This window comes from Dendrobates tinctorius, unplaced genomic scaffold (genome assembly GCF_039654945.1).
Source record: "Dendrobates tinctorius isolate UK_male_01 unplaced genomic scaffold, ASM3965494v1 ptg000011l, whole genome shotgun sequence".
Taxonomy (NCBI): domain Eukaryota; kingdom Metazoa; phylum Chordata; class Amphibia; order Anura; family Dendrobatidae; genus Dendrobates; species Dendrobates tinctorius.
The window spans coordinates 39,113,598-39,185,686 of NW_027361679.1; positions in this window are offsets into that span (position 1 = coordinate 39,113,598).

Here is a 72,089-nt window from a genome sequence, read left to right on the forward strand (position 1 = left end):
TGTAACAACCCTGCTGGTATCACTGCATGGCCTCCCATCTCCCGCACACCAACTTACTCACTGCTCCAGGTCATGCTGATTTCTCTCTGCCGCCAGCTCCTTGCCTTGTCTCCTGTCTGCTATGTTCATGTTTCCTGACTGTGTGTATAGGGGGGCGGCGCCTGAACTCTGCTTGTGCAAAACGTTTCAGCTCATCCAGAGCCTTTGTCAATTGTGAATAGTTAGGGTGTGTGCACACGTTGAGGATTCTGCTGCGGATTTTTCCGCACAGATTTGTCCAAATCCACATGTTTAGGCTGGTTTCACACTTGCGTTTTTTTTCGCGGGATTTTAGCTCTAAAAAACGCATGCGTTTTTTTTTCCTATACTTTGCATGGGATGCGCTTATGTGCGCATACACATGCGTTTGTATGCGTTTTTCCGCGCATGCGTTTTTTTGCGGTATGCGCTCGGGCGCACAAAATGCATCCTGTTGCATTTTTTGGGCGTCCGACTTGCCTCAAAAAAACGCATGCGCGCGCAAGGCGTTTTTTTACAGCAGGACACCCATTATAAGTCTATGGGTGCGCATATGTGCGCATTGGCATGCTTATGTATGCGTTTTTTTGCGCATGCGTTTTTTTTTTTACCATTAGTTTGACAATGGAATTTAGGGTTTTGGGTTAGAGTTAGGGTCAGTCAAGGGGGATTAGGGTTAGGGTTAGGGTCAGGGTGAGGGTTAGGGTTAGTATGGTTTGGTTAAGGGTTAGGGTTAGGGTCAGGGTCAGGGTTAGGGTTAGAGTTAGGGTTAGCATGGTTTGGTTAAGGGTTAGGGTCAGGGTTAGGGTTAGTATGGTTTGGTTAAGGGTTATGGTTAGGGTCAGGGTCAGGGTTAGGGTTAGTATGGTTTGGTTAAGGGTTAGGGTTAGGGTTAGTATGGTTTGGTTAAGGGTTAGGGTTAGGGTCAGGGTTAGGGTCAGGGTTAGGGTTAGGGTCAGGGTTAGGGTCAGGGTTAGGGTTAGGGTCAGGGTCAGGGTCAGGGTTAGGGTTAGGGTTAGTAAAGTCATGGTTTGGGTTAGTGTGAGGGGCCACCTAATGTTGGAAAAAAACGCAAACGCGGTAAAAACGCACTAAAAACGCATACAAACGCATAAAAACGCTGCGTTTTTTTCATGCATGCTCATAAAAATGCTTGAAAAAAACGCAGCATTTGTATGCGTTTTTTCAATGCGTTTTTTTGCGGGAAAAACGCGCTGCAAAAAAAAGCAAGTGTGAAATTAGCCTTAGCCTGCGGTTTTCCCCTGCGGTTAGACACCTGTCATGGAGCAGGTGCCAAACCGCTGCGGAATCCGCACAAAGAATTGACATGCTGTGGTTTTGAAACCACAGCAAATCCGCGCGGAAAGATCTGCAACGTATGCACTGCGTTTTTCTTTTTACATAGACTAAAATGGTACTGTACAGTGCAGCAGAAACTGCTGCGGATCCGCAGGGCCAAACCCACTGCAGATCTGCAGCAGAATCCACAACGTGTGCACACACCCTTACAAAGTATTACAACATATATAGAAAAAAACAAGGAAATGACATCACAAAATAAATCAAAGAAGCAAATTAATTAAAAATCCAACAAAACCTGACCAAACATCAAATAATTACCAGAACATAAAAATAAAAAAAATTTTTTCAAACAAACTTATACCACAATTGCATTATAGTAATACCTCCTTTTTCTTATATAATACACGAACTATCTATAATAAAATTTATATATATATATTACTTTATCATTTATTTTTATTTTTTTTAAATTTTGGCTTTTCTTTAAAAAAAAAATATTTTATATTATTCCTTTTTTAATCATATATAATCATGTGCGAATAGAACAAAAAGATTTTTTGAAGAGATGAAGTTTTTTGTCCGTATTGTTTGAACAAATGTCACATTTATCTGTATAGGATATTATAAATGGAGGATATAAAAGATATGCTCACATATTTATATTTAAGGTTCTATTAGCACATGATTATATATGATTAAAAAAGGAATAATATAAAAAAAAAAATTTTTAAAAAAGCCAAAAAAGTTTAAAATTTAAAAAAAATAAAAATAAATTATAAAGTAATATAAAATATATACAAAATTTATTATAGATAGTTCGTGTATTATATAAGAAAAAGGAGGTATTAATATAATGCAATTGTGGTATAATTTTGTTTGCAAAAAAAAAATATTTTTTTTTTATTTTTATGTTCTGGTAATTATTTGATGTTTGGTCAGGTTTCTTTGGATTTTTAATTAATTTGCTTCTTCGATTTATTTAGTGATGTCATTTCCTTGTTTTTTTCTATATATGTTGTAATACTATGTAACTATTCACAATTGACAAAGGCTACGGATGAGCTGAAACGTTTTGCTGTTTGCTGTGATGATTAAAGCAAATTAAATCAACACATGTGAGTGCCGGGATTTCCTCTTTTCTTGGATGAATCATTCCCTTCACGTGCACCACGATATCGACTGGAGTGGCGACTATTTTTCATTATCATAAAGTTTATTTTACAAGCTTCTGGAGAAAGGCACAATGCCAGTCATTCAAGGGTTAATTCTTTGGAACACTGAGAGAGACTTTCTAGGCAATGAAACCACAGTATAAAACACCTGTGGTAACTATGGCAACTGCGGTGATGTCATACACACATGCATTTAGGATACAGGAGAAGATTCCAGAACCACAAGTCATACAGCCGTAGGAGGAGACGTACATGATGTGTCTGGAGACCTGGAGCTTCATCACTCCACAATGGGAGGAAGGGGACACCACCTAGCCAGCCAGATCAGCCATACTGCCTAGCCAGCCAGATCAGCCATACCGCCTAGCCAGCCAGATCAATGGGGTGACAGATGTTGCAGCCAGATCTCCCTCACGTCCAGTACTCGCCGCCTTCACCTTTATGTGTACGGCCTGGAGAGGTCGCATTAGGCTTCTCCATAACAAATATGACGCAATGTACAAATTCTGGTACAATTTGCTGTTACATGTTGGCATTAACCTTCTAAGCCCAAGGGAAGGGCAGTCCTGCAGCCATGGTTCCCTAGAGGTTTCCTCCACAGGGGGTTTTTCCTCTCCTGAGTGCTGAAGGATGATTCTTCGTGAGTCGGGGGTTCTGCCATTTTCAGTGTCTTTTTCATAGTAATTGGCTGATTCTAAATTTCAGACACTGAATGAAATAATAACTATGAGATTTGGAATAAAATTTGGTCGATTTAACATCCAATAAAGGTGTTTTGTGTGTTTCTTTCACAATCTTGGGTTGGTGGAATTTTGTTAGGGATCAGAATCCAGCATCTATGATCAGGCCGTGAAGCCAGATATGAAGTCAGAGCAATTTAACCCTGCGCTGGAAGACAGGACGGAGCAGAGATGATAAAGTGTTACTGCACAATTAGCACAAGTTCACACTCTTCCTCACGTTCAGATACACGAGGGGATTCAGTGCCGAATTGGGACTAAAAAGCAGCCCTGGCACACAAAATTCACCAGCCCACACACAATACGTGTCATCAACCCAAATCGTAGAACACTGATAGGTCATGTAAGATTTTGCTTTATCCGTTACCAGGGCCATAACAAAGTATTTTGGTGCCCAAGGCAGATGAAGCCGAAGGCGCCCATTTTGCCTTTCTACCCAGCTAAGTCTCCTGCAGCACATCCCGACAGAGTCCTTTAAAAATAACATTGTTATTAAAATGCTCCTGAATAAAAAATATCTGTCCATATTATGACCTAAATCTGACTCTTATAAAATATGGCCTCCACACTGTCCTGTAGTCCATCTGTTCAGAGATGGTAGCTGGGAAAACACAGAACAACAACTGAAACAATAACATCAGAACAGAAAGCAGGTTACATTCACAATAGGCCAAAAACAGCTCTACGCCTTAAATAGGGGGATTATAAGAGTGAGCACAATGGACACTCCCAACATGGAATTATCTACTAAAGACATGGAGTCAATAATCCACCAAGAAAATATAACAATATTTTGTATCATTAAATTGTAACAACAAGAAGGCATACACGTATATATACACATACAGTATAACAGTTCCCCAGATATTCAACTCATTGGGGATACAATTGTGGCATGCCTTAAGATGACTGGGGATCGTCTTTATTGTGCTCACACCATTCACATCATGTGCGGTGAATTTCTACATGTAGTTCCCATTAGTTTCCATTCCCACATTAGTTTTTGCCGGTATTAGATTAGGTCATGCACAATACCACTTACCAATGTATTCTGTCTATGCTTAGACTAGAAACGTATTCGCTTATAGCCATTATTTATTTGCCCATACCTAAGATGGAGTCTGGCCAGTACGCCTGTGATGTGATGCGCACCAGAGCACTGCCGACGGCACCTTTTCATTGACACCTGACAATCAGTGACGTCACAGGGGTTTCCGCTTGACCCGCCGTGTCACCTAGGTCGCCGGAAGTGATGTAATCTACGGCATATACAACACCACACATGTACCGCAAATTATACCGGAAGGATGCACACCTGCGGTGATATCTCTAAAAGGTTAATCTTGTCGCACAGTATGGCATAACCCCCAGAGTAAGGCCACGCGAAACGCACATTGGATCTGCTGAGGTGGTATCCCACCTGGGTAATATGGGTAAAAGTTAATTGCGTCTTTGTGCTGGATAGTTTTTACCAATGGCATGCGGTCTAGCATATAGCAGTGTTATGATTCAGGCCATCTTGGCATATACAATGACTGATGCATATAGACTGGTTACCTGTCTAATCAACTTACCTGCATTCAGCATTTATGATAAAAGGCTATCAATATTGAAACACTAGCACTTTAAGGTATTCTATTTTATATACTCTTCCTGCCACAATACACATGTATATACAGTGCCTTGCGAAAGTATTGGGCTCCCTGGAATTTTTCAACCTTTTCCCACATATTATGCTTCAAACATAAAGATCCCAACTGTAAATTTTTGGTGAAGAATCAGCAACAAGTGGGACACAATTGTGAAGTTGAACGAAATTTATTGGTTATTTTAAATTTTTGTGGAAATTCAGAAACTGAAAAGTGGGGCGTGCAAAATTATTCAGCCCCTTTAGCTTAATACTTTGTTGTTCAACCTTTTGCTGCAATTACAGCTGCAAGTCACTTGGGGTATGTCTCTATCAGTTTTGTACTTCAAGAGACTGAAATTCTTGCCCATTCTTCCTTGGCAAACAGCTCGAGCTCAGTGAGGTTTGATGAAGATCGTTTGTGAACAGCAGTTTTCAGCTCTTTCCACAGATTCTTGATTGGATTCAGGTCTGGACTTTGACTTGGCCATTCTAACACCTGGATACGTTTATTTGTGAACCATTCCATTGTAGATTTTGCTTTATGTTTGGGATCATTGTCTTGTTGGAAGACAAATCTCCGTCCCAGTCTCAGGTATTTTGCAGAATCCAACAGGTTTCCTTCAAGAATGGTCTTGAATTTGGCTCCATCCATCTTCCCATCAATTTTAACCATCTCCCTGTCCCTGCTGAAGAAAAGCAGGCCCAAACCATGATGCTGCCACCACCATGTTTGACAGTGGGGATGGTGTGTTCAGGGTGATGAGCTGTGTTGCCTTTACTTGCCTTTACGCCAAACATATCATTTGGCATTGTTGCCAAAAAGTTCGATTTTTGTTTCATCTGACCAGAGCACCTTCTTCCTCATGTTTGGTGTGTCTCCCAGGTGGCTTGTTGCAAACTTTAAACAACACTTTTTATGACTGTCTTTGAGAAATGGCTTTTCTCTTGCCACTCTTCCATAAAGGCCAGATTTGTGCAGTGTACAACTGATTGTTGTCCTATGGACAGTCTGTCCCACCTCAGCTGTAGATCTCTGCAGTTCATCCAGAGTGATCATGGGCCTCTTGGCTGCATCGCTGATCTGTCTTCTCCTTGATAGAGATGAAAGTTTAGAGTAACGGCCGGGTCTTGCTAGATTTGCAATGGTATGATACTCCGTCCATTTTAAGATGATTGCTTCACACAGTGCTCCTTGGGACGTTTAACCCCTTTCTGCCATCCGACGTACTATCCCGTCCATGGGACCTGGGCCCCTATGCCCATGGACGGGATAGTACGTCGGCGCGATCAGCGGCGCCCACGTGGTGAGCGCCGCTGATCGCGGCCGGGTGTCAGCTGATTATCACAGCTGACACCCGACACAATGTGTCAGGGGCGGTCACGGACCGCCCCCGACACGTTAACCCCTTGCACACCGCGATCAAACACGATCGCGGTGTACCGGGGGTTAAAGGGAAGCATCGGCAGGGAGGGGGCTCCGTCCGTGCTTCCCTGAGCCCCCACGGCAGCGCAATGTGCAGCGCTGCTGCGGGGGACTCCTTTCCTCCAAAGCGCAAAGCGCAGGCATGAGGAAGCCTTCTGCAGTGCCTGTGTCAGATCGCTGATCTGTCACAGTGATCTGTGATGTGACAGATCAGCAATCTGTCACAGGACAGTGATGTCCCACCTGGGACTATTTAATAAAGTAAAAAAAAAAATAAAAAAAAAGTGTAAAAATAATTTTAAAAAAATCGCCAAATATATTAGAAAAAAAAAAAAATATTCCCCCAATAAATCCATTTTTTGGAAATAATAAAAAAAAAAAACAATAAAAGTACACATATTAGGTATCGCCGCGTCCGTAACGACCCGCCCTATAAAACTGTCCCATTAGTTAACCCCTTTAGCGAACCCCTTAAAAAATAAAAATAAAAAACGAAGCAAAAAATAATGATTTATTATCATACCGCCAAACATAAAGTGTAATAATGCGCGATCAAAAAGACGCATATAAATATCCATGGTACCGCTGAAAACGTCATCTTGTCCTGCAAAAAATGAGCTGCAACACAGCATCATCAGCGAAAAAATAAAAAAGTTATAGCTCGCTGAATAAAGCGATGCAAAAATAATTATTTTTTATATAAAATAGTTTTCATTGCATAAAACCGACAAAAACATAAAAAAACGACCTAAATGAGGTATCGCTGTAACCGTACTGACCCGAAGAATAAAACCGCTTTATCAATTTTACCACACGCGGAACGGTGTAAACGCACCCCCCCCAAAAGAAATACATGAAACGCTGGTTTTTGTTCATTCTGCGTCCCAAAAATCGGAATAAAAAGCGATCAAAAAATTTCACGTGCCCGAAAATGGTACCAATAAAAACGTCAACTCGTCCCGCAAAAAATAAGACCTCACATGACTCGGTGGGTCAAAATACGGAAAAATTATAGCTCTCTATATGTGGTGATGCAAAAACTATTTTTACAATAAAAAGCGTTTTTTAGCGTGCGACAGCCGCCAAACATAAAAACCGCCATAAATAGTAAATCAAACCCCCCGTTACCACCCCCTTAGTTAGAGAAAAATAATAAAATAAAAAAAATGTATTTATTTCCATTTTTCCATTAGGGTTAGGGCTAGGGTTAGTGCTAGGGGTGTGTTGGGGTAGGGTAAGGGCTAGGGTTAGGGTTAGGGCTAGGGCTAGGGTTAGGGTTAGGGCTTGGGTTAGGGCTAGGGTTAGGGCTAGGGTTAGGGTTAGGGGCGTGTTGGGGTTCGGGTTGGAGTTAGAATTGGGGGTTTCCACTGTTTGGGCACATCAGGGGCTCTCCAAATGCAACATGGCGTCTGATCTCAATTCCAGCCAATTCTGAGTTGAAAAAGTCAAATGGTGCTCATTCCCTTCCAAGCTCTGCTATGCGTCCAAACAGTGTTTTACCCCCACATGTAGGGTATCAGCCTACTCAGGACAAATTGCAAAACAATTTTTGGGGTCCAATTTCTCCTGTTACCTTTAGGAAAATAAAAAATTGGGGGCAAAAATATCATTTTTGTGGAAAAAAAATGATTTTTTTATTTTCACGTCCGAGTGTTATAAACTTCTGTGAAGCACTTGGGGGTTCAAAGTGCTCACCGCACATCTAGATAAGTTCCGTGGGGGGTCTAGTGTCCAAAATGGGGTCACTTGTGGGGGTTTCCACTGTTTAGGTACATTAGGGGCTCTCCAAAGGCAACATGACACCTGCAGACCATTCCATCAAAGTCTGCATTCCAAAATGTCACTACTTCCCTTCCGAGCCCTGACGTGTGTCCATACAGTAGTTTTATCCCACATATGGGGTGTCAGCGTACTCAGGACAAATTGGACAACAACTTTTGGGGTTCAATTTCTCCTGTTACCCTTGGGAAAATAAAAAAATTGGGGACTAATTGATCATGTTTGTGGAAAAAATACGATTTTTTTATTTTCATGCCCTGGCATTATAAACTTCTGTGAAGCCCTTGGGGGTTCAAAGTGCTCACCACACATCTAGATAAGTTCCTTGGGGGGTCTAGTTTACAAAATGGTGTCATTTGTGGGGGGTTTCCACTGTTTAGGTACATTAGGGGCTCTCCAAAGGCAACATGACACCCGCAGACCATTCCATCAAAGTCTGCATTCCAAAACGTTACTACTTCCCTTCCGAGCCCCGACGTGTGCCCATACAGTAGTTTTCTCCCACATATGGGGTATCAGCATAATCAGGACAAATTGGACAACAACTTTTGGGGTCCAATTTCTCCTGGTACCCTTGGGAAAATAAAAAAATGGTGACTAAAAGATCATGTTTGTGGAAAAAATACGAATTTTTTATTTTCACGCCCGGGCGTTGTAAACTTCTGTGAAGCACTGGGGGGTTCAAAGTGCTCACCACACATCTAGATAAGTTCCTTGGGGGGTCTAGTTTACAAAATGGTGTCATTTGTGGGGGGTTTCCACTGTTTAGGTACATTAGGGGCTCTCCAAAGGCAACATGACACCCGCAGACCATTCCATCAAAGTCTGCATTCCAAAACGTCACTACTTCCCTTCCGAGCCCCGACGTGTGCCCATACAGTAGTTTTCTCCCACATATGGGGTATCAGCATACTCAGGACAAATTGGACAACAACTTTTGGGGTCCAATTTCTCCTGGTACCCTTGGGAAAATAAAAAAATGGTGACTAAAAGATCATGTTTGTGGAAAAAATACGAATTTTTTATTTTCACGCCCGGGTGTTGTAAACTTCTGTGAAGCACTGGGGGGGTCAAAGTGCTCACCACACATCTAGATAAGTTCCTTAGGGGGTCATTTGTGGGGGGGTTCCACTGTTTTGGTACATCAGGAGTTTTCCAAACGCGACATGGTGTCCGATCTCAATTCCAGCCAAAAACGTCAAATGGCGCTGCTTCCCTTCCGAGCTCTGCCATGCGCCCAAATAGTGGTTTACCCCCACATGTGGCATATCAGCGTACTCACAACAAATTGCACAATAACTTTTAGGGTCCTGTTACCCTTGGAAAAATAAGAATTGAGGGTGAAAAGATCATTTTTGTGGAAAAAATATGATTTTTTAATTGTATGGCTTTATGTTATAAACTTCTGTGAAGCCCATGGGGGTTCAAAGTTCTCACCACACATCTAGATAAGTTCCTTAGGGGGTCTAGTTTCCAAAATGGTGTAATTTGTGGGGGGTTTCCACTGTTTTGGTACATCAGGGGTTTTCCAAACGCGACATGGTGTCCGATCTCAATTCCAGCCAAAAACGTCAAATGGCGCTGCTTCCCTTCCGAGCTCTGCCATGCGCCCAAATAGTGGTTTACCCCCACATGTGGGGTATCAGCGTACTCAGGACAAATTGCACAATAACTTTTAGGGTCCTGTTACCCTTGGGAAAATAAAAATTGGGGTGAAAAGATCATTTTTGTGGAAAAAATATGATTTTTTAATTGTACCTCTGTACGTTATAAACTTCTGTAAAGCCGTTGTGGGTTCAAAGTTCTCACCACATATCTAGATAAGTTCCTTGGGGGGTCTAGTTTCCAAAATGGGGTCACTTGTAGGGGGTTTCCACTGTTTAGGTACATCAGGGACTCTCCAAACGTGACATGGCGTCCAATCTGAATTCCAGCCAATTTTGCATTGAAAAAGTCAAACGGCGCTCCTTCCATTCTGAGCTCTGCCATGCGCCGAAACAGTCGTTCCCCCCCACATATCAGGTATCTGCATACTCAGGACAAATTGCACAATAACTTTTGCAGTTCAATTTCTCCTGTTACCCTTGGTAAAATAAAAAAAATTGAACCTGAAGTATTTTTTTTATGAAAAAAAGTTAGATGTTCATTTTTTTTTAAATATTCAAAAAAATTCCTGTGACGCACCTAAAGGGTTAATAAACTTCTTGAATGTGGTTTTGAGCACCTTAAGGGGTGCAGTTTTTAGAATGGTGTCACTTTTGGGTATTTTCTATCATATAGACCCCTCAAAGTGGCTTCAAATGTGATGTGGTCCTAAAAATAAAATGGTGTTGTAAAAATGAGAAATCGCTGGTCAAATTTTAACCCTTATAACTTCCTAACAAAAAAAATTTTGGTTCCAAAATTGTGCTGATGTAAAGTAAACATGTGGGAAATGTTAGTTATCAAGTTTTTTGTGTGCCGTATCTCTGATTTAAGGGCATAAAAATTCAAAGTTGGAAAATTGCGAAATTTTCAAAATTTTCGCCAAATTTCCATTTTTCTCACAAATAAACGCAAGTTATTTGAATGAAATTTTACCACTAACATGAAGTACAATATGTCACGAGAAAACAATGTCAGAATCACCGGGATCCATGGAAGCGTTCCAGAGTTATGACCTCATAAAGGTACAGTGGTCAGAATTGTAAAAATTGGCCCGGTCATGAACGTGCAAACCACCCTTGGGGGTGAAGGGGTTAAAGTTTTTTAAATCATTTTATAACCAAATCCGGCTTTAAACTTCTCCACAACAGTATCACGGACCTGCCTGTTGTGTTCCTTGGTCTTCTTGATGCTCTCTGTGCTTCAAACAGAACCTCGAGACTATCACAGAGCAGGTGCATTTATATAGAGACTTGATTACACATAGGTGGATTATATTTATCATCATTAGTCATTTAGGACAACATTGGATCATTCAGAGATCCACAATGAACTTCTGGAGTGAGTTTGCTGCCCTGAAAGTAAAGGGGGCGAATGATATTGCACGCCCCACTTTCCAGTTTTTGAATTTCCACAAAAATTTTAAATAACCAATAAATTTCATTCAACTTCACAATTGTGTCCAACTTGTTGTTGATTCTTCACCAAAAACTTACATTTGGTATATTTATGTTTTGAAGCATGATATGTGGGAAAAGGTTGAAAAGTTCCAGGGGGCCAAATACTTTCGCAAGGCACTGTACCAAAATTAGTCCATAAACATTTACATATACTCTGGCACTTCTCGAGAATAATAAATACACAATCTTCGGACTTATATACTGAAAATTAGCCGAAAAAAAGAAGAGATCCAAAAAACAATAAAAAATCATATTTATTAATGAATATTAAAAGTTTAGTTTAAAAAGATAAACAATAATGCCCAGTAGGCACTCAACCGCCTAACTATAGCCAAATATCACATAAGGTACCGTAAGCACTAAATTCGGAAGTAAATTACTGGAGTGCAAACCATTTGTGCAAATAATACAATATTTCTTAAAAAAGCGTACAAAAAATGCCAAAGATTCAGTGAGAAATGTACCAAAATATGCAATCACAGCAGTAATATGACAAAGAAATGTCTAAGTACCTGTGGCAATCAGGGCCTGAAACTACACTGAAAAATAGGCTGCAGATGAAAAAAAGAAATAAACCGCAATCAAATGGTAACTGTACCTGAAGTGTGTATGAGTGACAAAGATGGCGCAGCCTCCTCACCCCAACGCACGTTTCACACCCAGCTTCTTCCGGGGGCATGTCCATGTGGAAGGCGGTATGTGTTTAAATAGTACCGATAGCCAATTAGAGAGCGCGAAGACAACAAGAGCGTGAATGGCTTGGTGACGTCTCGCCGTATGAAAATCACTACCAGTGACACACTCTGTTGAACTGCTAGCAGTAATTCTAGAGGCACAATAATAGAGCACTCCTGGAAGTGAACGGCAGTGATGAATCTGCGCAGGCGCACAATCATGCAGAGAAAGGTGCCGTGATAAAAGGTGAAAACAATAAAAATGTGAACCGACCCTTCAACTGTTATATAAGCATGCTCCAATCCAAATATAAATCACATCCATAATGAGGTAGTCTCAATAGTTTCTAATCTATTGTTGTTTGACTATATCAATTTAATAATTCAAAAAATACATTAAAATTCCTGTAACATATAGCAGTCCATTTTCAATGGTAGTCCCAAAGGTTGAATACAATCCATCAAAAGGAATTATAACAGCATGCTTTAGTCCATTGTAATTAGGAACTTCCATCAAAAAGATTAATCTAAGCATGCTTTAGTCCACTGTAGTTAGAAACCTCAAAACACAGAGGAAAAATGAACTCAGCAGAGTATAGTCTTTAATGGTTAAAAAACCTCAAAAAAATGAAGGATCAAGGTGATGTATCCAATAATTCTCCGAAATTGAAGACAGCTGACATCAGCCAACAGTCGAAGATAATGAAAACCTCCATGATAAAGCTCAATCTAAATCGGAAGAAAAAATAATAATTAAAAAAGTAAAATACATGAAAATAACCCACTCACCCCATAAAAAGATGCCAAAAAACAAGGAGACTACAAAAAGGAGCCTTGGAATGATTTTAATGAAGCCGGCAAATGTTTCAGCGGCTATTCTGCTATGTAGAACTGTATGAAATATATATATATGCATTCTACGTGTCTATATCTATTCTTTTGTTTCTTTATTAAACCTGTCAGTGTGATTTTACTGTTTTGCAAAATGAATTGCCGGCTTTTGGTAAAGGACACCGGGTGCGATTTTCTCACAAGTCACACTTGCGGCCCCATAGAATTGCATTGGCGAGTCCGATCCGATAATCATAAATTGGGAGAGTAGAAACAGAAGCGCAGAAAACAGTGCACACACAGGTCAAATATGTGTATAAAAAGGCTTTATTTAACACCAATGCCTGACAGACAGAAAATATAAAATCACCATAAAATCACAAAGAACATGGACAATTCAGGCCTGACAAGGTATACCATAGGGGCAATATTTGATAAAGGTGCAGCTGTGAATAAGTGACTCACACACAGATCACTGCCACGGCGGCATGTAAAGGATAACTAATATTCCAGTCCAAAATATAAATAGATGCTATGGTATTATAGCTAATGTTCGATAATATCACATCAAAATTATTCCAAGTTGCTAATTTACTAATACCATAAGCGCTCTGAGCAGAGATCATGCGCCAGACACATATATAAAACCTTATAGACTGAGCGCACTCCATGCAACTGTGTTATAAAGATCAAAAAATACCTCACAAACTAGCCAAAGCTGGGACACTCTGCACCATGTTATTGCCACGGTGAATGCAATATACAGAGAAATAATTTATGCACAAAGCCAAAAATCACGCAAAAAATTGCTCAAAACCAGAAAGGCTGGTATGGTAGATAATGAAATGTTATCACTTTAAAATAGTGCCATAGCAATAACAATGCTATATCCAGAGCGCTCTCAGCAGTGGCCATGTGGTGCATACAAATACATGCATAAGAGTAAGGCTGCAGTCACACACAAGGTAGAAAATACGGACCGTATTTTACACCCGTAATATGCATAAATGGTCCCTAAATAGTGATCCGTATGTCATCCGTTGTCAGGGTGTGGCCGCGTATTTTTCTCATGTAAGCATCCGTATGTAATCCGTATACCGTTTTTTTCTCGCAACCTTGCAAAATGGACATTTAACGGTTTTGAGGCCTGCACATAATTTAAATCATCAGCACCAACCCTATTTATTGCCTCAACATCAGGTGGCAGCCTCCAATCTGCCCATTTTGGTGCTCTGCTTGTGTGGGTGTCTTGCTGGTTGTTAGCAAACATGTCAGACACACTTCAGTTCACCCCAACTGACCGTGTTCTCTTCAACTGGGTTTTGTCCAGGTGCTTTGACCAGCCATACCCAGTGATTGTGGATCCGAGGAGGAGGAGACGCATGTGGGTGCATCCGCATTTGAGACAACGCCTCAATAAAGGCCATTTTCACAGGCTTTATGCAGCTCTGAGGACACATCCTGACAAGTTTTTCCTCTGTTGTCGGATGACCGTTTCTACCTTTGATGCTTTGTTGGAGACAGTGCGCCCAGGGATCACCTTCCAGGACACCCAAATGTATCTCTGTGGAGGAGCGCCTTCTCCTTACGTTACGGTATGTATTTCTCAGCTACAGAATGTATGTAGATGATTAGTTTCTCAACTAATTCTCTTACTCAGTAACCCCTTTTTGGCCAAGAAGCATTAGGTATTGGTACCAAATATATGCTCTGAAACTTAGTACACTTTGATGTGTTATTCCACATTACATAGCCGTGGGACATGTGTATATGCATTGTTCGCATAGCTTCTTACTTACACACTGTTCTGGTGGTCTATATGTAATGTGTGCATCCTTGAGTCCTTGAGCATGTATTTTAATGTATATATTTTCTACATTTGTTTAATTGTAGGTTCCTCTCAACTGGCCTTTCTTATGCAGCACTCCATCTGGAGTTTTTGATTGGGCGATCGACAATATCCGGCATCGTACGTGCTACATGTTCGGAAATCTGGTCCAGAGTTCATAATCTGGTCATGCCAGAGCCCAAGATGGTAGACTGGTTGAGGATTGCCAGGGGATTTGAGTTGCACTGCCAAATCCCCAATTGTATTGGAGCCCTAGATGGGAAGCACATCCGTGTGCGTAAGTCGCCGAACTCAGGGTCCCAATTCTATAATTATAAACAATATTTTTCTGTAGTTTTGCTGGCTCTGGTTGACAACAACTACAGGTTTATAATTGTAGACATTGGGGCTTATGGAAGAACTGGAGACTCTAGAGTCTTCAGTTCTTCCATTATGAGTCGGCGGCTGCGCAAAAACCTGTTGGACCTACCACCACCACGTCAGCTGCCAGGCTCAAATCAAGAAGCGGTGCCTTATGTCCTAGTGGGGGATGAAGCCTTCCAATTGACCAGGTATGTCATGAGGCCATACCCGCGCAGAAACCTTGACCACCGGCGCAGGATTTTTAATGTGCGCCTTTCACATGCCCGAAGACCGGTGGAGTGCGCCTTCAGCATTCTTTGTGCCAAATGTCGTGTCCTCCAGTCTACCATTCAGCTGAGTGAAGCCAACGTCATTGAGGTCATCAAAGCTTGTGTGGTCCTCCATAACTTCACTAGACTGCATGATTGCTCCTCATCTGATGTGACTGAAGGTGTGGTGGACAATGGGGCTAGGTCTACGCCACATGTGCTCCCTTTACGGTGTCCTCTCTCAGGACTCAAAGTACGTGATGTGTTCACTCAGTATTTTGTTTCACCTCATGGTTCTACTACCTGGCAAGATCAGGCTGTATCTATGTTGTGATGTTCATCATTTTTTTTGTTTGGTCTTCTCTGATTTGTGTTGTCTGTTTATGTGTGATAAAGTTGACTTACTTATTCAAATGCCTAAAATAATTCAGGAAGAAGGCCAAAGATGCATTTTCGAATGTTTTATAAATGCAAAAAATAGCTTACAATACAGTGTACCATATTTTTGTCATATGTCAGACATTGTCCAGGCCATTTAGCCTTTTCTGTATATAACATTGTCATTTTTTGACACACAAAGAGGTAACAAGAAATTCTAAATACCAACAAAAATAATTTACAAAACGATTAGCTATTTTATAACTGCTGGTAGCTTGGCGGAGGTGATGGCGGGAGGCCTTCATCTCTTTGTTGGGGGTTGGGGTGCCCAGCTTGACCATTACCCTGTTGGGGTGGATGATCTTGACCCTGTGGGAAGATGTGGCCATGTTCCAGCAGCTGCGCACCAAAGAGACCATAAGGATACTATCGATTATAATCCTGTGGCTGATTGTAGCCACGTCCATCATACCCCCCAATATGACCATGTCGTCCAAGACAAGGTTGGGGCCAGAATCCAACACCAGGTCTGTACAAGTGGCCATATTGGGCAGGTTGGTTATAGGCTGCCATTTGGCCCTGTTGTGGCCAAGGTTGGTTTGGGAGGGAATGGGTGGAGGTGTAGGCACACGTGCAGGCCGACACTCAGATCCTAATTGAGCATGCACAGCTGGTTGTCGGACAAGGCGGAAACGGTTAGGAGTTGAGAGCTGCCACCTCTCAAGATACTCAAACAACTCATATGGGTCATTGGGGTGTGTGCATGCATCAATTAGAATCTGAATGGATCCGCGCACACGTAGCCTCACCTCACGGGGTAGGGGACAAAGGTACCGGGCCAGGCTTCGGGAATATGCCTCTTCACCCTCATCCTGGGCAGCCCTGGACAGGTAATTTAGGACACCTGTGTCTACATGCCTCGGGGTATCAGAGGCAGTGTTGTCCCTTCTCCATCTCCCACGGCGGCCTACGGCTGCAGGCTGGGGGGACCCCTCAACACGGCCAGTAGGGCTGCTGCTGTTGCCAGGGTCTTCTAAGTTGCTGGCTGCTGGTGGCTCTGCTGGGTCTGGTCCAGGTGTAGAACCTGATGCTGGTGGAGCTTGGGGGTTGCAAAAGCTCGGGTCAGAAGATGGGCCAGCCACCTCTTCACATCCCCCGTCCGGGTCTATGATGGGCTCAGTATCCGACCCTGTCTCCCTGTCTGTGAGGTTGGACTGAGTTCTGTTAGGAAATGTACAAATAAACAAATGTAGCTCTGACCCTAAAAAGCATATGTGTCATGTGGTGTGATGTCTGTACTTACGGTCTGAGATCCATACTGGGTGCCAAAAATGCCAAGCGGTCAAAATAGATGTATTTCCGCTTGGTCAGTGCTGCTGCCCCACTCCTGGCCCTCTGCTGTCTTTCCCGCCGATACTGGTCGCTGATGCTGCGCCAGCGTCTCATCACATCCTCAACTGCAATGTGAAGTGAAAAGGGACTGTAACCCTTGGGAATTGTGCCAAACAATATTCCTAACATTTCACATAGTCACGTGGCCTAGTAGGGGGTGGTTTTTATGTAAATTTTTCTTTAGCAAACAGGGATACACAGTCTAGGATTGTAGGGGCTACATTTAAGAAAGCTCACTTCTGGCCTTTAAGCTGATTGGTAAAAATGACATTTACTTACGAATGTGTTGTTGCTCCTCACGTAGCCGTTGGGCATAGTCTGGGAACATGTGCACACAGATGCGCCTGCATGCCGCCTCTTTGCGGCCTCAGTCAGAATAATGGGCATCCCGTTGGTCCCAAAGTTCGGGCCTTTCCTGTACCAACACAATTAGAAGATCCACATTAATGTGGCCAGACATGACGCTGCAGGACTCTGTGGAGGCATACTTCCTGAATGTCTGGAGCGCTATTTGAGCTAATTTGCATGTCTAAGCTTCCTGATGATGGATTGGCCCATTTGCTGTCACCAGGAAAAGTCTTGCGTATATCTCGCAAGTCACATGGGTGGTCCGTGTGTAATGTGATTTTTCTGCGCACCCATAGACTTGCATTGGCATACTACGGTCGTAATACGCTGACAATCGCAGCATGCTGCGATTGGCACAGACGGTAGAAAATACGCGAGAAAAATACGGCTGATGGGAGCTACCCCATAGAGAATAATCTGTCCGTGGGCAATGCGTTTTTTTATCTCCTCTCACTCGTCCATATTCCTCTCTAGTGTGACGCCGGCCTAACAGATAGACACACACTGCAATCACAATTACCCAGAGCCCAGGTTATACCATCAGGTCTGTCCGGTCCGACGCGTGTCGCTGTCCCCACAACAGGTTCGTCAGGGAATCTACATGTCAATATCTATTCTTTCGTTTCTTTATTAAACCTGTCAGTGTGATATTACTGTTTTGCAAAATGAATTGCCGGCTTTTGGTAAAGGACACCGGGTGCGATTTTCTCGCATGTCACACTTGTGGCCCCATAGACTTGCATTGGCAAGTCTGATCCGATAATCGGTGACAAACGCCGCATACTGCAATTTTCTCAGCCCGATTAAAACGGCCGAGACAAAAAAAAATAAATAAAAAAATCGCATGATGGGAGCTGCACCATAGATTAACATTGGGACGAATGCAATGCGATTTTTTATCGCATTGCACTCGTCCATTTTTCTCGCTAGTGTGACTCCGGTCTAATGCTGTTTGTCTTTCTTGACTATCAGCGGCTTACTATTCCACACCCGAGATGATACCAGTGCTGCCTGTGCAAGTAGCATCCTGCTCAGCGGTCCGTCACTCCGCTACCCACGACAACGTCAGCACTGCCTGAGCCAGCTCAATCCCTTCATGCAGCTTCTCGTTTCTCATGTTCTACGCTGCTTGTTATCCCTGCCTGTGCAGCAGTTCCGCTGGGCCAGCTTCCACGTGTCCGGCATCTAACTGGAGGAAACACCTGTGTCCCTTGGTCATTCCATTCTGATATTGTCTGAGGGGTCTTACTACGGGTGACTGGGGCTCGCATAGTCATGCACCCCTCGGAGCCACCAAGACCGTGGGCCCGTGGTGCAACACGGATTGATCTTTGGTTTCAAGAACGTTTCTGGGAATCCAAGCAGGAGTGGAGACCTTATCGTATGGATTTTAGTCCCCAGAAACCGCCTGCTTCTCCATCTCCAGTCTCTCTTCCTGAACCAATACAAGTGGATCAAGTGAGCTTGGCCAGGCAGCGCCAGGAGGCATGCCGAGTGGAAGGAAGATGTTTCTACTGCGGTAGTTCGGAGCATCAGATCCGCTTCTGTTCAGAGAGGTCGGGAAACTCCAGTGCCTAGGGTCGGTAGGAGAGCCTTCCCTGGGTAAAGATCATTTCTCTCCATCTCTGCAACTGACTGTTTCCGTATCCTTTGGTACAGTTAAATTCTCGGAACTTTGTCACTTGGATTCCAGAGCCGCGGGGAATCTCATCCAGCAAGCGTTTGTGGACCATTACCGGATTCCAGTCCAGCGCCTTCCAAATCCACTGCTAGTGACTTCCGTAGATGGCAAACCCCTGAACGAGCCCATTCAGTTCCACACTGTGCCAGTGAAACTTCAGGTAGGTCTATCGCATTCTGAAGAATTTGTTTTTATGTTTTGCCTGGTTTGTCTCACCCCTTGTTTCTAGGTTTGCACTGGTTCCGAACACATGAACTTGTCTTGAATTGGAGGACTGGAGAAGTCCTGCACGGGGGAGATTTCTGCTCCGATCATTGCATCACCCCCATTTGTCCTGTTCCTGCTCCAGTTCAGCCAGCTGACCTACTGGGTTTACCATCCCCTTACTGGGCTTTCTCTGATGTCTTTGGGAAAAGTGAAGCAGAGAGACTACCTCCACACATGTCGTATGACTATCCCATTGATCTGCTTCCCGGAACGACTCCTCCTCAGGAGCGAATCGATCCTTTTTCCCCATGCAGAGACCCAGGACATGTCGGACTACATCCAGGAGAACCTGACTAGAGGATTTATCTGGAAATCATCTTCCCCAGCGGGGGCAGGATTCTTTTTCGTTAGGAAAAAGGACGGATTTCTTCGGCCATGTATCAATTACAGGGGGTTAAACCAGATCACGGTAAAAAATAAATATCCCGGTAAAAAATAAATATCCATTACCGCTTATTTCAGAGCTGTTTGATCATCTCCAAGGGGCCAAGATCTTCACCAAACTAGATCTCAGAGGGGCCTACAACCTTATTCGTATACGTCAGTGAGACAAATGGAAAACAGCCTTCAACACTCGAGATGGACACTATGAATACCTGGTAATGCCATTTGGCCTCAGTAACACACCCGCGGTCTTCCGGGAGATTGTAAATGACATTTTTAGAAATCTCCTCTATTCATGTGTTGTTGTCTATTGGGATGACATCTTGATTTACTCCACAGACCTAGCCACTCATCGGAAACACGTGTGTCAGGTTCTACAAAGACTCAAAGAGAATAGACTGAATGCCAAGTTTGAGAAATGTGTCTTCGAGCAATCCTCTCTGCCTTTTCTCGGTTATGTAGTCTCGTCCACAGGTCTAAAGATGGATCCGGAGAAATTATCTGCTATCTTCAAGTGGCCTTGCCCGTCCGGGCTGAAAGCGATACAACGGTTCCTGGGATTCGCCAACTATTATCGCCAATTTATTCCACACTTTTCTACTCAAGTGGCACCCATCTCGGCTCTACCTCAAAAAGGCATTGATCCCAAGGATTGAACTCCCGAAGCGGAAGAGGCCATTGCTTCAATGAAGGAAGCCTTCTCTTCCGCACCCATTCTCCATCGACCGGACTCTGACAAACAATTTTTTCTTGAGGTAGACGCTTCCTCCACAGGCGCAGGAGAGGAGCTCTCTCAAAAGTCCTATACCAGTCGTATGGTCTCTTGTATTTTTTTCTCAAAGGTTTTTTCCATTTCAGAGAGGAACTATTCTATTGGAGATCAGGAACTGTTGGCAATCAAGATGGCTCTGCAAGAATGATGACTCCTCCTCAAGGGAGTAGTTTATCAGGTTGTCATATTCAGCAATCATAAAAACCTGGCTTATCTCCAGTCAGCACAGAGATTGTATCCCCACCAGGCCAGGTGGGCTTTGTTTTGTGCTCGATTTAATTTTTTTCTTCATTTTCGTCCAGCTGACAAGAATGTCAAGGCCAATGCACTTTCCAGAGCTTTCATGCCTCCCGATTCAGAGGAAGAACCACAACATATCATTGAGCCATCCGGGTTAGTGCCAGTAGTCTCTGCCAATCTCTCTCGGCTTCCCCCAGGCAAAACTCTTGTGCCCTCTTTGGACAAAAATCGTGTCCTTCAGTGGGGTCACTCCTCCAAGTTGGGCGGGCATGCTGGTCAGAAAAAGATTTTGCAACTTATCTCCCATTACAAATAGTGGTCTACCATGGGCAAAGATATCCTGAAGTATGTCGCAGCCTGTCCTTCGTGTGCCTGTAACAAAACTGCAAGATCATCCCATCTCTTCTGGCTGCTCTGCTGTCTGGGTTGTGGTAGATCGCTTTTCGAAGATTGCTCACTTCGTTCCTCTGTCTGGTCTTCCGTCTGCTCCTGAGATTGCTGACTATTTCATACAGCATATCTTCCGTCTCCATGGGTTTCCTCTCCACATTGTGTCCGACAGGGGAGTTCAGTTCACTTCGAAGTTCTGGAGAGTGGTCTGTAAACTAATGAAGGTAGAACTGGATTTTTCGTCTGCTTACTATCCTCAATCTAATGGGCAAGTGGAGAGTACCAGTCAAGTCTTGTCCGGCTTTCTCCGTTACTTCGTCAATGCGCATCATGATGACTGGGTCAAGTTACTGCCCTGGGCCGAGTTTTCGTATAACAATCAAGTAAGTAAATCCTCTGGAAGGTCTCCTTTCCATATTGTGTTTGGACTGCAACCCGGAATCCCTCTTCCCATCTCTGGGCCCTCAGGCGTCCCTGCAGCTGACACCTTTGCAGAGGAATTCTTTAAAGTATGGATTGATACCAAGTCCGCCCTGGAAAAAGCCTCACAACGTATGAAGAGACATGCGGACAAAAGACGCCTGGATGCTCCAATCTTTCGGCCTGGAGATAAGGTGTGGCTCTCCTCCAAATACATCCGTTTGAAGATGCCCTCCTACAAATTGGGCCCCTGTTTCATCGGTCCCTTTGAAGTCTTGAAACAAATTAACGCAGTCTCGTATAAATTGAAATTGCCTGCTTCATTATGTGTGCCTAACTCTTTCCATGTTTCCCTCCTCAAACCTCTAGTTTTGAGCTCCTTCTTCAAGGACCCGGGTAGAGCTCCTGATCCCGTCAGTGAGGAGGATGTCTTTGAGGTAAAAGATATCTTGGCCACAAAGAGAGTAAGGGGTAAGTCCTACTTCATGGTGGATTGGAAGGGCTTCGGTCCTGAGGAGAGGTCTTGGGAGTCCAAGGAAAACATCCAGGCTCCTGTTCTATTGGAGAGATTTAACACAGGCTTGAAAAAGAGTGGGCGTAAGGAAGGGGATACTGTAATACCTGTGCCTGCATGTGGTCCCCGCCGGGCTCCCCGTCCCCTCGCTGTGGCGCCCGTAACTCCTCAGGGCCCCCATCGGGGAACCCCGCTCTCAGACTACTCCCTGCCGCCCTGCTGCTCCTGCTACCTGGCGTGCGACCAGCACATCCCCGGGTATGAGGCTTAAGTCACACGTTCGCGCGCTCCCGGTCTCTTAAAGAGACAGGGTGCAATTTTCAAAAATGTTATTAACCAATGGTATTCGTGTGTGTTATTTCTAGCCCCTCTGCCATAGAGAGGGTGCCAGAGCAACAAGTCTTTACTGTTGCTAGTTCCGGTTTTGTGTTCTGACGTGCCTGTGACCAGTTGTGTCTCTTCCGTGTGCAGCCAGTATCCTGCTAATACTGTTTGTCTTCCTAGTCTATCAGCAGCGTACTATTCCACACCCAAGACGATACCAGTGCTGCCTGTGCAAGTAACTGTAACAACCTGCTGGTATCACTGCATGGCCTCCCATCTCCCACACACCAACTTACTCACTGCTTCAGGTCATGCTGTGATTTCTCTCAGCCACCAGCTCCTTGCCTTGTCTCCTGTCTGCTATGTTCATGTTTCCTGACTGTCTGTATAGGTGGGCAGCGCCTGAACTCTCTGCTTCTTATGGAGTCAGGATGCACCTGGCTAATGTGTCCCTGACCAACTACCTCGAGCCCTCTACTATTTAGGGCTGCCCCACCCACTGGAACATTGCCTGTGCAATGTCTAAACTCAGTTAGTGGTTTTGCTGCTGATTAATCCAAGCTCTGTCCTGTGTTTCTCCATCTCTGGTGGCTACACTCCCAGCTTTGTCTTGTGACTGTCTGCCTGCCCTCCTGGAGGCAGAATATCATGGTCTCTGTGCTATAGCTCCTGCCCTTCTCTTGCCTAGTACCTTCATTCGCCCTACAGGAGGCAGAATATCCTGGTCCTTGAGTCTTTGTCCCTGTACCTTGTCTGAACTCTGTCTTACCACTGCCTCCTTGTCTTTGGCTTCTTTCCCTGCTGTGTCTTTCTTTGTGTCCTCCCTGTCCATGCTCTGTACCCTTGCAGCCCTGCCTGCTCTGCACCCTTGCAGCTCTGCACCCATGCAGCTCTGCCTGCTCTGCACCCTTGCAGCTATGCCTGCTCTGCACCAGTGCAGCCCTGCCTACTCTGCACTAGTGCAGCTCTGCCTGCTCCACTCTCTTGCAACTCTGTCTGCTCTGTAGGCTCTGCCTGTTCTCAGTACTCTTGTGGATCCTGCTTGGTTCTATGGCTGCAGGACCTCTTGCCTACTCCACACTCCTGCGGCTCTGCCTACTCCGCACTCCTACGGCTCCACCTACTCCGCACTCCTGCGGCTCCGCCTACTCCGCACTCCTGCCTGTATCCATACCTGCACCTCCTGGGTGAACAGGTCCAAAACCTGTTCCTTCATATTCCGCTCTGTTGTGAATTCTCTTGCTCGGACTTTCTGAGCTGGAGCTCCCTCTGCGCCCTCTGGTTGTTACTGGGAGTAGTGGAGCTGGCCAGGTTTATGGAAGTTTTCCACCTGACAACGATAATTGGGAATCTGGGATTACTGGCTGGGATATTTTAATGTGATAGACAGGCCTCTATTCCTTATATTTAAAGACTCTATAGAAACAGGGTCTGTTCCTTTTGATTGGCGGCAAGCAAATGTGGTACCAATATTCAAAAAGGGGTGTAAAAGGGAACCTGGAAACTATAGGCCGGTAAGCTTAACATCTGTTGTGGGTAAAATTTTTGAAGGGTTTCAAAGGTGGGCTACTAAAATGATAAATGGAATTGGTTCACTACAATACCCAGAAAGGTTATCAAAATTAGGTCTATTTACTCTAGAAAAGAGAAGACTTAGGGGAGAACTAATATATATGTACAAGTATATCAGAGGGCAATACAGACATCTCTCCAATGAACTGTTTGTACCAAGGACTGTGACAAGAACAAGGGGGCATTCTCTTCGTTTGGAGGAAAGACAATTTCTGCACCAGCAAAGAAGAGGGTTCTTCACGGTAAGAGCAGTGAGACTCTAGAATAAAAACCAGCAAATAATTCCAGCGGATGCTTCCTACTTGGCTACAAAAAACCATTTCATTTTTATCTTTTAAAATAGTTCCATGTGGCAGAAACCCAAATATATACAGGGGGTCAGAAGAAAAAAGGGCACACTGCTGCTTTATGCATGCAGACTACGCGTTTCGACCTTACTAGGTCTTCTTCTAGACCTAGAAACGCGTAGTCTGCACGCATAAAGCAGCAGTGTGCCCTTTTTTCCTCTGACCCCCTGTATATATTTGGGTTTCTGCCACATGGAACTATTTTAAAAGACAAAAATAAAATGGATTTTATGGCCAAGTAGGAAGCATCCGCTGGAATTATTTGCTGTTTTTTGTTTCTACAGTATTGCAACATGGGTGTGCCTCTCCCATTACAACTCCGTGTGGCTTCCTGGCAGTGAGCAGAACCACTAAGGACGTCTAACTGGGTGAGCTGGCTATAATTTTTCTTGTTTGAGACTCTAGAATTCTCTTCCTGAGGAAGTGGTGATGGCCAACTCACTGAATGAAATTAACGCAGTCTCGTATAAACTGAAATTGCCTGCTTCATTATGTGTGCCTAACTCTTTCCATGTTTCCCTCCTTTAACCTGTAGTTTTGAGCTCCTTCTTTAAGGACCCGGGTACTACTCCTGATCCCGTCAGTGAGGAGTGTTATGAATGAGTCACCATAGGAGGCAAAAACAGAAATACTAGCTAAGTCCAGAAAACAAGAGAAGTTGGCAGCTATCGAATTGCAGACCCCTGAACCTATCAACAACAACTAGCAGTAGCCGTGGGGGGTTCCTACAGTGCCCTAGACCCCTCATCACAGCCGGAGAACTACATAGCCTAAAGACAGAAAGGGAAATCTAAACTGCCCCAGAGCAGACCCCAAAGCAATAGGCAGCCCCCAACATATAATGACGGTGAAGCAAGATGAAAAAACACTTACACAGATAGAAAGATAGGCTCAGCAAATGATGGGGTCCAAGCTAACTAGATAGGACAGGATAGAAAAGCTGCTGTCTGCAATCCGCCAAAACCCCTATCAAAACAAGGGCCAACAGGCTGATAGGGAAAAAAGCCCTGAAGATGCTAGGCTTCAAAAAGACTATATCAGCACTCAGGTATTTTCTGAAGACAGACAGAGCAAAAAGGAATTCAGCTCACCCCAGCAGGGAATGGCAGAAATCCAGAAAAAACAAGGCAAAGCAAAACAGAACACAAATCCAAAAAGCAGAGCAGAAAAACTTAGCTTTTGAGGAGCAGGAATCAGACTAGACTCCTAGAATCCTTCAGAGAGATCACCAGCAAGGAAGAAGGGCGTCGGCTGTCTTATATCCAGTCAGCAATTCCTGTCACCCAGTCATCATCATCATACCCAGGTGCTTTGTAATCAGCCTCACTACCTTCCTTCACCAGAAGAGGGAGTTCATCAGACCTCAATGGTGAAGGGGAAAATGAACTCACAACAGAGGAGGATGTCTTTGAGGTAAAAGAAATCTAGGCCACAAAGAGAGTAAGGGGTAAGACCTACTTCTTGGTGGATTGGAAGGGCTTCGGTCCTGAGGAGAAGTCTTGGGAGTCCAAAGAAAACATCCCGGCTCGTCTTCTATTGGAGAGATTTTACGCAGGCTTGAAAAAGAGGGGGCGTAATGAGGGGGATAATGTAATACCTGTGACTGCACGGGGTCCCCGCCGGGCTCCCCGTCCCCTCACTGTGGCGCCCGTACCTCCTCGGGGCCCCCGTCTGGGATCCCCGCTCTCAGCCTGCTCCCTGCCGTCCTGCAGTCCCTGCTACCTGGCGCGCGTCCAGCACATCCCGGGGAATGAGGCTTAAGTCTCATGTGCGCGCTCTCCCGGTCTCTTAAAGAGACAGGGTGCAATTTTCAAAAATGTTAATTACCAATGGTATTCTTGTGTGTGTTATTTCTAGCCCCTCTGCCATAGCGAGGGCGCCGGTGCAACAAGTGTTTCCTGTTGCTAGTTCCGGTTTTGTGTTCTGATGTGCCTGTGACCAGTTGTGTCTCTTCCGTGTCCAGCCAGTATCCTGCTAATATTGTTTGTCTTCCTAGACTATCAGCGGCTTACTATTCCACACCCAAGACGATACCAGTGCTGCCTGTGCAAGTACCTGTAACAACCCTGCTGGCATCACTGCATGGCTTCACATCTCCTGCACACCAACTTACTCACTGCTCCAGGTCATGCTGTGATTTCTCTATGCCGCCAGCTCCTTGCCTTGTCTCCTGTCTGCTATGTTCATGTTTCCTGTCTGTATAGGGGGGCGTCGCCTGAACTCTCTGCTTCTTATGGAGTCAGGGTGCACCTTGCTAATGAGTCCCTGACCAACTACCTAGAGCCCTCTACTATTTAGGGCTGCCCCACCCACTGGAACATTGCCTGTGCAATGTCTAAACTCAGTTAGTATTTTTCTGCTGAGTAAGCCAGGCCGTGTCCTGTGTTTCTCCTTCTCTGGTGGCTACACTCCTGGCTTTGTCTTGTGCCTGTCTGTCTGCCGTCCAGGAGGCAGAATATCCTGGTCTCTGTGCTATAGCTCCTGCCCTTGTCTTGCCTAGTACTGCCGTCCACCCTTCAGGAGGCAGAATATCCTGGTCCTTGAGTCTATGTCCCTGTAACTTGTCTGAACTCTGTCCTACTCCTGCCTCCTTGTCTTTGGCTTCTTTCCCTGCTGTGTCTTTCCTTATGTCCTCCCTGTCCGTGCTCTGCACCCTTGCAGCTCTGCCTTCTCTGCACCCTTGCAGCTCTGCCTGCTCTGCACCCATGCAGCTCTGTCTGCTCCGCTCTTTTGCGACTCTGCCTGCTCTGTAGGCTCTGCCTGATCTCAGTACTCTTGCGGATCCTGCTTGGTTCTACTGCTGCAGAACCTCTTGCCTACTCCGCACTCCTGTGGCTCTGCCTACTTCGCACTCATGCCTGTATCCATACCTGCACCTCCTGTGTGAACAGGTCCAAAACCTGTTCCTTAATATTTCACTCCTTCCTGCTTGTATCAATACCACCTGTTTCTTCATATACCACTCCTGCCTGCCCTGTGTCTCTCCTGTGCCATCCTGCCCTGTGCCTCAAAGCCGTGCCCACTTGTCCTGTGTCTCAAGCCGTGCCCACCTGTCCTGTGTCCCAAGCCGTGCCCGCCTGTCCTGTGTCTCAAGCAGTTCCTGCCTGTGTCTCAAGCTGTGCCCGCCTGCCCTGTGTCTCAGCTGTGCATGCCGTGTCTACTTGCCTGCCTGTCAGTCGCACCTGTCCAAGTGCCTTGTCCCCGAGTGGGATCAGCAGCCACAGCCAGACACCACCCTGGAGTGGCACCTGGCAGCTACCTGCAGCACAAGCCGCACAACCCTTCCAGGGTAGTCTGGTTTGTGGCACAGTGGGGCCACAACCCCCCCAGCTCGCGCTAATCAGCCAAGGTGCAAGCGTGACAGTTTGCACAGGCCATGGTCCCCGCTTAGTCCCATGTTGTGCTTCCGTTTGCAGAGCGTCATGAACTTGTTTCCTGCCAGTATGAGCAACTGGAAGAATTTATTTTGCCCTGCGTGGTTCCAAATGTTGAGACTTCGGAACCAATCATTGGCTCCAATGCCATCTACAATCAGCTCCTGGCTTATGAGAAGCTCGACCCTGCAGGTCCGCCAAGGTTCTATGGGAATCCTAAGGAGTGCCAAGGGTTCCTGGTGCAGTGTCTGCGGTACATTGAGTGGAATCCAGCCCGCTTCCCCTCTTATTGAGTGGAATCCAGCCCGCTTCCCCTCTTATTGAGTGAAAGTGGGATATATAATGTCTTACCTAGCAGGAGAAGCTTTGATGTGGATCTGTCCCCTTCTGGGAAGCAGGGGATCCTATCGTCACGGACCTAGAGGCCTTCGTAGTGGCCTTCTGTAAAGTCTTTGGTGTGCCTCGCCCAGCTGCTCCTGCAAAGTCTTCCCTTTCTAGGTCTGAGAGGCGAAACCCGTGAGAAAACCGCCACGTCAGACCACGACCGTCCAAGACCCTCCTGTTCCTCCATCCATCAAGGCAGCTACCCGAGTAAAACCCAAGGAGACTGATAAGAGTGGGCTGGTAAAACAACAGCCTAAACCAGTTGTAAGAAGGGCATACAGTATTGCTGCGGTTGTGTGAAATACCCGGACGGCTACTGTCCGAAGGAGCTCAAGCTCCAAAACCTTGGGTCAGTGGGAGAGGATTTCCTTGGTGAGAGTCCCTCCTCCCCACTAAAATCAGTGACTGTTCCCGTGCCTTGTGGGAGCTTTGGCCCTGCAGATGTGTTAAAGCTGCAAGCCAGACGGAGTCTGTGTGGAGTTCTGGTTCCACAGCTCCAGAATCCGGTGAAGGTGTTTGGTGATGGTCGTGCCCTACTTATGAACAGTTCAGTGTCGTAGGGTCAACTACAGCTCCAAATCGGAGTGTTATATTTAGAGTTTATTTTCCACTTGCTGACCAGTTTGCCCATCGGTCCTTCTGAGCTGGGTACTCTACTGCCTGTTCCGGTCCGAAGACTCAGCGTGGTGCTGCACTTGGAGCTACCTAATCACCAAAGGCATCTAGTTCCAATGTTGCAAGGTCTGGCTACAGTGTTGTTACCTTCCCCACCTGTTCTACTGGCTATTGAGTCATGGTGTGTTATTGTCACTGAAGAAAAGGAAGCAGTGGCACCCTCTCCACACACCTCCTGTGACCAGTTCCCAGAAGCATCCCTGTCACTTGAAAATTTTCTCTAGGCCATGGGCAGAAGATGGATCCTGTGAGGATGCCTTCAGATTCCATGTGGCAGGTGGATGAAGAAGTTGGAGCAGAAGCTCTTGTATCTCTGTTTTTAACCAACCCGGAGGAACAGGTCCAGTTTTCTTCTGATAACGGGCGAAGGATGGATCCACTGTGGGTACCCTCAACTTCTAGCTGGCCGGCTAGTGAAGATACTAAGGAGGAGGTCCAATTTACTTGGCATAACAGGCTGAAGTTGGATCCAGTGAAGGTGTCTTCAATTGTGAATAGTTAGGGTGTGTGCACACGTTGCGGATTCTGCTGCGGATTTTTCCGCACAGATTTGTCCAAATCCACAGGTTTAGCCTGCGGTTTTCCCCTGCGGTTTGACACCTGTCATAGAGCAGGTGCCAAACCGCTGCGGAATCCGCACAAAGAATTGACATGCTGTGGTTTTGAAACCGCAGCAAATCCGCGCGGAAAGATCTGCAACGTATGCACTGCGTTTTTCTTTTTACATAGACTAAAATGGTACTGTACAGTGCAGCAGAAACTGCTGCGGATCCGCAGGGCCAAACCCACTGCAGATCTGCAGCAGAATCCACAACGTGTGCACACACCCTTACAAAGTATTACAACATATATAGAAAAAAACAAGGAAATGACATCACAAAATAAATCAAAGAAGCAAATTAATTAAAAATCCAACAAAACCTGACCAAACATCAAATAATTACCAGAACATAAAAATAAAAAAAAAATTTTTTCAAACAAACTTATACCACAATTGCATTATAGTAATACCTCCTTTTTCTTATATAATACACGAACTATCTATAATAAATTTTATATATATATTACTTTATCATTTATTTTTATTTTTTTTAAATTTTAAACTTTTTTTGGCTTTTCTTTAAAAAAAAATATTTTATATTATTCCTTTTTTAATCATATATAATCATGTGCTAATAGAACAAAAAGATTTTTTGAAGAGATGAAGTTTTTTGTCCGTATTGTTTGAACAAATGTCACATTTATCTGTATAGGATATTATAAATGGAGGATATAAAAGATATGCTCACATATTTATATTTAAGGTTCTATTAACACATGATTATGTATGATTAAAAAAGGAATAATATAAAAAAAATTTTTTTAAAAAAAGCCAAAAAAGTTTACAATTTTAAAAAAATAAAAATAAATTATAAAGTAATATAAAATATATACAAAATTTACTATAGATAGTTCGTGTATTATATAAGAAAAAGGAGGTATTAATATAATGCAATTGTGGTATAATTTTGTTTGAAAAAAAAAATATATTTTTTTTTATTTTTATGTTCTGGTAATTATTTGATGTTTGGTCAGGTTTCTTTGGATTCTTAATTAATTTGCTTCTTCGATTTATTTCGTGATGTCATTTCCTTGTTTTTTCTATATATGTTGTGATACTATATAAGTATTCACAATTGACAAAGACTACAGATGAGCTGAAACGTTTTGCTGTTTGCTGTGATGATTAAAGCAAATTAAATCAACACATGTGAGTGCCGGGATTTCCTCTTTTCTTGGATGAATCATTCCCTCCACGTGCACCACGATATCGACTGGAGTGGCGACTATTTTTCATTATCATAAAGTTTATTTTACAGGCTTCTGGAGAAAGGCACAATGCCAGTCATTCAAGGGTTAATTCTTTGGAACACTGAGAGACTTTCTAGCCAATGAAACCGCAGTATAAAACACCTGTGGTAACTATGGCAACTGCGGTGATGTCATACACACATGCATTTAGGATACAGGAGAAGATTCCAGAACCACAAGTCATACAGCCGTAGGAGGAGACGTACATGATGTGTCTGGAGACCTGGAGCTTCATCACTCCACAATGGGAGGAAGGGGACACCGCCTAGCCAGCCAGATCAGCCACACCGCCTAGCCAGCCAGATCAGCCATACCGCCTAGCCAGCCAGATCAATGGGGTGACAGATGTTGCAGCCAGATCTCCCTCACGTCCAGTACTCGCCGCCTTCACCTTTATGTGTACGGCCTGGAGAGGTCGCATTAGGCTTCTCCATAACAAATATGACGCAATGTACAAATTCTGGTACAATTTGCTGTTACATGTTGGCATTACCCTTCTAAGCCCAAGGGAAGGGCAGTCCTGCAGCCATGGTTCCCTAGAGGTTTCCTCCACAGGGGGTTTTTCCTCTCCTGAGTGCTGAAGGATGATTCTTCGTGAGTCGGGGGTTCTGCCATTTTCAGTGTCTTTTTCATAGTAATTGGCTGATTCTAAATTTCAGACACTGAATGAAATAGTAACTATGAGATTTGGAATAAAATTCGGTCGATTTAACATCCAATAAAAGTGTTTTGTGTGTTTCTTTCACAATCTTGTGTTGGTGGAATTTTGTTGGGGATCAGAATCCAGCATCTATGATCAGGCCGTGAAGCCAGATATGAAGTCAGAGCAATTTAACCCTGCGCTGGAAGACAGGACGGAGCAGAGATGACAAAGTGTGACTGCACAATTAGCACAAGTTCACACTCTTCCTCGCATTCAGATACATGAGGGGATTCAGTGCCGAATTGGGACTAAAAAGCAGCCCTGGCACACAAAATTCACCAGCCCACACACAATACGTGTCATCAACTCAAATCGTAGAACACTGATAGGTCATGTAAGATTTTGCTTTATCCGTTACCAGGGCCGTAACAAAGTATTTTGGTGCCCAAGGCAGATGAAGCCGAAGGCGCCCATTTTGCCTTTCTACCCAGCTAAGTCTCCTGCAGCACATCCCGACAGAGTCCTTTAAAAATAACATTGTTATTAAAAAGCTCCTGAATAAAAAATATCTGTCCATATTATGACCTAAATCTGACTCTTATAAAATATGGCCTCCACACTGTCCTGTAGTCCATCTGTTCAGGGATGGTAGCTGGGAAAACACAGAACAACAACTGAAACAATAACATCAGAACAGAAAGCAGATTACATTCACAATATGCCAAAAACAGCTCTACGCCTTAAATAGGGGGATTATAAGAGTGAGCACAATGGACACTCCCAACATGGAATTATCTACTAAAGACATGGAGTCAATAATCCACCAAGAAAATATAACAATATTTTGTATCATTAAATTGTAACAACAAGAAGGCATACACGTATATATACACATACAGTATAACAGTTCCCCAGATATTCAACTCATTGGGGATACAATTGTGGCATGCCTTAAGATGACTGGGGATCGTCTTTATTGTGCTCACACCATTCACATCATGTGCGGTGAATTTCTACATGTAGTTCCCATTAGTTTCCATTCCCACATTAGTTTTTGCCGGTATTAGATTAGGTCATGCACAATACCACTTACCAATGTATTCTGTCTATGCTTAGACTAGAAACGTATTCGCTTATAGCCATTATTTATTTGCCCATACCTAAGATGGAGTCTGGCCAGTACGCCTGTGATGTGATGCGCACCAGAGCACTGCCGACGGCACCTTTTCATTGACACCTGACAATCAGTGACGTCACAGGGGTTTCCGCTTGACCCGCCGTGTCACCTAGGTCGCCGGAAGTGATGTAATCTCCGGCATATACAACACCACACATGTACCGCAAATTATACCGGAAGGATGCACACCTGCGGTGATATCTCTATAAGGTTAATCTTGTCGCACAGTATGGCATAACCCCCAGAGTAAGGCCACGCGAAACGCACATTGGATCTGCTGAGGTGGTATCCCACCTGGGTAATATGGGTAAAAGTTAATTGCGTCTTTGTGCTGGATAGTTTTTACCAATGTGCATGCGGTCTAGCATATAGCAGTGTTATGATTCAGGCCATATTGGCATATACCAATGACTGATGCATATAGACTGGTTACCTGTCTAATCAACTTACCTGCATTCAGGATTTATGATAAAAGGCTATCAATATTTAAACACTAGCACTTTATGGTATTCTATTTTATATACTCTTCCTGCCACAATACACATGTATATACAGTGCCTTGCGAAAGTATTCGGCTCCCTGGAACTTTTCAACCTTTTCCCACATATTATGCTTCAAACATAAAGATCCCAACTGTAAATTTTTGGTGAAGAATCAACAAGTGGGACACAATTGTGAAGTCGAACAAAATTTATTGGTTATTTTAAATTTTTGTGGAAATTCAGAAACTGAAAAGTGGGGCGTGCAAAATTATTCAGCCCCTTTAACTTAATACTTTGTTGCGCCACCTTTTGCTGCAATTACAGCTGCAAGTCACTTGGGGTATGTCTCTATCAGTTTTGTACATCGAGAGACTGAAATTCTTGCCCATTCTTCCTTGGCAAACAGCTCGAGCTCAGTGAGGTTTGATGGAGATCGTTTGTGAACAGCAGTTTTCAGCTCTTTCCACAGATTCAGGTCTGGACTTTGACTTGGCCATTCTAACACCTGGATACGTTTATTTGTGAACCATTCCATTGTAGATTTTGCTTTATGTTTGGGATCATTGTCTTGTTGTAAGACAAATCTCCGTCCCAGTCTCAGGTCTTTTGCAGACTCCAACAGGTTTCCTTCAAGAATGGTCTTGAATTTGGCTCCATCCATCTTCCCATCAATTTTAACCATCTTCCCTGTCCCTGCTGAAGAAAAGCAGGCCCAAACCATGATACTGCCATCAACATGTTTGACAGTGGGGATGGTGTATTCAGGGTGATGAGCTGTGTTGCCTTTACGCTTTACACTTTTCATGGCTGTCTTTGAGAAATGGCTTTCCTCTTGCCACTCTTCCATAAAGGCCAGATTTGTGCAGTGTACGACTGATTGTTGTCCTATGGACAGTCTGTCCCACCTCAGCTGTAGATCTCTGCAGTTCATCCAGAGTGATCATGGGCCTCTTGGCCGCATCTCTGATCTGTCTTCTCCTTGTTAGAGATGAAAGTTTAGAGGAACGGCCGGGTCTTGCTAGATTTGCAATGGTATGATACTCCGTCCATTTCAAGAGGATTGCTTGCACAGTGCTCCTTGGGATGTTTAAAGTTTTTTAAATCATTTTGTATCCAAATTCAGCTTTAAACTTCTCCACAACAGTATCACGGACCTGCCTGTTGTGTTCCTTGGTCTTCATGATGCTCTCTGTGCTTCAAACAGAACCCTGAGACTTTCACAGAGCAGGTGCATTTATATGGAGACTTGATTACACACAGGTGGATTATATTTATCATCATTAGTCATTTAGGACAACATTGGATCATTCACAGATCCACAATGAACTTCTGGAGTGAGTTTGCTGCCTTGAAAGTAAAGGGGGCGTATAATATTGCACGCCCCACTTTCCAGTTTTTGAATTTCCACAAAAATTTTAAATAACCAATAAATTTCATTCAACTTCACAATTGTGTCCAACTTGTTGTTGATTCTTCACCAAAAACTTACATTTGGTATATTTATGTTTTGAAGCATGATATGTGGGAAAAGGTTGAAAAGTTCCAGGGGGCCAAATACTTTCGCAAGGCACTGTACCAAAATTAGTCCATAAACATTTATATATACTCTGGCACTTCTCGAGAATAATAAATACACAATCTTCGGACTTATATATTGAAAATTAGCCGAAAAAAAGAAGAGATCCAAAAAACAATAAAAAAATCATATTTTTTTAATGAATATTAAAAGTTTAGTTTAAAAAGATAAACAATAATGCCCAGTAGGAGGCACTCAACCGCCTAACTATAGCCAAATATCACATAAGGTACCGTACTAAGCACTAAATTCGGAAGTAAATTACTGGAATGCAAACCATTTGTGCAAATAATACAATATTTCTTAAAAAAGCGTACAAAAAAATGCCAAAGATTCAGTGAGAAATGTACCAAAATATGTAATCACAGCAGTAACATGACAAAGAAATGTCTAAGTACCTGTGGCAATCAGAGCCTGAAACTACACTGAAAAATAGGCTGCAGATGAAAAAAAGAAATAAAGTGCAATCAAGTGGTAACTGTACCTGAAGTGTGTATGAGTGACAAAGATGGCGCAGCCTCCTCACCCCAACGCACGTTTCACACCCAGCTTCTTCCGGGGGCATGTCCATGTGGCGGGCGGTATGTGTTTAAATAGTACCGATAGCCAATTAGAGAGCGCGAAGACAACAAGAGCATGAATGGCTTGGTGACGTCTCGCCGTATGAAAATCACTACCAGTGATACACGCTGTTGAACCGCAAGCAGTAATGCTAGAGGCACAATAATAGAGCACTCCCGGAAGTGAACAGCAGTGATGAAGCTGCGCAGGCGCACAATCATGCAGAGAAAGGTGCCGTGATAAAAGGTGAAAACAATAAAAATGTGAACCGACCCTTGAACTGTTATATAAGCATGCTCCAATCCAAATATAAATCACATCCATAATGAGGTAGTCTCAAGTTTCTAATCTATTGTTGTTTGGCTATATCAATTTAATAATTCAAAAAATACATTAAAATTCCTGTAACATATAGCAGTCCATTTTCAATGGTAGTCCCAAAGGTTGAATACAATCCATCAAAAGGAATTATAACAGCATGCTTTAGTCCATTGTAATTAGGAACTTCCATCAAAAAGATTAAAATAAGCATGCTTTAGTCCACTGTAGTTAGAAACCTCAAAACACAGAGGAAAAATGAACTCAGCAGAGTATAGTCTTTAATGGTTAAAAAACCTCAAAAAAATGAAGGATCAAGGTGATGTATCCAATAATTCTCCGAAATTGAAGACAGCTGACATCAGCCAACAGTCGAAGATAATGAAAACCTCCATGATAAAGCTCAATCTAAATCGAAAGAAAAAATAATAATTAAAAAAGTAAAATACATGAAAATAACCCACTCACCCCATAAAAAGATGCCAAAAAACAAGGAGACTACAAAAAGGAGCCTTGGAATGATTTTAATGAAGCCGGCAAATGTTTCAGCGGCTATTCTGCTATGTAGAACTGTATGAAATATATATATATGCATTCTACGTGTCTATATCTATTCTTTTGTTTCTTTATTAAACCTGTCAGTGTGATTTTACTGTTTTGCAAAATGAATTGCCGGCTTTTGGTAAAGGACACCGGGTGCGATTTTCTCACAAGTCACACTTGCGGCCCCATAGAATTGCATTCGCGAGTCCGATCCGATAATCATAAATTGGGAGAGTAGAAACAGAAGCGCAGAAAACAGTGCACACACAGGTCAAATATGTGTATAAAAAGGCTTTATTTAACACCAATGCCTGACAGACAGAAAATATAAAATCACCATAAAATCACAAAGAACATGGACAATTCAGGCCTGACAAGGTATACCATAGGGGCAATATTTGATAAAGGTGCAGCTGTGAATAAGTGACTCACACACAGATCACTGCCACGGCGGCATGTAAAGGATAACTAATATTCCAGTCCATAATATAAATAGATGCTATGGTATTATAGCTAATGTTCGATAATATAATATCACATCAAAATTATTCCAACTTGCTAATTTACTAATACCATAAGCGCTCTGAGCAGAGATCATGCGCCAGACACATATATAAAACCTTATAGACTGAGCGCACTCCATGCAACTGTGTTATAAAGATCAAAAAATACCTCACAAACTAGCCAAAGCTGGGACACTCTGCACCATGTTATTGCTACGGTGAATGCAATATACAGAGAAATAATTTATGCACAAAGCCAAAAATCACGCAAAAAATTGCTCAAAACCAGAAAGGCTGGTATGGTAGATAATGAAATGTTATCACTTTAAAATAGTGCCAGAGCAATAACAATGCTATATCCAGAGCGCTCTCAGCAGTGGCCATGTGGTGCATACAAATACATGCATAAGAGTAAGGCTGGAGTCACACACAAGGTAGAAAATACGGACCGTATTTTACGCCCGTAATACGCATAAATGGTGCCTAAATAGTGATCGGTATGTCATCCGTTGTCAGGGTGTGGCCGCGTATTTTTCTCATGTAAGCATCCGTATGTAATCCGTATACCGTTTTTTTCTCGCAACCTTGCAAAATGGACATTTAACGGTTTTGAGGCCTGCACATAATTTAAATCATCAGCACCAACCCTATTTATTGCCTCAACATCAGGTGGCAGCCTCCAATCTGCCCATTTTGGTGCTCTGCTTGTGTGGGTGTCTTGCTGGTTGTTAGCAAACATGTCTGACACACTTCAGTTCACCCCAACTGACCGTGTTCTCTTCAACTGGGTTTTGTCCAGGTGCTTTGACCAGCTATACCCAGTGATTGTGGATCCGAGGAGGAGGAGACGCATGTGGGTGCATCCGCATTTGAGACAACGCCTCAATAAAGGCCATTTTCACAGGCTTTATGCAGCTCTGAGGACACATCCTGACAAGTTTTTCCTCTGTTGTCGGATGACCGTTTCTACCTTTGATGCTTTGTTGGAGACAGTGCGCCCAGGGATCACCTTCCAGGACACCCAAATGTATCTCTGTGGAGGAGCGCCTTCGCCTTACGTTACGGTATGTATTTCTCAGCTACAGAATGTATGTAGATGATTAGTTTCTCAACTAATTCTCTTACTCAGTAACCCCTTTTTGGCCAAGAAACATTAGGTATTGGTACCAAATATATGCTCTGAAACTTAGAACACTTTGATGTGTTATTCCACATTACATAGCCGTGAGACATGTGTATATGTATTGTTCGCCTAGCTTCTTACTTACACACTCTTCTGATGATCTATATGTAATGTGTGCATCCTTGAGCATGTATTTTAATGTATATATTTTCTACATTTGTTTAATTGTAGGTTCCTCTCAACTGGCCTTTCTTATGCAGCACTCCATCTGGAATTTTTGATTGGGCGATCGACAATATCCGGCATCGTTCGTGCTACATGTTCGGAAATCTGGTCCAGAGTTCATCATCTGGTCATGCCAGAGCCCAAGATGGTAGACTGGTTGAGGATTGCCAGGGGATTTGAGTTGCACTGCCAATTCCCCAATTGTATTGGAGCCCTAGATGGGAAGCACATCCGTGTGCGTAAGCTGCCGAACTCAGGGTCCCAATTCTATAATTATAAACAATATTTTTCTGTAGTTTTGCTGGCTCTGGTTGACAACAACTACAGGTTTATAATTGTAGACATTGGGGCTTATGGAAGAACTGGAAACTCTAGAGTCGTCAGTTCTTCCATTATGGGTCGGCGGCTGCGCAAAAACCTGTTGGACCTACCACCACCACGTCAGCTGCCAGGCTCAAATCAAGAAGCGGAGCCTTATGTCCTAGTGGGGGATGAAGCCTTCCAATTGACCAGGTATGTAATGAGGCCATACCCGCGCAGAAACCTTGACCACCGGCGCAGGATTTTTAATGTGCGCCTTTCACGTGCCCGAAGACTGGTGTAGTGCGTCTTCGGCATTCTTTGTGCCAAATGGCGTGTCCTCCAGTCTACCATTCAGCTGAGTGAAGCCAACGTCATTGAGGTCATCAAAGCTTGTGTGGTCCTCCATAACTTCACTAGACTGCATGATTGCTCCTCATTTGAAGTGACTGAAGGTGTGGTGGACAATGGGGCTAGGCCTACGCCACATGTGCTCCCTTTACGGCGTCCTCTCTCAGGACTCAAAGTACGCAGGGCCACCATGTATGGGGCCCCATGAACTGTAGCAAAAAGAGGGGCCCGGATACGCTGGCAGGCCGGGCCCTCCTCTCTTGATACTGCTGTTTGGGCTACAGGTGCAATAGTTCATGGCCGCTCCAAGCCAGATACATAACAACACTGCGGTGATTTAAAGATAAACCTACAGTGTTGTTAGTGAATGCAGTGGCCAGAAATCAGTGCTGTACCTTTAAAACAGCAGCAGGACCAAGTGCATCATGGTCCTGACGCAGGTCATGTGACAGACTGCGCGCTCTTCTTCATTCTCAAGCAGAGCAGCAACATGTCATGTTTCTGGGAGGCAGAAGATGCTGAAATCGGCAGAGGCAGAGGAGGTGGGCAGTGTGTGATGACTTGCAGGAAGTTGCAGAGGGGAGTGAGGTGAGGAGATGGCAATCTGCTGAGGTGAGGAGATGGGAGGCTGCTGAGGTGAGGAGATGGGAGGCTGCTGAGGTGAGGGGATGGGAGGCTGCTGAGGTGAGGGGATGGGAGGCTGCTGAGGTGAGGGGAGGCTACTCAGGTGTGGAGATGGGAGGCTGTTGAGGAGATTGGAGGCTGCTGAGGTGTGGAGATGGGAGGCTGCTGAGGTGAGGGGATGGGAGGCTGCTGAGGAGATGGGAGGCTACTCAGGTGTGGAGATTGGAGGCTGCTGAGGTGAGGAGATGGAGGCTGCTGAGGTGAGGAGATGGAGGCTGCTGAGGAGATGGGAGGCTGCTGAGGAGAGGAGATGGGAGGCTGCTGAGGAGAGGAGATGGGAGGCTGCTGAGGAGAGGAGATGGGAGGCTACTGAGGAGAGATGGGAGGCTGCTGAGGTACTGGTCGCGGATGCTGCGCCAGCGTCTCATCACATCCTCAACTGCAATGTGAAGTGAAAAGGGACTGTAACCTTTGGGAATTGTGCCAAGCAATATTCCTAACATTTCACATAGTCACGTGGCCTAGTAGGGGGTGGTTTTTATGTATATTTTTCTTTAGCAAACAGGGATACACAGTCTAGGATTGTAGGGGCTACACTTAAAAAAGCTCACTTCTGGCCTTAAAGCTGATTGGTAAAAATGACATTTACTTACGAATGTGTTGTTGCTCCTCACGTGGCCGTTGGGCAAAGTCTGGGAACATGTGCACACAGACGCGCCTCCATGCCGCCTCGATCAGAATGGGCATCCCGTTGGTCTCAAAGTTCGGGCCTTTCCTGTACCAACATAATTAGGAGCTCCACATTAATGTGGCCAGACATGACGCTGCAGGACTCCGTGGAGGCATACTTCCTGGATGTCTGGAGCGCTATTTGAGCTAATTTGCATGTCTAAGCTTCCTGATGATGGATTGGCCCATTTGCTGTCACCAGGAAAAGTCTTGCGTATATCTCGCAAGTCACACGGGTGGTCCGTGTGTAATGCGATTTTTTTGCGCACCCATAGACTTGCATTGGCGTACTACGTCGTAATACGCTGACAATCGCAGCATGCTGCGATTGGCACAGACCGTAGAAAATACGCGAGAAAAATACGGCTGATGGGAGCTACCCCATAGAGAATTTGTCCGTGGACAATGCGTTTTTTTATCGCCTCTCACTCGTCCGTATTCCTCTCTAGTGTGACGCCGGCCTAACAGATACACACTGCAATCACATAATTACCCAGAGCCCAGGTTATACCATCAGGTCTGTCCGGTCTGACGCGTGTCGCTGTCCCCACAACAGCTTCGTCAGGGAATCTACATGTCTATATCTATTCTTTCGTTTCTTTATTAAACCTGTCAGTGTGATATTACTGTTCTGCAAAAATGAATTGCCGGCTTTTGGTAAAGGACACCGGGTGCGATTTTCTCGCAAGTCAAACTTGCGGCCCCATAGACTTTCATTGGCGAGTCTGATCCGATAATCGGTGACAAACGCAGCATACTGCGATTTTCTCAGCCCGATTAAAACGGCCGAGACAAAGAAATATAAAAAAAAAAAAAAAAAAAATCGCATGATGGGAGCTGCACCATAGATTAACATTGGGACGAGTGCAATGCGATTTTTTATCGCATTGCACTCGTCCGTTTTTCTCGCTAGTGTGACTCTGGCCTAATGCTGTTTGTCTTCCTTGACTATCAGCGGCTTACTATTCCACACCCGAGATGATACCAGTGCTGCCTGTGCAAGTAGCATCCTGATATAAAAAGAGAGAAGCCAGCGCTGCCGGTGGTCAGAACGCATAACATGAAGTGCAATGCACATATTAACATCTAACTGTATTCAATATGAATCATTTGGCAAAATATTGATCAATAAATTGAGCCACCCCGCCGCGACAAGGCAATCTCATGTGGGGGGTCCTACTCTACATTTTTATTATTCACTGTGCCATTACGGCCTCCTGAATATTTTAAAAGCAAGACCATATCTATTGCAAATGTACCTGAAACATGTCTGAATCGCTCCCATGCAGCCAGATGAAACAAGTGCAGATAAAGGCCAACCAGGTCTGAACAGAGACATCTCAGGTTAAACCTCCACACACTGCCCGACCAGCAAACACAGATGAAGGGCGATGCAGGCTCAGACACAGGTGCACAAATTAAATAAAGCCTGGGGCAGGGCGGGGCAGCTGTGTGTGTGCACAGCAGCCTAGATCCATCACAATGAACACAGCAAAAATGGCGAACATAACCCAGCGCGCACGGCAACAGTGGTGGTCAGCCACGACGCAATATGCAAATATAAAACGAGAGAAGCCAGCGCTGCCGGTGGTCAGAACGCATAACATGAAGTGCAATGCACATATTAACATCTAACTGTATTCAATATGAATCATTTGGCAAAATATTGATCAATAAATTGAGCCACCCCGCCGCGACAAGGCAATCTCATGTGGGGGGTCCTACTTTACATTTTTATTATTCACTGTGCCATTACGGCCTCCTGAATATTTTAAAAGCAAGACCATATCTATTGCAAATGTACCTGAAACATGTCTGAATCGCTCCCATGCAGCCAGATGAAACAAGTGCAGATAAAGGCCAACCAGGTCTGAACAGAGACATCTCAGGTTAAACCTCCACACACTGCCCGACCAGCAAACACAGATGAAGGGCGATGCAGGCTCAGACACAGGTGCACAAATTAAATAAAGCCTGGGGCAGGGCGGGGCTGCTGTGTGTGTGCACAGCAGCCTAGATCCATCACAATGAACACAGCAAAAATGGCGAACATAACCCAGCGCGCACGGCAACAGTGGTGGTCAGCCACGACGCAATATGAAAATATAAAAAGAGAGAAGCCAGTGCTGCCGGTGGTCAGAACGCATAACATGAAGTGCAATGCACATATTAACATCTAACTGTATTCAATATGAGACATTTGGCAAAATATTGATCAATAAATTGAGCCACCCCGCAGCGCCAAGGCAATCTCATGTGGGGGGTCCTACTCTACATTTTTATTATTCACTGTGCCATTACGGCCTCCTAAATATTTTAAAAGCAAGACCATATCTATTGCAAATGTACCTGAAACATGTCTGAATCGCTCCCGTGCAGCCAGATGAAACAAGTAGCATCCTGCTCAGCTGTCCGTCACTCCGTTACCCACGACAACGTCAGCACTGCCTGAGCCAGCTCAATCCCTTCATGCAGCTTCTCGTTTCTCATGTTCTACGCTACTTGTTATCCCTGCCTGTGCAGCAGTTCCGCTGGGCAAGCTTCCACGTGTCCGGCGTCTAACTGGAGGTAACACCTGTGTCCCTTGGTCATTCCATTCTGGTATTGTCTGAGGGGTCTTACTACGGGTGACTGGGGCTCGCATAGTCACGCCCCGTTCGGAGCCCCCAAGACCGTGGGCCCGTGGTGCAACACGGATTGATCTTTGGTTTCAAGAATGTTCCAGGGAATCCAAGCAGGAGTGGAGACCTTATCGTATGGATTTTAGTCTCCAGAAACAGCCTGCTTCTCCATCTCCAGTCTCTCTTCCTGAACCAATGCAAGTGGATCAAGTGAGCTTGGCCAGGCAGCGCCAGGAGGCGTGCCACGTGGAAGGAAGATGTTTCTACTGCGGTAGTTCGGAGCATCAGATCCGCTTCTGTTCAGAGAGGTCGGGAAACTCCAGTGCCTAGGGTCGGTAGGAGAGCCTTCCCTGGGTAAAGATCATTTCTCTCCATCTCTGCAACTGACTGTTTCCGTATCCTTTGGCACAGTTAAATTCTCGGAACTTTGTCACTTGGATTCCAGAGTCGCGGGGAATCTCATCCAGCAAGCGGTTGTGGACCATTACCAGATTCCAGTCCAGCGCCTTCCAAATCCGCTGCTAGTGACTTCCGTAGATGGCAAACCCCTGACCGAGCCCATTCAGTTCCACACTGTGCCAGTGAAACTTCAGGTAGGTCTAACGCGTTCTGAAGAATATGTTTTGCCTGGTTTGTCTCACCCCTTGTTTCTAGGTTTGCACTGGTTCCGAACACATGAACTTGTCTTGAATTGGAGGACTGGAGAAGTTCTGCACGGGGGAGATTTCTGCACCGATCATTGCATCACCCCCATTTGTCCTGTTCCTGCTCCAGTTCAGCCAGCTGACCTACTGGGTTTACCATCCCCTTACTGGGCTTTCTCTGATGTCTTTGGGAAAAATGAAGCAGAGAGACTACCTCCACACATGTCGTATGACTGTCCCATTGATCTGCTTCCCGGAATGACTCCTCCTCTGGAGCGAATCGATCCTTTTTCCCATGCAGAGACCCAGGCCATGTCGGACTACATCCAGGAGAACCTGACTAGAGGATTTATCTGGAAATCATCTTCCCCAGCGGGGGCAGGATTCTTTTTCGTTAAGAAAAAGGACGGATCTCTTCGGCCATGTATCAATTACAGTGGGTTAAACCAGATCACGGTAAAAAATAAATATCCATTACCGCTTATTTCAGAGCTGTTTGATCATCTCCAAGGGGTCAAGATCTTCACCAAACTAGATCTCAGAGGGGCCTACAACCTTATTCGTATACGTCAGTGAGACAAATGGAAAACAGCCTTCAACACTCGAGATGGACACTCAACACTCGAGATGGACACTATGAATACCTGGTAATGCCATTTGGCCTCAGTAACACACCCGCGGTCTTCCAGGAGATTGTAAATGACATTTTTAGAAATCTCCTCTATTCATGTGTTGTTGTCTATTTGGATGACATCTTGATTTACTCCACAGACCTAGCCACTCATCGGAAACACGTGTGTCAGGTTCTACAAAGACTTAAAGAGAATAGACTGAAAGCCAAGTTTGAGAAATGTGTCTTCAAGCAATCCTCTCTGCCTTTTCTCGGTTATGTAGTCTCGTCCACAGGTCTAAAGATGGATCCGGAGAAATTATCCGCTATCTTGAAGTGGCCTCGCCCGTCCGGGCTGAAAGCGATACAACGGTTCCTGGGATTCGCCAACTATTATCGCCAATTTATTCCACACTTTTCTACTCAAGTGGCACCCATCTCGGCTCTAACTCAAAAAGGCATTAATCTCAAGGATTGAACTCCCGAAGCGGAAGAGGCCTTTGCTTCAATGAAGGAAGCCTTCTCTTCCGCGCCCATTCTCCATCGACCAGACTCTGACAAACAATTTTTTCTTGAGGTAGACGCTTCCTCCACAGGCGCAGGAGCGGAGCTCTCTCAAAAGTCCTATACCAGTCGTATGGTCTCTTCTATTTTTTTCTCAAAGGTTTTTTCCATTTCAGAGAGGAACTATTCTATTGGAGATCAGGAACTGTTGGCAATCAAGATGGCTCTGCAAGAATGATGACTCCTCCTCAAGGGAGTAGTTTATCAGGTTGTCATATTCAGCAATCATAAAAATCTGGCTTATCTCCAGTCAGCACAGAGACTGTATCCCCACCAGGCCAGGTGGGCTTTGTTTTGTGCTCGATTTAATTTTTTTCTTCATTTTCGTCCAGCTGACAAGAATGTCAAGGCCAGTGCACTTTCCAGAGTTTTCCTGCCTCCCGATTCAGAGGAAGAACCACAACATATCATTGAACCATCCGGGTTAGTGCCAGTAGTCTCTGCCAATCTCTCTCGGCTTCCCCCAGGCAAAACTCTTGTGCCCTCTTTGGACAAAAATCGTGTCTTTCAGTGGGGTCACTCCTCCAAGTTGGGCGGGCATGCCGGTCGGAGAAAGACTTTGCAACTTATCTCCCATTACTAATAGTGGTCTACCATGGGCAAAGATATCCTGGAGTATGTCGCAGCCTGTCCTTCGTGTGCCCGTAACAAAACTGCAAGATGCTTGCCGTCTGGGCAGCTTCTGACACTTCCTATCCCTTCCCCTCCCTGGCAGCACATCCTGATGGACTTTATTACGGATCATCCCATCTCTTCTGGCTGCTCTGCTGTCTGGGTCGTGGTAGATCGCTATTCGAAGATGGCTCACTTTGTTCCTCTGTCTGGTCTTCCGTCTGCTCCTGAGCTTGCTGACTATTTCATACTGCATATCTTCCGTCTCCATGGGTTTCCTCTCCACATTGTGTCTGACAGGGGAGTTCAGTTCACTTCGAAGTTCTGGAGAGCGGTCTGTAAACTAATGAAGGTAGAACTGGATTTTTCGTCTGCTTACTATCCTCAATCTAATGGGCAAGTGGAGAGTACCAGTCAAGTCTTGTCCGGCTTTCTGCATCACTTCGTCAATGCGCATCATGATGACTGGGTCAAGTTACTGCCCTGGGCCGAGTTTTCGTATAACAATCAAGTAACTGAATCCTCTGGAAGGTCTCCTTTCCATATTGTGTTTGGACTGCAACCCGGAATCCCTCTTCCCATCTCTCGGCCCTCAGGCATCCCTGCAGCTGACACCTTTGCAGAGGAATTCTATAAAGTATGGAGTGATACCAAGTCCGCCCTGGAAAAAGCCTCACAACGTATGAAGAGACATGCGGACAAAAGACGCCTGGATGCTCCAATCTTTCGGCCCGGAGATAAGGTGTGGCTCTCCTCTAAGTACATCCGTTTGAAGATGCCCTCCTACAAATTGGGCCCCTGCTTCAACGGTCCCTTTGAAGTCTTGAAACAAATTAACGCAGTCTCGTATAAATTGAAATTGCCTGCTTCATTATGTGTGCCTAACTCTTTCCATGTTTCCCTCCTCAAACCTCTAGTTTTGAGCTCCTTCTTCAAGGACCCAGGTACCACTCCTGATCCCGTCAGTGAGGAGGATGTCTTTGAAGTAAAAGATATCTTAGCCACAAAGAGAGTAAGGGGTAAGACCTACTTCATGGTGGATTGGAAGGGCTTCGGTCCTGAGGAGAGGTCTTGGGATTCCAAAGAAAACATCCAGGCTCCTGTTCTATTGGAGAGATTTTACACAGGCTTGAAAAAGAGTGGGCGTAAGGAGGGGGATACCGTAATACCTGTGCCTGCATGGGGTCCCCGCCGGGCTCCCCGTCCCCTCGCTGTGGCGCCCGTACCTCCTCAGGGCCCCCATCGGGGATCCCTGCTGTTAGGCGTCAGATTCCTGACTCTGCACAGCAGGAATCCAGAGCCAGACATCCAGCGGTCTCCCATTCTCCTTCGACCGCTCCGGGTGTTGCTCAGCAATCACGGCGAGCCAGGTGTACTGCTCAGACTCGCTCTGACAGCCTGGATGTTGCTGCCACCTCTGGTGCAGCAATGGTAGCGCTCCAGAGGCTAAGTCCTCATGCCGTGCTACTGGGCATGCCCGCAAGGTGACCTCTCACTGGAGAGCAGGGGTCACATGTTCAGGTCCTGTGTCGGATCTGATTGGTCCTTTCCAGGGTACTGGAAGGTCCCGGAAGCGCATGGCTATAAAGAGCCCGCATGGCGGCTCGGCCATGCGCTAGTGTAGCATATTATGCTGTGTGTGTGTATGGTGATGGATGCATGGACTGGTGGCTGACTTATTATGAAACCCCTTCCCTCTGATATTACGAATGGTGACAGAATGGTGACATAGTGTTGGTTAGTCAGCTCCAGATTGTGGCAAGCTACACGCCACTGTGCCTCCTGCAATGCACACTAGCATCCGATGGTGTCCAGCCTCCCGGCGCCGCCGTCCAGCGGCTTAGTTATTGCCGTGCTGCGGTAGCAGCGCCCATTGGCGGTTGTGGCTGCAACGCCACCCGCTGGGCTTCCTGTGAAGTTAACAGGGCCAGCGTCTTTATATTTATTGCTGCCAAGCGACTCTGTGTCTAAACAGAGCCGCTCTTAGCGTTCGGGTGACGTTAACCCAAGCGCAGTACTTCACCTTTTGGTGCATCTGCCATTGTCCAGCAGCGGTCTTACCATCTACCGCACGGTGGACCCCGGGCGGCGAACGCACCTATTATTTATATCAGGTGCGTTCCGCCGACCATAACATTACACTAGCGCCAGGGTCTGGCTGGTAATGGCAGACGTGCAGTAGTTGCAGCGCTATATTCGGCAGCTGGAGAGCAGGTTGGCGGCTATTGAGAGCGCCAACTCAGCTGCGAATACCGCTCAGACAGTTGCTGAGGCTGTCTCACGTGTGCCCACACTATTGCCCACGCCGACAATCTCTCGCCTCCCGCTCCCCGACAAGTTCTCGGGTGACAGTGCCACCTCTAGGGGATTTATTAGCCAGTGCTCAATTCAGCTCGAGTTACTGGCTGCGCAGTTCCCTACAGAGCGGGCTAAGGTGGGATTTATCGTCTCTTTATTGTCTGGCAGAGCATTACAGTGGGCTACACCGTTGTGGGAACGTGACGATTCGGTGGTTCAGGGTGCCGCTCAGTTTCTCGCGGCCCTGAAGCAGGTCTTTTTGGGACCACGGATCACACACGACATCTCCCTCCAACTTCTGTCCTTAACACAGGGGTCACTCTCGGTCAGCCATTACGCCGTCCGGTTTCGGACATTGGCTTCCGAAGTAGAGTGGCCGGACAAGGCTTTGGTCCCGGTGTTTTGGAGAGGGTTGGCTGAGCACGTTAAAGACGCTCTAGCTACCAGGGAGGTTCCCACAAGTCTGGAGGAATTGATTGCAGTCTCCACCCGCATTGACCTCCGGTTTACGGAGCACGGGATGGAACGTGCACAATCCAGACGAAGGGTTAATTTGGCTCCCACCTTCACCGAGCCGATGAGATACCCCACACAGGAGCACGTACCCTCCGAACCTATGGAGGTGTCCCGCACCGACTCCAAGCCACCACCGGTGCGTAGTTATGTTCGTTGCTAGCAGTGTTGACAACTTGGACACTCGGCCAGCACATGTCCTTTGCGGGCGAAAAAACGCCCATGTTCTGTGGTCATAGGAGGTGGTCAGTCCAGCATGAAACCCTTCTCACCCAAACCGGTATTCCGGGGTACCTTAGACAGTGGTCCCCTCACTTGGGAGGCAGAGGTTATCGTGGATTCCGGGGCCGAAGGGAATTTTATGTCCTCAACCTTCGCCCAGAAACACGCTATCCCTCAGGTGTTGCTGCCTCAACCACTGAACATCATGGTGGTTAATGGGGCGCATTTGCCTACCCAGGTGACCCATCAGACAGTCCCACTCGGGCTTTCTATCTCTCCGTCCCATCGAGAGATCTTATCCCTGCTCATTTTGCCAGACGGTATTGACCAGGTGCTACTTCGTCTTCCCTGGCTCCGTTGCCACTCTCCTCATATTGAGTGGGCATCAGGGAAAATACTGGCCTGGAGCAAAAATTGTGAGGGAAAGTGTCTGAAGGGCAGTCTTCAGGTGGCTTCCACTGATGTGCCTGCGTATCTCTCCGCACTTCCTAAACCCTACCATCAGTACGCGGACGTCTTCTCCAAAAAAATCTGTGGAGACGCTCCCGCCACACCGCTCATATGATTGCCCGATAGATCTCATGCCAGGCACAGAACCTCATAGAGGCTGTGTGTATCCATTATCACTCCCTGAGACAGAAGCTATGTCACAATACATCCGGGAGAATCTGACTAGAGGTTTCATCAGGAAGTCAGTGTCGCCGGCTGGTGCAGGGTTCTTTTTCGTTCAGAAAAAGAGAGGAGAGTTACGTCCCTGCATTGATTACAGAGGTCTCAATGCCATAACAGTGAAGAACAAGTACCCTCTTTCATTGATCTCTGAACTGTTTGACAGGTTGCGATGGGCCCGGATCTTTACAAAACTAGATCTAAGGGGGGCATACAACCTGATCCGCATTCGCGAGGGAGACGAGTGGAAGACAGCCTTTAACACCAGGGATGGCCACTATGAATATCTGGTCATGCCCTTTGGCCTATGTAATGCGCCAGCTGTCTTCCAAGACTTCGTCAATGACATCTTCCGCGATATGCTGTCTACTTCGGTGGTGGTCTATCTGGATGATATACTCATTTTCTCGCCAGATTTGACCACTCACCGGCGAGACGTATGCAGGGTCTTCGACCGTTTACGGGCGAACTCTCTATACGCCAAGCTGGAGAAGTGTCAGTTTAAGCAGTAGTCCTTGCCGTTCCTGGGCTATATCAACTCGGCCCAGGGATTGGCTATGGATCCGGCCAAACTTCAAGCGGTGATGGACTGGCAAGAACCCCATTCATTCAAATCCGTGCAGCGCTTCTTAGGGTTCGTAAATTATTACCGCCAGTTTATACCGCACTTCTCCACATTGGTGGCTCCTTTGGTTGCTCTCACCAAGAAAGAAGCGAACCCTGATGCTTGGTCAGAACAGGTCTCCAAGGCCATCTTATCTATCAAGTCCCTCTTTGCTGGCGTTCCCATCTTACATCGTCCCGATGTGAACAAGCCATTTATTCTGGAGGTAGATGCCTCTTCCGTCGGTGCAGGAGCAGTCCTCTTCCAGAAGGACGCTCAAGGTCGGAAGCATCCTTGCTTCTTTTTCTCAAAGACCTTCTCACCGGCGGGGAAGAATTACTCCATCGGTGACAGGGAGCTGCTGGCCATGAAGTTGGCCTTTTCTGAGTGCAGACATCTCCTGGAGGGGGCTCGGTTTCCCTTCCAGGTATACACGGACCATAAGAATCTGGTCTATTTGCAAACAGCCCAGCACCTGAACTCCCGTCAGGCTAGGTGGTCGCTTTTCTTTTCCCGCTTCCGCTTCACCCTGCTTTATCTCTCCGGAGAGAAGAACGTCCGTGCGGATGCTCTTTCACGCTAGGTGGTTTCGGCGGAAGAGGGAGAGGCTGAGCCTCGGCTTATTCTCCCATCGGAGAGTTTTACAACCGTGGCTCCAGTTTCACTCGAGTCAGTGCCACCGGGGAAGACCTTGGTTCCTCATAAGCTACGGCCGGAGGTCCTCGCCTGGGCACACGCCTCCAAGGTAGGTGGTCATTTTGGCAATAAACGGACCACCGAACTCCTGGCTAGGTCATATTGGTGGCCACATATGGCTCGAGACGTTAAGGAATACGTGCAAGCATGCATTTCGTGTGCTCGGAACAGATCCTCTAGACAGAGGCCGGCGGGACGGTTATATCCCCTGCCAGTGGCGGATAGACCGTGGGAAATGGTTGGCATGGATTTCATAGTTGGCTTGCCCAAGTCTGGTGGCAGTACCGTCATCTGGGTGGTCACCGACCATTTTTCCAAAATGGTGCATCTGGTGCCGCTCGCACGGCTGCCTTCCGCCCGCGGTCTTGCCACTTTGTTCATAAAGCACGTGTTCCGTTTACATGGCATGACGGACAAAATCGTGAGTGACCGTGGTCCCCAGTTTGCGTCTCGGTTCTGGAGGGAGCTCTGCAGCCTACTCAGCATTGAGCTAAATCTGTCCTCCGCCTACCATCCCGAGACGAACGGCTTGGTCGAGAGAGTCAATCAGACCTTGGTTACCTACCTGCGGCATTTTGTCTCTGCCAGGCAGGATGACTGGGCATCCTTGCTACCTTGGGCTGAATTTGCCCTAAACAATGCAGTGGCTGATTCCACTGGTCAGATGCTCTTCCTCCTAAACTACGGTCAACATCCACGCGTTCCTGTTCCGATGCCAGTGTCTTCCACTGACTCCAGGGTGGCAGACTGGGCAGTGGAGGCCCAGGACATTTGGGATCGCACTCAGGATGCTATCCGTACCTCTAAAGAAAGGATGAGGGCGTCCGCCGACATGTATCGGCGACCGGCTCCTAGCTTCTCCCCTGGTGACATGGTGTGGCTCTCCACTCAAAACATCAAACTACGGGTTGAGTCCCCTAAGTTCGTGCCGCGATATATTGGACCATTCAAGGTCCTTGAGCGAATTAGCTCGGTGGTCTACCGCCTGGCTCTTCCTCCACATTTAGCCATTTCGGACGTGTTTCATGTGTCCCTCCTCAAACCAGTTCACATGGCCCGGTTTTCTGAGTCATCGGCCGGGTCGTCAGATTTATCATCTGACGAGTTTGAGGTTAATGCCATCGTAGGGCGCAGGTTTGTCCGTGGCAAAAAATTTTATTTAGTGGATTGGAAGGGTCATGGGCCTGAGGCTCGAACCTGGGAGCCGGTAGAAAACATCCACGCACCGCTCCTGATCGCGGCTTTTGAGCGCAGTGCAGAGGGGGGCGTCTTAGGAGGGGGGGTAATGTTAGGCGTCGGATTCCTGACTCTGCACAGCAGGAATCCAGAGCCAGACATCCAGCGGTCTCCCATTCTCCTTCGACCGCTCCGGGTGTTGCTCAGCAATCACGGCGAGCCAGGCGTACTGCTCAGACTCGCTCTGACAGCCTGAATGTTGCTGCCACCTCTGGTGCAGAAATGGTAGCGCAACCTGCTCTGCAGGGAAACGCTCCAGAGGCTAAGTCCTCATGCCGTGCTACTGGGCATGCCCGCAAGGTGACCTCTCACTGGACAGCAGGGGTCACATGTTCAGGTCCTGTGTCGGATCTGATTGGTCCTTTCCAGGGTACTGGAAGGTCCCGGAAGCGCATGGCTATAAAGAGCCCGCATGGCGGCTCGGCCATGAGCTAGTGTAGCATATTATGCTGTGTGTATGGTGATGGATGCATGGACTGGTGGCTGACTTATTATGAAACCCCTTCCCTCTGATATTAAGAATGGTGACAGAGTTTTGGTTAGTCAGCTCCAGATTGTGGCAAGCTACACGCCACTGTGCCTCCTGCACTGCACACTAGCGTCCGACGGTGTCCGGCCTCCCGGCGCCGCCGTCCAGCGGCTTAGTTATTGCCTCGCTGCGGTAGCAGCGTCCATTGGCGGTTGCGGCTGCAACGCCACCCGCTGGGCTTCCTGTGAAGTTAACAGGGCCAGCGTCTTTATATTTATTGCTTCCAAGCGACTCTGTGTCTAAACAGAGCCGCTCTTAGCGTTCGGGTGACGTTAACCCGAGCGCAGTACTTCACCTTTTGGTGCATCTGCCATTGTCCAGCAGGGGTCTTACCATCTACCGCACGGTGGACCCCGGGCGGTGAACGCACCTCCTATTATTTATATCAGGTGCGTTCCGCCGACCATAATACCCACACTCAGACTACTCCCTGCCGCACTGCCGCTCCTGCTACCTGGCGTGCGGCCAGCACATCCCCGGGTATGAGGCTTAAGTCGCATGTTCGCGCGCTCCCGGTCTCTTAAAGAGACAGCGCACATTTTTCAAAAATGTTATTAACCAATGGTATTCTTGTGTGTGTTATTTCTAGCCCCTCTGCCATAGAGAGGGTGCCAGAGCAACAAGTGTTTACTGTTGCTAGTTCTGGTTTTGTGCTCTGACGTGCCTGTGACCAGTTGTGTCTCTTCCTTGTCCAGCCAGTATCCTGCTAATACTGTTTGTCTTCCTAGTCTATCAGCGGCGTACTCTTCCACACCCAAGACGATACCAGTGCTGCCTGGGCATGTACCTGTAACAACCCTGCTGGCATCACTGCATGGCCTCCCATCTCCCACACACCAACTTACTCACTGCTCCAGGTCATGCTGTGATTTCTCTCTGCCACCAGCTCCTTGCCTTGTCTCCTGTCTGCTATGTTCATGTTTCCTGACTGTCTGTATAGGGGGGCGGCTCCTGAACTCTCTGCTTCTTATGGAGTCAGGATGCACCTGGCTAATGTGTCCCTGACCAACTACCTCGAGCCCTCTACTATTTAGGGCTGCCCCACCCACTGGAACATTGCCTGTGCAATGTCTAAACTCAGTTAGTGGTTTTGCTGCTGAGTAAGCCAAGCCCTGTCCTGTGTTTCTCCATCTCCGGTGGCTACACTCCTAGCTTTGTCTTGTGACTGTCTGCCTGCCCTCCTGGAGGCAGAATATCCTGGTCTCTGTGCTATAGCTCCTGCCCTTGTCCTGCCTAGTACCTCCGTTCGCCCTACAAGAGGCAGAATATCCTGGTCCTTGAGTCTTTGTCCCTGTACCTTGTCTGAACTCTGTCCTACCCCTGCCTCCTCGTCTTTGGCTTCTTTCCCTGCTGTGTCTTTCCTTGTGTCCTCCCTGTCCATGCTCTATACCCTTGCAGCTCTGCCTGCTCTGCACCCTTGCAGCTCTGCCTGCTCTGCACCCTTGCAGCTCTGCCTGCTCTGCACCCATGCAGCTCTGCCTGCTCTGCACCAGTGCAGCTCTGCCTGCTCCACTCTCTTGCAACTCTGTCTGCTCTGTAGGCTCTGCCTGTCCTCAGTACTCTTGCAGATCCTGCTTGCCTACTCTGCCTTCCTGCGGCTCCACCTACTTTGCACTCCTGCGGCTCCGCCTACTCCGCACTCCTGTCTGTATCCATACCTGCACCTCCTGGGTGAACAGGTCCAAAACCTGTTCCTTCATATTCCACTCTGTTGTGAGTTCTCTTGCTCGGACTTTCTGAGCTGGAGCTTCCTCTGCGCCCTCTGGTTGTTACTGGGAGTAGTGGAGCTGGCCAGGTTTATGGAAGTTTTCCACCTGACAACGATAATTGGGAATCTGGGATTACTGGCTGGGATATTATAATGTGATAGACAGGCCTCTATTCCTTATATTTAAAGACTCTATAGAAACAGGGTCTGTTCCATTTGATTGGCGGCTAGCAAATGTGGTACCAATATTCAAAAAGGGCTGGTAAGCTTAACATCTGTTGTGGGTAAAATTTTTGGAGGGTTTCTAAGAGATACCGTTATGGAATATCTCAATGTTAATAAATGTTTAACTCCATATCAACATGGATTTATGAAGGATCGCTCCTGTCAAACTAACCTGATCAGCTTCTATGAGGATGTAAGCTCTCAAATGGACCAAGGAGAATCATTGGATGTCATTTATCTCGACTTCTCTAAAGCATTTAACACTGTCCCACATAAAAGATTGGTAAGTAAGATAAGAAAGCGTGGGCTAGGGGAAAATGTGTGTAGATGGTTACAGTTGTGGCCAAAAGTATTGACACCCCTGCAATTTTTACTCAGTTTCTTCCTGAAAATGATTGCAAACACAAATTCTTTGGTATTATTATCTTCATTTAATTTGTCTTAAATGAAAAAACACAAAAGAGAATGAAGCAAAAAGCAAAACATTGATCATTTCACACAAAACTCCAAAAATTGGCCAGACTTTAGACCATTCTTCTTTGGCAAACTGCTCCAGGTCCCTGATATTTGAAGGGTGCCTTCTCCAAACTGCCATTTTTAGATCTCTCCACGGGTGTTCTATGGGATTCAGGTGTGGACTCATTGCTGGCCACCTTAGAAGTCTCCAGTGCTTTCTCTCAAACCATTATCTAGTGCTTTTTGAAGTGTGCTTTGGGTCATTGTCCTGCTGGAAGACCCATGACCTCTGAGTGAGACCCAGCTTTCTCACACTGGGCCCTACATTATGCTGCAAAATTTGTTGGTAGTCTTCAGACTTCATAATGCCATGCACATGGTCAAGCAGTCCAGTGCCAGAGGCAGCAAAGCAACCCCAAACCATCAGGGAACCTCCGCCATGTTTGACTGTAGGGACAGTGTTGTTTTCTTTGAATGCCTCTTTTTTTCTCCTGTAAACTCTATGTTGATGCCTTTGCCCAAAAGCTCTACTTTTGTCTCATCTGACCAGAGAACATTCTTCCAAAACGTTTTAGGCTTTTTCAGGTAAGTTTTGGAAAACTCCAGCCTGGCTTTTTTATGTCTCGGGGTAAGAAGTGGGGTCTTCCTGGGTCTCCTACCATACAGTCCTTTTTCACTCAGACGCCGACGGATAGTACAGGTTGACACTGTCATACCCTCGGACTGCAGGGCAGCTTGAACTTGTTTGGATGTTAGTCGAGGTTCTTCATCCAACATCCACACAATCTTGCGTTGAAATCTCTTGTCAATTTTTATTTTCCGTCCACATCTAGGGAGGTTAGCCACAGTGCCATGGGCTTTAAACTTCTTGATGACACTGCGCACGGTAGACACAGGAACATTCAGGTCTTTGGAGATGGACTTGTAGCCTTGAGATTGCTCATGCTTCCTCACAATTTGGTTTCTCAAGTCCTCAGACAGTCCTTTGGTCTTCTTTCTTTTCTCCATGCTCAATGTGGTTCACAAAAGGACACAGGACAGAGGTTGAGTAAACTTTAATCCATGTCAACTGGCTGCAAGTGTGATTTACTTATTGCCAACACCTGTTAGGTGCCACAGGTAAGTTACAGGTGCTGTTAATTACACAAATTAGAGAAGCATCACATGATTTTTCGAACAGTGCCAATACTTTTATCCACCCTCTTTTTTATGTTTGGTGTGGAATTATATCCAATTTGGCATTAGGACAATTCTTTTTGTGTTTTTTCATTTAAGACAAATTAAATGAAGATAATAATACCAAAGAATTTGTGTTTGCAGTCATTTTCAGGAAGAAGCTATTATCTGACAGAATTGCAGGGGTGTCAATACTTTTGGCCACAACTGTAGGTAGCTGGCTTAGTGATAGAAAACAAAGAGTGGTTATTAATGGTGCATACTCAGAATGGGCCAGGGTTACTAGTGGGGTACCACAGGGTTCTGTATTGGGCCCCCTACTATTTAATATATTTATTAATGATCTAGTGGATGGCTTACACAGTAAAATATCAGTATTTGCAGATGATACAAAACTATGTAAGGTAGTTAACACAAAGGAGGACAGTATGCAACTACAGACAGATTTGAGTAAATTGGAGAATTGGGCTGAAAAATGGCAAATGAGGTTTAAACCAGACAGGCCCAAATGCATCTGCACTAATCCAGGGTGCAGCGGACCCAAGTAAAAATGCCAGCTGCACAGGTGCATAAATACCAAATGAAACAGCCAGCCTACAATCAGGGATTGGCCGTGTGTACACCAGTGCAGAAAAAATAATCCGCATGTGGCAATGTTCACACAGGGAATGCAGGGCTTCTGGCTAACAACCTCTTAGTAACACCATATAGGGGGGCTTCCCAGTGCCAACTAGAATGTATCCCGTGTGAACAGAGGCCACAAGTTTGCAGAACCATTTGGGCCCAACTGCACCCTGGAAAAAATATAAAAAGTGCACAAAAAACATATCAATATATGTAAGGTATTGGTTGATATTAAGGCCTTAATACGGAAGCTGGCAAATTGTGTCAAAGTTCCTTACACTTGTCAGTCCCTACTCTAATATGAAAACCTCAAAAAGAGGAAAAAAAAAATCCTCCAAAAAATTCAGTTACAAACCAGACAGGCCCAAATGCATCTGCACTAATCCAGGGTGCAGCGGACCCAAGTAAAATGGCAGCTGCACAGGTGCATAAATACCAAATGAAACAGCCAGCCTACAATCAGGGATTGGCCGTGTGGTACACCAGTGCAGAAAAAATAATTCGCATGTGGCAGTGTTCACACAGGGAATGCAGGGCTTCTGGTTCACAGCCTCTTAGTAACACCATATAGGGGGGCTGCCCAGTGCCAACTAGAATGCATCCAGTGTGAACAGACGCCACAAGTTTGCAGAACCATTTTTGGCCCAACTGCACCCTGGAAAAAATATAAAAAAGTGCACAAAAAACATATCAATATATGTAAGGTATTGGTTGATATTAAGGCCTTAATACGGAAGCTGGCAAACTGCGTCAAAGTTCCTTACACTTGTCAGTCCCTACTCTAACATGAAAACCTCAAAAAGAGGAAAAAAAAATCCTCCAAAAAATTCAGTTACAAACCAGACAGGACCAAATGCATCTGCACTAATCCAGGGTGCAGCGGACCCAAGTAAAATGGCAGCTGCACAGGTGCATAAATACCAAATGAAACAGCCAGCCTACAATCTGGGATTGGCCATGTGGAACACCAGTGCAGAAAAAATAATCCGCATGTGGCAATGTTCACACAGGGAACATGTGTAAGGAACTTTGATGCAGTTTGTCAGCTTCCGTATTAAGGCCTTAATATCAACCAATACCTTACATATATTGATATGTTTTTTGTGCACATTTTATATTTTTTCCAGGGTGCAGTTGGGCCCAAATGGTTCTGCAAACTTGTGGCCTCTGTTCACACGGGATGCATTCTAGTTGGCACTGGGCAGCCCCCCTATATGGTGTTACTAAGAGGTTGTTAGCCAGAAGCCCTGCATTCCCTGTGTGAACACTGCCACATGCGGATTATTTTTTCTGCACTGGTGTACCACACGGCCAATCCCTGATTGTAGGCTGGCTGTTTCATTTGGTATTTATGTACCTGTGCAGCTGCCATTTTACTTGGGTCCGCTGCACCCTGGATTAGTGCAGATGCATTTGGGCCTGTCTGGTTTGTAACTGAATTTTTTGGAGGATTTTTTTTTTTTCCTCTTTTTGAGGTTTTCACAAATGAGGTTTAACACAGATAAGTGTAAGGTTATGCACATGGGAAGGAGAAACAGATGCTACAATTACTTACTAAATGGGAAACTGCTGGAGAAATCAGACATGGAAAAAGACTTAGGCATCTTAGTCAATAAGAAGCTAAATTGGAGTGCCCAGTGTCAGGCAGCTGTCACCAAAGCAAATAGGGTCATGGGATGCATTAGAAGAGGTGTGGGGACACGAGATGAAAACATAATTCTCCCTCTGTACAAATTACTCGTCAGACCACACTTGGAGTATTGTGTGCAATTTTGGACACCGGTGCTCAAGAAAGACATTACTGAACTTGAAAGGGTTCAAAGGCGGGCTACTAAAATGATAAATGGAGTTGGTTCAATACAATACCCAGAAAGGTTATCAAAATTAGGTCTATTTACTTTAGAAAAGAGAAGACTTAGGGGAGAACTAATATATATGTACAAGTATATCAGAGGGCAATACAGAGATCTCTCCAATGAACTGTTTGTACCAAGGACTGTGACAAGAACAAGGGGGCATTCTCTTCGTTTGGAGGAAAGACAATTTCTGCACCAGCATAGAAGAGGGTTCTTCACGGTAAGCGCAGTGAGACTCTAGAATTCTCTTCCTGAGGAAGAGGTGATGGCCAACTCACTGAATGAAATTAACGCAGTCTCGTATAAATTGAAATTGCCTGCTTCATTATGTGTGTCTAACTCTTTCCATGTTTCCCTCCTCTAACCTGTAGTTTTGAGCTCCTTCTTTAAGGACCCAGGTACCACTCCTGATACCGTCAGTGAGGAGGATGTCTTTGAGGTAAAAGATATCTTGGCTACAAAGAGAGTAAGGGGTAAGACCTACTTCTTGGTGGATTGGAAGAGCTTCGGTCCTGAGGAGAGGTCTTGGGAGTCCAAAGAAAACATCCCGGCTCCTCTTCTATTGGAGAGATTTTACGCAGGCTTGAAAAAGAGGGGGCGTAATGAGGGGGATAATGTAATACCTGTGACTGTGCGGGGTCCCCGCCGGGCTCCCCGTCCCCTCGCTGTGGCGCCCGTACCTCCTCGGGGCCCCCGTCGGGGATCCCCGCTCTCAGCCTGCTCCCTGCCGCCCTGCAATCCCTGCTACCTGACGCGCGGCCAGCACATCCCGGGGTTTGAGGCTTAAGTCGCACCTGCGCGCTCTCCCGGCCTCTTAAAGAGACAGGGTGCATTTTTCATAAATGTTAATAACCAATGGTATTCTTGTGTGTGTTATTTCTAGCCCCTCTGCCATAGAGAGGGCGCCGGTGCAACAAGTGTTTCCTGTTGCTGGTTCCGGTTTTGTGTTCTGATGTGCCTGTGACCAGTTGTGTCTCTTCCGTGTCCAGCCAGTATCCTGCTAATACTGTTTGTCTTCTTAGACTATCAGCGGCTTACTATTCCACACCCAAGACGATACCAGTGCTGCCTGTGCAAGTACCTGTAACAACCCTGCTGGCATCACTGCATGGCCTCATATCTCCCGCACACCAACTTACTCACTGCTCCAGGTCATGCTGTGATTTCTCTATGCTGCCAGCTCCTTGCCTTGTCTCCTGTCTGCTATGTTCATGTTTCCTGTCTGTATAGGGGGGCGGCACCTGAACTCTCTGCTTCTTATGGAGTCAGGGTGCACCTTGCTAATGAGTCCCTGACCAACTACCTAGAGCCCTCTACTATTTAGGGCTGCCCCACCCACTGGAACATTGCCTGTGCAATGTCTAAACTCAGTTAGTGGTTTTCTGCTGAGTAAGCCAGGCCGTGTCCTGTGTTTCTCCTTCTCTGGTGGCTACACTCCTAGCTTTGTCTTGTGCCTGTCTGTCTGCCGTCCAGGAGGCAGAATATCCTGGTCTCTGTGCTATAGCTCCTGCCCTTGTCTTGCCTAGTACTGCCGTCCACCCTCCAGGAGGCAGAATATCCTGGTCCTTGAGTCTATGTCCCTGTAACTTGTCTGAACTCTGTCCTACTCCTGACTCCTTGCCTTTGGCTTGTTTCCCTGCTGTGTCTTTCCTTATGACCTCCCTGTCCGTGCTCTGCACCCTTGCAGCTCTGCCTGCTCTGCACCCTTGCAGCTCTGCCTGCTCTGCACCCTTGCAGCTCTGCCTGCTCTGCACCCTTGCAGCTCTGCCTGCTCTGCACCCGTGCAGCTCTGCCTGCTCTGCACCCGTGCAGCTCTGCCTGCTCTGTAGGCTCTGCCTGATCTCAGTACTCTTGCGGATCCTGCTTGGTTCTACTGCTGCAGAACCTCTTGCCTACTCCGCACTCCTGCGGCTCTGCCTACTTCGCACTCCTGCCTGTATCCGTACCTGCACCTCCTGTGTGAACAGGTCCAAAACCTGTTCCTTAATATTTCACTCCTTCCTGCTTGTATCAATACCAGCATCTGCTGTGTGAACAGGTCTCTACCTGTTTCTTCATATACCACTCCTGCCTGCCCTGTGTCTCTCCTGTGCCATCCTGCCCTGTGCCTCAAAGCCGTACCCGCTTGCCAGTGTCTTAAGCCGTGCCCGCCTGTCCTGTGTCTCAAGCCATGCCCGCCTGTCCTGTGTCCCAAGCCGTGCCTGCCTGTCCTGTGTCTCAAGCAGTGCCTGCCCTGTATCTCAGCTGTGCATGCCGTGTCTACTTGCCTGCCTGTCGCACCGGTCCAAGTGCCTTGTCCCCGAGTGGGATCAGCAGCCACAGCCAGACACCACCCTGGAGTGGCATCTGGCAGCTACCTGCCGCACAAGCCGCACAACCCTTCCAGGGTAGTCTGGTTTGTGGCACAGTGGGGCCACAATCCCCCCAGCTCGCGCTAATCAGCCAAGGCGCAAGTGTGACAGTTTGCACAGGCCATGGTCCCCGCTTAGTCCCATGTGCTTCCGTTCGCAGAGCGTCGTGAACTTGTTTCCTGCCAGTATGAGCAACTGGAAGAATTTGTTCCGCCCTGTGTGGTTCCAATTGTTGAGACTTCGGAACCAATCATTGGCTCCAATGCCATCTACAATCAGCTCCTGGCTTATGAGAAGCTCAACCCTGCAGGTCTGCCAAAGTCCTATGGGAATCCTAAGGAGTGCCAAGGGTTCCTGGAGCAGTGCCTGCGGTACATTGAGTGGAATCCAGCCTGTTTCCCCTCTTATTGGGTGAAAGTGGGATATATAATGTCCTACCTAGCAGGAGAAACTTTGATGTGGATCTGTCCCCTTTGGGAAGCAGGGGATCCTATCGTCACGGACCTAGAGGCCTTCGTAGTGGCCTTCTGTAAACTCTTTGTGGTGCCTCGCCCAACTGCTCCTGCAAAGTCTTCCCTTTCTAGGTCTGAGAGGTGGTCTAGACAGGCGAAACACGTCAGAAAACCGCCACGTCAGACCACGACGATCCAAGACCCTCCTGTTCCTCCATCCATCAAGGCAGCTACCCGAGTAAAACCAAGAAGACTGATAAGAGTGGGCTGGTAAAACAACAGCATGAAACCAGTCGTAAGAAGGGCATACAGTATTGCTGCGGTTATGTGGAACATCCGGACAGCTACCATCCGAAGAAGCTCAAGCTGCAAAACCTTGAGTCAGTGGGAGAGGCTGCCCTTGGTGAGAGTCCCTCCTCCCCACTAAAATCGGTGACTGTTCCCGTGCCTTGTGGGAGCTTTGGCTCTGCAGATGTGTTAAAGCTGCAAGCCAGACAGAGTCTGTGTGGGGTTCTTGTTCCACAGCTCCAGAATCCTGTGAAGGTGTTCGGTGATGGTCGTGCCCTACTTATGAACAGTCCAGTGTCGAAGGGTCAACTACAGCTCCAAATCGGAGCGTTATATTTGGAGAATTTTACTTTCCACTTGCTGACCAGTTTGCCCATCGGTCCTTCTAAGCCGGGTACTCTACTGCCCGTTCCGGTCCAAAGACCCAGCGTGGTGCTGCACTTGGAGATACCAAGTCACCAAAGGTATCTAGTTCCAATGTTGCAAGGTCAGGCTACAGTGTTGTTACCTTCCCCACCTGTTCTGCTGGCTATTGAGTCATGGTGTGCTGATGTCACTGAGGAAAAGGAAGCAGTGGCGCCCTCTCCACACACCTCCTCTGACCAGTTCCCAGAAGCATCCCTGTCACTTGAAAAATTTTTCTCTAGGCCATGGGCAAAAGATGGATCCTGTGAGGATGTCTTCAGATTCCATGTGGCAGGTGGATGAAGAAGTTGGAGCAGAAGCTATTGTATTGTTTTTTACCAACCCGGAGGAACAGGTCCAGTTTTCTTCTGATAATGGGCGAAGGATGGATACAGTGTGGGTGTAAGGGAAGTGGACTAACCTATGGACCTGTCTGCAGCGGAAGGGTAAGTGTACAATGTGCGTGATGTGGACTGCTGTATATGAATGTGGGAGACAGCTAGTGACAGTAGAGGATGGTGAAGTACTGGGTTTGGCCACTAGAGGGAGACCAAGATGGAAGCAGGGAGCAGTGAGGAAAGGGCTTAACATCAGCTTAAGGCTACAAAACCGCAGAGTCATGCGAGGCGGAGTTACAGGAGCTCTAGAGGTGAATTCCCAGAGAGGGATATAAGAAGGGGTAGAGAGTTCCAGAAGCCAGCCAGTCCAGGGAGAGGGGATTATTATTATTTATTATTAATATTATTTATTTATATAGCGCCATTAATTCCATGGTGCTGTACATGAGAAGGGGGGTTACATACAAAGTTATAGATATCGTTAACAGTAAACAAATTTACAATGACAGACTGGTACAGAGGGGAGGGGACCCTGTCCTTGCGGACTTACATTCTACGGCATAGTGGGGAAGAGACAGAAGGTCGGGGGTGCATCAGCTCAGGCGGTGGTGAGGCGGAAGAATGGTCATTGCAGGCTGTAAGCTTTCCTTAAAAGATGGGTTTTCAGGTTCCGTTTGAAGGATCCGAGGATGGTGGATAATCGGACGTGTTGAGGCATGGCTGTTATGATTGAGTCACCGCAGGAGGCAAAAACAGAAATGCTAGCTAAGTCCAGAAAACCGGAGAAGTTGGCAACTATCAGATTGCAGACCCCTGAACCTAACAACACAACTAGCAGTAGCCGTGGGGGGTTCCTACGATGACCTAGACCCCTCGATCACAGCCGGAGAGATACATAGGCCTAAAGAAGGAAAGGGGAAACCTAACTGCCCCAGAGCAGACCCCAAAGCAATAGGCAGCCCCCCACATATAATGGCGGTGAAGCAAGATGGAAACACTTACACAGACAGAAAGACAGAGTGAGCAAAGATGGGGCCCAAAAACTACCTAGATAGGAACGGATAGGAAAGCTGCTGTCTGCAATCTGCAAAAACCCTATCAAAGACAAAGCCAACCAGCTGATATAAAAATGGCCCTGAAGCAACTAAGCTTCAAAACTAAATCAGCACTCAGGTATTTTCAGAGGACAGAGCTAAAGGAATACTGCACACTCCAGCAGGGAGTGGCAGAATCCAAAAAGCAAGAAAAACAAAAACAAATCTTAAATGCAAATGGCAAAGCAGAAAACTTAGCTTTAAGAGAGCAGGAATCAGACTGGTGTCCAAGTGTCCACAGAGAAATCACCCGCAGGGCAGAAAGGGCGTAGGCAGCCTTATATCCAGTCAGAGACTCCACTCAGCCAATCGTCTTCACTAGTCCCAGGTGCCTGATAATCAGGCTCACTACCTTCCTTCACTAGGATAGGGAGTTCACCAGGCCTCAGAGACGGAGGGGAAAATGAACTCACAACACATGGCATGCCAGAGCATAGGGGATATTCGGGAGAAATCTTGGAGGCGGTTGTGTGAGGAACGAATAAGTGTGGAGGAGAGTAGGAGGTCTTGGGAGGATTGAAGATTACGTGAGGGAAGATATTGGGAGATTAGTTCAGAGATATAGGGAGGGGAAAGGTTGTGGATGGCTTTGTAGGTCAGTGTTAGCAGTTCGAACTAGATTCGTTGGGGAATTGGGAGCCAATGGAGGGATTTGCAGAGGGGGAGACAGGGGAGTAGCGAGGAGAGAGGTGGATTAGTCGGGCAGCAGAATTGAGGACAGACTGGAGTGGTGCAAGAGAGTGAGCGGGGAGGCCACAGAGGAGAGTGTTGCAGTAGTCAAGGCGGGAGATGATGAGGGTATGTACAAGAGTTTTAGTAGATTGAGGACTGAGGAAGGGACGGATTCTGGAAATATTTTTGAGTTGGAGGCAACAGGAGGTGGCACGAGATTGGACGTGTGGTTTGAAGGACAGGGCAGCGTCGAGTTACTCCGAGGCAGCGGATTTCACGTGCTGGAGAGAGCGTGATGCCGTTTACCATAATAGATAGATCGGGTAGGGAAGATACGTGAGATGGAGGAAAGATAATGATTTTAGTTTTGTCTACGTTGAGTTTTAGGAAGCGAGAGGTGAAAAAGGAGGATATGGCTGATAGACACTCCTGGATTCTGGACAGCAAAGAGGTGACATCTGGGCCAGAGAGGTAGATCTGAGTGTCATTTGCATACAGGTGGTACTGGAAGCCAAGGAACTTTATGAGTTGTCCTAGACCAAGAGTATAGATGGGAAAAAAGTAAGGGTCCCAGGACAGAGCCTTGGGGTACTCCAACAGAGAGGGGGCGGGATGAGGAGGTAGTGTGAGAGTGGGAAACGCTGAATGTGCGGTCAGAAAGGTATGAGGAAATCCAGGACAGGGCAAGGTCTTTGATGCCAAGGGAAGAAAGAATGTGTAGCAGTGGTCAACTGTGTCAAAGGCTGAGGACAGGTCAAGAAGGAGGAGGATGGAGAACTGTCTGTTAGCTTTAGCTGTGAGTAAGTCATTAGTAATTTTGGTCAGGGCAGTTTCAGTGGAGTCCTGGGGGCGGAAGCCAGATTGCAGGATGTCAAGGAGGGAGTTAGATGAGAGGTGGGAGGAAAGTTGAGCATGGAGGAGCTTAAGAGAAGAAGAGACTGAAAGGAGGACACGGACAGAGAAGAAGCTCCAGCAGGGACTGAGGAGGAAGACAGTCAGGGGGTGGCCCTGACAGGAGAGTCGCGGGATAGAGAAGGCCCGGGGGTACCAGACGGACGTACTCGGACGGGTGAAGCGCTGTGGTGGTAGGCCTAGGGCAGCCACAGTGAAAGAGCCGTGAGGGACATCAATTAGGAAAAGGAAGAAAGTGAAGGTACCCGGGCCTGTGTGCGGAAGTTGTAGAGCAGCCGCTGTGTGGTGCTGCGATCAACGAGAGGACGGCCAATAAAGAGGACATGTTGAACGCACATCAGTGTCTGTCTTAAGTCTGTTCGCGGCGGGAAAAAGGACCACCCCCAGTTCGGCACACATACCTACATGGGTACTCTCAACTTCTAGTTGGCAGGCTAGTGAAGATATTAAGGAGGAGGTCCAATTTACTTGGCATAACGGGCTGAAGTTGGATCCTGTGGAGGTGTCTTCAGTTTCCAGGGGGCCGGTTGGTGTTGAGGGCATATCAAGAGCTTCCAAGTCACTGCTTTTTGTCAACCAGGTGAAAGAGGTTCTGGCCCTTGTATCTTCAGTGTGTGAAGCTGACCTTGCTGGGCACAAAGAGACTTGGCAACCTGAGTTCCCTGATGTCACACCTACCTCATCCTACCCAAGGGATGTTGTGATGGCTCTGACTGTTTGAACCCCCATACTCCTTCTGCAAGTCATTCTGGCAGGCTTGAGGAAGAGGGGCATCACTGCATGGCTTTCCATTTCCCGCACACCAACTTACTCACTGCTCCAGGTCATGCTGTGATTTATCTCTGCCGCCAGCTCCTTGCCTTGTCTCCTGTCTGCTATGTTCATGCTTCCTGACTGTGTGTATAGGGGGGGAGATGCCTGAACTCTGCTAATGCAAAACATTTCAGCTCATCTAGAGCCTTTGTCAATTGTGAATAGTTAAGGTGTGTGCACACGTTGCGGATTCTGCTGCGGATTTTTCCGTGCAGATTTGTCCAAATCCGCAGGTAAACCCGCAGGTCCAAAGACCTGTGGTTAATCTGTGGATTTAGTGCAGTTTAGCCTGCGGTTTTCCCCTGCGGTTTGACACCTGTCGTAGAGCAGGTGCCAAACCGCTGCAGAATTCGCACAAAGTCTTGACATGCTGCGGTTTTGAAACCGCAGCAAATCCGCATGGAAAAATCAGCAACGTATGCACTGCGTTTTTCTTTTTACATAGACTAAAATGGTACTGTACAACGCAGCAGAAAGTGCTGCGGATCCGCAGGGCCAAATCCGCTGCGGATCCACAGCAGAATCCGCAACGTGTGCACACACCCTTACATAGTATTACAACATATATTGAAAAAAACAAGGAAATTACATCACAAAATAAATCAAAGAAGCAAATTACTGTATATACTCGTGTATAAGCCGAGATATTCAGCCCATTTTTTGGGGCTGAAAGTCCCCCTCTCGGCTTATACGTGAGTCATATACCGGGAGTCGGCCGGGCGGGGGTGTAGGAGATCATACTCACCTCTCCTAGCATGTCTCTTGCAGCCCTCCATGCTTATTCCATCTTCTCGGCGCTGTTCTTCCTGATTTCAGGGGTCATGTGGTGTCGCTCATTACATATGCGAATATGCGAACGGGGGCTGCAAGAGACATTCTAGGAGAGGTGAGTATAGCGGAGGGAGCCATATTCACCTGTCCCCCGTTCCACCGCTGCGCGTCGCTCTGCTGTTTTGCTTCCTCTGGCAGTGACGTTCAGGTCAGAGGGCGCCATGACGTAGTTAGCAGGCGCCCTCTGCCTGAACAGTCACTGTGCAGAGCCGGCATCATTGTAAGGGGCCGCTCACTGTGCAGCATTATAAGGGGCCACTAATAACTGTGCATCACTGTAAGGGGCCGCTCACTGTGCAGCATTATAAGGGGGCACTAATAACTGTGCATCATTGTAAGGGGCCACTAATAACTGTGCATCACTATAAGGGGCCGCTCACTGTGCAGCATTATAAGGGCAGTAGCTTCGGCATTTTCCACCCTAGGCTTATAAGCGAGTCAATAATTTTTCCCAGTTTTTTGTGACAAACTTAGGGGGGTCGGCTTATACACGAGTCGACTTATACACGAATATATACGGTAATTAAAAATCCAAAGAAACCTGACCAAACATCAAATAATTACCAGAACATAAAAATAAAAAAAAATTAAAAATTTTTTACAAACAAAATTATACCACAATTGCATTATATTAATACCTCCTTTTTCTTATATAATACACAAACTATCTATAATAAATTTTATATATATTTTATATTTATAATTTATTTTTATTTTTTTAAAAATGTTAACTTTTTTGGCTTTTTTAAAATTTGTTTTTATTTTTTATATTATTCCTTTTTTAATCATATATAATCATGTGCTAATTAGGGATGAGCAAGTATATTCATTAGGATTCGGTACTCGGCGAGTAATGCGGTACTCGAATCCTGTCGTGTATTTCACTACTCGGCTCGCATATTCGGGCACAGCTTGCACAGTCCCCGCACAGCACCTGCACAGCCCCGCCCATTACTTTCATTTCCCATAGACTTACACTGGACTCATTACGAGTACCCGAGTATTAGGAGGTACTCATAACGAGTACAGCGAGTCCGAATACTACACTACTCGCTCATCTCTAGTGCTAATAGAACATTAAATATAAATATGTGAGCATATCTTTTATATCCCCCATTTATAATATCCTATACAGATAAATGTGACATTTGTTCACACAATATGGACAAAAAACTTCCTCTTCAAAAAATTTTTTTGTTCTATTAGCATATGATTATATATGATTTAAAAAGGATTAATATAAAAAATATTTTTTTTTTAAAAAAAAGCCAAAAAAAGTTTAAAATTTAAAAAAAATGTAAAATAAATTATAAAGTAATATAAAATATATATACAATTTATTATAGATAAATAGATATTATAGATTTTTTATAGATAGTTTGTGTAATATTTGTTGTATATAAGAAAAAGGAGGTATTAAAGGGAATCTGTCCCCCTTTTCATTGCCTTTCAGCTGCCAGTATTGACATCAGGGGCTTATCTACAGCATTCTGTAATGCTGTAGATAAGCCCCGATGTAACCTGAAAGATAAGAAAAACACGTTAGATTATACTCACCGGAGTGGGCGGTCCCGTCCGGCGCCTCCCATCTTCATGCGATGCCGTCCTCTTCTTCACTTCCTGTCGTGGCTCCGGCGCAGGCGCACTGCTCTGCCCTGTTGAGGGCAGAGCAGAATACTGCAGTGCGCAGGCGCCGGACCTCTCTGACCTTTTCCGGCGCCTGCGCACTGCAGTACTCTGCTCTGCCTCAACAGGGCAGAGCAGTGCGCCTGCGCCGGAGCTACTACAGGAAGGGAAGAAGAGGACGGCATCGCATGAAGATGGAAGGCACCGGACCGGACTGCGACACTCATGGGACCGGACCGCCCCCTCCAGTGAGTATAATCTAACGTGTTTTTCTTATCTTTCAGGTTACGTCGGGGGCTTATCTACAGCATTACCGAATGCAAAAAAAAGGGTGACAGATTCCCTTTAATATAATGCAATTGTGGCATAATTTTGTTTGTAAAAGAATTTTTTTTATTTTTGTTATTTTTATGTTCTGGTAATTATTTGATGTTTGGTCAGGTTTCTCTGGATTTTTAATTAATTTGCTTCTTCGATTTATTTTGTGATGTCATTTCCTTGTTTTTTTCCTATATATGTTGTAGTGCTATTCACAATTGACAAAGGCTCTGGATGAGCTGAAACGTTTTGCTGTTTGCTGTGATGTGAAATAAAGCAAATTAAATCAACACATGTGAGTGCCGGGATTTCCTCTTTTCTTGGATGAATCATTCCCTCCACGTGCACCACGATATCGACTGGAGTGGCGACTATTTTTCATTATCATAAAGTTTATTTTACAGGCTTCTGGAGAAAGGCACAATGCCAGTCATTCAAGGGTTAATTCTTTGGAACACTGAGAGAGACCTTCTAGCCAATGAAACCACAGTATAAAACACCTGTGGTAACTATGGCAACTGCGGTGATGTCATACACACATGCATTTAGGATACAGGAGAAGATTCCAGAACCACAAGTCATACAGCCGTAGGAGGAGACGTACATGATGTGTCTGGAGACCTGGAGCTTCATCACTCCACAATGGGAGGAAGGGGACACCGCCTAGCCAGCCAGATCAGCCATACCGCCTAGCCAGCCAGATCAGCCATACTGCCTAGCCAGCCAGATCAGCCATACCACCTAGCCAGCCAGATCAATGGGGTGACAGATGTTGCAGCCAGATCTCCCTCACGTCCAATACTCGCCGCCTTCACCTTTATGTGTACGGCCTGGAGAGGTCGCATTAGGCTTCTCCATAACAAATATGACGCAATGTACAAATTCTGGTACAATTTGCTGTTACATGTTGGCATTAACCTTCTAAGCCCAAGGGAAGGGCAGTCCTGCAGCCATGGTTCCCTAGAGGTTTCCTCCACAGGGGTTTTTTCCTCTCCTGAGTGCTGAAGGATGATTCTTCGTGAGTCGGGGGTTCTGCCATTTTCAGTGTCTTTTTCATAGTAATTGGCCGATTCTAAATTTCAGACACTGAATGAAATAGTAACTATGAGATTTGGAATAAAATTCGGTCGATTTAACATCCAATAAAAGTGTTTTGTGTGTTTCTTTCACAATCTTAGGTTGGTGGGATTTTGTTGGGGATCAGGATCCAGCATTTATGATCAGGCAGTGAAGCCAGATATGGAGTCGGAGCAATTTAACCCTGCGCTGGAAGACAGGACGGAGCAGAGATGACAAAGTGTGACTGCACAATTAGCACAAGTTCACACTCTTCCTCGCATTCAGATACACGAGGGGATTCAGGGCCGAATTGGGACTAAAAAGCAGCCCTGGCACACAAAATTCACCAGCCCACACACAATACGTGTCATCAACCCAAATCGTAGAACACTGATAGGTCATGTAAGATTTTGCTTTATCCGTTACCAGGGCCGAAACAAAGTATTTTGGTGCCCAAGGCAGATGAAGCCGAAGGCGCCCATTTTGCCTTTCTACCCAGCTAATTCTTCCCTTTTCCATTAAGTCTATGACATCATGTGATTAATAACTGACGAGCTGAATCCTTCTAAGTCAGGCACATATACATTTGTATCTCATGAACCTACAACTCCCAGTATGTCCTTAACAATGGTAAGGAGATGCTGGGAGTTGTTATCAGTCTTTATCAGACTGCGGACTATACAAGGACCACAGTAATGATGAGTCGCACTCAGTATCAACAAGTAAAAATTTACATCCTGGTACCTTATAAGTGACCTCGTCTCTGATTGAGTCTTTTCTTTCTCTTAGTCTCCATCTTGTCCAGACGCCATGATGGCTTTTCTCATCCACATCTCGTTTCTTTAGACTTCCCTCTTCTCCAGCCTCCTGCAGCACATCCCGACACGGAGTCCTTTAAAAATAACAGTGTTATTAAAATGCTCCTGAATAAAAAATATCTGTCCATATTATGACCTAAATCTGACTCTTATAAAATATGGCCTCCACACTGTCCTGTAGTCCATCTGTTCAGAGATGGTAGCTGGGAAAACACAGAACAACAACTGAAACAATAACATCAGAACAGAAAGCAGGTTACATTCACAATATGCCAAAAACAGCTCTACGCCTTAAATAGGGGGATTATAAGAGTGAGCACAATGGACACTCCCAACATGGAATTATCTACTAAACACATGGAGTCAATAATCCACCAAGAAAATATAACAATATTTTGTATCATTAAATTGTAATAACAAGAAGGCATACACGTATATCTAATATATAAAGCTCAAAGTGTGTATGTGTGTGTGTATGTCCGGGATTGGCATCCGCGCCGTCGCAGCTACAGCCACAAAATTTGGAACAGTCACACGTCTGGACCCCGAGAGCGTCCTAAGCTATGTTGTGAGGTGAAATTTTAACCCCGCGCGTTCCAATTCACCAAACAATTTTGCTCCTATCTACATACTGGGGGAAAAAGTGTGTGCGAGTCAAGCACCGCCCCTCGTTATGATGTGATAATGCCCCTATTTGCATAATGGGGAAACTGTGTACGTATCAAGCCCCGCGCCTCATTATGATGTCACAATGGTTGCCATGGCTACGCTGTCATCATAGATTGCAAGCCCCGCCGCCGCTCATTTTGATGTCATAATGGTTGACTATGGGATGGCGGATATGTATGAAGGGTATATGGGCACGGGACTATGGGATGGAGGATATGTATGATGGGTATATGGCCACTGGACTATGGGATGGCGGATATGTATGACGGGTATATGGGCACGGGACTATGGGATGGAGGATATGTATGATGGGTATATGGGCACGGGCCTATGGGATGGAGGATGTGTGATGAGTATATGGGCACGGGACTATGGGATGGCGGATATGTATATGGGCACAGGACTATGGGATGGCGGATATGTATGATGGGTATATGGGCATGGGACTATGAGATGGAGGATGTGTGATGGGTATATGGGCACTGGACTATGGGATGGAGGATATGTATGATGGGTATATGGGCACGGGACTATGGGATGGTGGATATGTATGATGTGTATATGGGCACGGGACTATGGGATGGAGGATATGTATGATGGGTATATGGGCATGGGACTATGAGATGAAGGACGTGTGATGGGTATATGGGCACTCGACTATGGGATGGCGGATATGTATGATGGGTATATGGGCACGGGACTATGGGATGGAGGATATGTATGATGGGTATATGGGCATGGGACTATGGGATGGAGGATATGTATGATGGGTATATGGGCATGGGCCTATGGGATGGAGGATGTGTGATGGGTATATGGGCACGGGACTATGGGATGGCGGCTATGTATATGTGCGCGGGACTATGGGATGGAGGATGTGTGATGAGTATATGGGCACTGGACTATGGGATGGAGGATATGTATGACGGGTATATGGGCACGGGACTATGGGATGGCGGATATGTATGATGGGTATATGGGCACGGGACTATGGGATGGAGGATATGTATGATGGGTATATGTGCATGGGACTATGAGATGAAGGATGTGTGATGGGTATATGGGAACTCGACTATGGGATGGCGAATATGTATGATGGTTATATGGGCATGGGACTATGGGATGGAGAATATGTATGATGGGTATATGGGCATGGGACTATGGGATGGAGAATATGTATGATGGGTACATGGGCACGGGACTATGGGATGGAGGATATGTATGATGGGTATATGGGCACGGGCCTATGGGATCGTGGATATGTATGATGGGTATATGGGCATGGGACTATGGGATGGAGGATAATTATAATTTGCTATAACTAACTACAGTTAGTTACTATGCCTGGGCAGCGCCAGGCTCTTCAGCTAGTCTAATATATAAAGCTCAAAGTGTGTATGTATGTATGTGTGTATGTCCGGGACAGGCATCCGCACCGTCGCAGCTACAGCCACAAAATTTGGCACAGTCACACGTCTGAACCCCGAGAGCGTCCTAAGCTATGTTGTGAGGTGAAATTTTAACCCCGCACGTTCCAATTCACCAAACAATTTTGCCCCTATCTACATAATGGGGGAAAAAGTGTGTGCATGTCAAGCCCCGTCCCTCATTATGATGTCATAATGCCCCTATTTGCATACTGGGGAAACAGAGTGTGCGTATCAAGCCCCGCCCCTCAATATGATGTCATAATGGTTGACTATGGGATGAAGGATGTGTGATGGGTATATGGGCACTGGACTATGGGATGGAAGATATGTATGACGGGTATATGGGCACGGGACCACGGGATGGCGGATATGTAAATGGGGACGGGACTATGGGATGGAGGATGTGTGATGGTTATATGGGCACTGGACTATGGAATGGCGGATATGTATGATGGGTATATGGGCACGGGACTATGGGATGGAGGATATGTATGCTGGGCATATGGGCATGGGACTATGAGATGAAGGATGTGTGAGGGGTATATGGGC